Source organism: Chiloscyllium punctatum, chromosome 25 (genome assembly GCF_047496795.1).
Source record: "Chiloscyllium punctatum isolate Juve2018m chromosome 25, sChiPun1.3, whole genome shotgun sequence".
NCBI lineage: Eukaryota > Metazoa > Chordata > Chondrichthyes > Orectolobiformes > Hemiscylliidae > Chiloscyllium > Chiloscyllium punctatum.
In genome coordinates, this window is record NC_092763.1 from 37,517,329 (window position 1) to 37,589,417 (window position 72,089).

Consider the following 72,089-nt stretch of genomic DNA (forward strand, 5'->3'; position numbering starts at 1 on the left):
CTCATAAGTGCTAATGCAGATATTTCTGGTAAAAGTTATAGCTGTTCATTATAAACAGGAGTTCAAGGAGAAGGGTAACACCAACTGGATACATTTTTTTCCACTGAGAGTTCATCTATCCTGTACACCTCAGGTGCACTGAACATCCTTAAGAACTGTCTGATAGATGGTATAGATCATTAGATGTAGGAAGGACAGTGGCAAGGAAGATGGTCTCAGGGGAGCCTCTTTCTGATGTTGTATCCTTTGATCAGGCTTGCGCCTTTTGAACAAGGAACCTAAAAGGAACCCAAAGGCAGACTGAATAGATAGATCTGTTAGGTACACCACATATCAACAGGCCTATCCTTTGGGCTAGTTATTTGCCTATTTGAGGGTCTCAATTGGTAGCAGAGTGAAAATCCTGACTTTGGGACTTCCTGCCCTGACTTAATTCTAGCAGTATGGAGAAGATTGGTGGGGTTCAAGCATGCCGTCATCCCAGCAATTTAAATGCCCTTCTCATTTCCAAGTACATCAGGACAGAGATCATACAATTCCACGTCAGAACTGGGACTTGAATGCACACGATTATGATGCAGAGGTGAAAGCCCTACCAACTCAGCATGGCTCAAGGTTAAGAAACTTAATGTGGTCACTTTAAAGATCCATACTCTTGTTGTAACTATAGAGGTTTTTTAAACTTACTCTGAACACTTGCCAAACACTCAAGAGCAAGAAGGTCAGAATTGTGAAACACGTCAGGTTCCTCCCCTTCTTTCAGGTCTTTGCACCCTGGAAAGAATGAATTCCGGCAAATTGTCTGAAATGACAAAATAATAATGACTTGCTGATTTTCTCTTGACTTCCAAAGAAGAGTGCAACTGTTAATTGTTTTGTGCACACTGTTTCTGTTACGTGCTCAAAAGCAGATATAGTTATCTTTCTAGGCTCCACTCTTTCATCTTTAGGCTATTCATCTTTTTACAGCCTGATTATTCTCTCTGATTTTAAGGAGAAATTTTGTATCTCAATTCTTCATAAAGTTATTTTCAAGAAATCCAACTTTAGTTTTTACATAAACACACCTTTCCACATCTCTGAAAAATCCAAGTCTATCATAGATTTATAAACTGCTGCCATTTCTCCTGTAGCTTTCTGATAAATCTCAGTATACAAAATTATTTTAATAGGTCTGCTTTGACTCACTGTTTTTCATGTTAAGTAGATTCTCAAAATTTCAATATGAAGCACTCCTTTTTTCTCAAGTTATTCAGCATTCAATTTCAATGTTTGTCAGTAACTGAGCTGTTCTAAATTTACTTCTTAATTGTGTTAGCTCAGTTTATTTTTGGTACATACTAGCTCTAAGTGATATGGTTCAGATGTTAATGGACTTACCCAGCAGTTTAATGATTGCTTTTTTCATGATTATCATGTTGGCAAATGACATATATCATATGCTGTTACAAGTCACAGGTTTAATAGTGTAATGCAATTATCTTGGTGTGTCTTCTCCATTTTTATTCAACAAACTATCATACATTGCTTTCGATGTCTGGAAGTTGACATACAATTTTTATGAAGGGGTACCAGAACTGAGAAAAATGTGAGTGCTTGTACACAAGTGCTTAATGGAAGCAAAATAAGTTAACAGTGCTACTAATTAAGCACAGGGATCTTGAGCTTTATAAAGAGTGGCATAGGACAAAAAAGACCAAGACATGATGTGAAACATGTAGAAAGTGCCAGATTAGGCTTAGCTGGAGAATTCTGTCCAATTCTGGGCATCACAATTTTGGAAGGACTGAAGGTTTTCAAGTTGGTACAAAAGAAAACTAATAGAACTAGTTCCAGTGATGAGTGATTATAGTTTAGTGAAAAGATTGGAGAAGTTGAATTAATCACCTTACAGAAAATAAAAGGGACATTTGATGGAGCTGTTTGGAATCAGGAAGATTTCAGATGGCATAACTGAAGAGAAATTGATTCCAATGGTTAAACAGACTCTATTTGATAACTATTAGATGCTAGTTTAAAGTGTTTGGCAAAAGAGCCAAATGTGATTAAATGTACAAAGTGATTAAAAGAAAAGTCCTTACATCTCGAATGGTTTAGATTCAGAAGACAGAGCCAAATAGGGTGGTGTATGAAAATTCAATAGTTGCCTTCAAAACAAAAGTGGTTAATTTCTGAGAGGTGAAAACCTGTAGGAATGGGGCTAATTCTATTATTCAGCGAAAGATCTAATGCAGATTTGGATAAAACAATTAGAGTCATAGAGATGTACAGAACGGAAACAGACCCTTCGGTCCACCCCATCCATGCTGACCAGATATCCCAACTCAATCTAGTCCCACCTGCTAGCACTTGGCCCATATCCTTCTGAACCCTTCCTATTCATATACCCATCCAAATATCTCTTAAATGTTGCAATTGTACTGATGTCTACCACTTCCTCTGGCAGCTCATTCCATACACGTACATTCCATACACCCTCTGCATGAAAAAGTTGCCCCTTAGGTCTCTTTTATATCTTTCCCCACTCACCCTAAACCTATGCCCTGTAGACTCCCCCACCCCATGGAAAAGACTTTGCCTATTTACCCTATCCATGCCCCTCATAGTTTTGTAAACCTCTATAAGGTCACTCCTCAGCCTCCGATGCTCAATGGAAAACAGCCCCAGTCTGTTCAGCCGCTCCCTATAGCTCAAATCATCCAAACCTGGCAACATCCTTGTAAATCCTTTCTGAACCCTTTCAAATTTCACAACATCTTTCTGATAGGAAGGAAACCAGAATTGCATGCAATATTTCAACAGTGGTCTGACCAATGCCCTGTGCAGCCGCAACATGACCTCCCAATTCCTGTACTCAATACTCTGATCGATAAAGGAAAGCATACAAAACATCTTCTTCACTGTCCTATCTACCTGCGACTCCACCTTCAAGGAACTATGAACCTGCACTCCAAGGTCTCTTTGTTCAGCAACACTCCTTAGGACCTTACCATTAAGTGTGTAAGTCCTGCTAAGATTTGCTTTCCCAAAATGCAGCACCTCGCATTTATCTGAATTAAACTCCATCTGCCAATTCTCAGCCCATTGGCCCAGCTGATCAAGATCCTGTTGTAATCGGAGGTAACCTTCTTCACTGTCCACTACACCTCCAATTTTGGTGCCATCTGCAAACTTACTAACTATACCTCTTATGCTCACATCCAAATTATTTATATAAATGATGAAAAGTAGTGGACCCAGCATCGATCCTTGTGGCACTCCACTGGTCATAGACCTCCAGTCTGAAAAACAACCCTTCATCACCACCCTCTGTCTTCTACTTGAACCAGTTCTGTATCCAAATGGCTAGTTCTCCCTGTATTCCATGAGATCTAACCTTGCTCATCAGTCTCCCATGGGGAATCTTGTCAAATGCCTTACTGAAGTCCAAATAGATCACATCCACTGATCTTCCCTCATCAATCCTCTTTGTTACTTCTTCAAAAAACTCAATCAAGTTTGTGAGACATGATTTCACATCACAAAGCCATGTTGACTATCCCTAATCAGTCCTTGCCTTTTCAAATACATGTACATCCTGTCCCACAGAATTCTCTCCAACAACTTGCCCACCACTGACGTCAGGCTCACTGGTCTATAGTTCCCTGGCTTGTCTTTACCACTCTCCATGAACATGGCACCACATTAACTAACCTCTAGTCTTCTGGCACCTCACCTGTGACTATCGATGATTACTCTCTTGAATGTTGGGCTATTTTCTGATTTGGTTATTTTATTATCATTCTACTACAAACAATGAGGGCTGATTTTCAGATTCATTTCAAATTGTTCTCAACCGTTTCTTGTTCCCATGATTGCCCCGTGACCCAACTTCAGTTTGTGATGCTCATGTCCTGGAATTGGAACCCACAACATTCTGACTATAGCACTACCAATTCACCCATGGCTAGCACCTATGAAGCTTAACTTGTAAAGATCAGTAATGTTATTGCAACAGTTCATTAATTTTTATTTTCTTGTGTTTGCTTGCCAGGGTAATTTTATAAAGATGCCAGATGAATAATTATATACAGGAAACATTTCTTCAAAGTGAATGAAATGCAGCTTATATTGTGAAGGAATTTGGGAAAATCTGTCCTCCATATTTAAAATGGTTAAATTCCAAACTAAGTGAGCCTGAATCTGGACAGCCCAGTAGAATAGTCACATTTGGACCCCTGTAGTCCCCACCACACTGTATTAATCAATGACACATGGTAGCAAAAGACTTGCGAAGCACTCTATTTTCCTTTCCTTCTTTTAGGTTAACATCTTTATCATACCTTGGAACGAATGACTGATAAAACTGAATAAAGAAATTGTGAAATAACAAGTTCACCTGGGCAGAATTACCAGTATGCACAGTTGGTACATGCCATTGTCTTTCAGGGCCCCACCCTTTGACTTTCAGCTATTTTTAGCCACACTGTTTTCCCGGTTGCGAAAGAAATATTTCACATCTTTGCCCTTGGGAACATCTATATCAAGAAACTCAGATTTTTATTTCAGTGTAAATGCATCCTTTCTAAGTCACTTAAATCAAACTCTTGTCCAGATGTGAAAACTAATCCCACTTCTCCTGCAAACTTCTGGTCAACCTCTGCAAGTAACATTGCTTCACAAAGGATCCTACTTGTCTTCATCTTTTTCTTCTTTAGTAGGTTTTCAGCCTCATTAATATGTCGCATTCTGTTCTCCAGAATACTAGAATACCTACAATGTGGAAACAGGCCATTTGACCCAAGAAATCCACACCAACCAACTGAAGAGTATCCGACTAAGACTTATTCCCTTACCCTATTACTCTGCATTTCCCCTGATGAATGCACCTAGCCTAGACATCCCTGAACACTATGAGCAATTTAGTATGGCCAATTCACCTAACCTGTACATAGAGTCATAGAGATGTACAGCATGGAAACAGACCCTTTGGTCCAATCTGTCCATGCCGACCAGATATCCCAACCCAATCTAGTCCCACCTGCCAGCACCCAGCCCATATCCCTCCAAACCCTTCCTATTCATATACCCATCCAAATGCCTCTTAAATGTTGCAATTGTTCCAGCCTCCACCACATCCTCTGGCAGCTCATTCCATAGACGTACCACCCTCTGCGTGAAAAAGTTGCCCCGTAGGTCTCTTTTATATCTTTCCCCTCTCACCCTAAACCTATGCCCACCAGTTCTGGACTCCCCAACCCCAGGGAAAAGACTTTACCTATTTATCCTGTCCATACCCTCATAATTTTGTAAACCTCTATAAGTTCACCCTTCAGCCTCCAACGCTCCAGGGAAAATAGTCCCAGCCTGTTCAGCCTCTCCCTGTAGCTCAGATCCTCCAACCCTGGCAACATCCTTGTAAATCTTTTCTGAACCCTTTAAAGTTTCACAACATCTTTCCGATAGGAAGGTGACCAGAATTGCATGCAATATTCCAACAGTCGCCTAATCAATGTCCTGTACAGCCGCAACATGCCCTCCCAACTCCTGTACTCAATACTCTGACCAATAAAGGAAAGCATACCAAACGCCTTCTTCACTATCCTATCTACCTGCAACTCCACTTTCAAGGAGCTATGACCCTGCACTCCAAGGTCTCTTTGTTCAGCAACACTCCGGAGGACCTTACCATTAAGTGTATAAGTCTGCGAAGATTTGCTTTCCCAAAATGCAGCACCTCGCATTTATCTGAATTAAACTCCATCTGCCACTTCTCAGCCCAAGATCCTGTTGTAACCTAAGGTAACCCTCTTCGCTGTCCACTACACCTCCAATTTTGGTGTCATCTGCAAACTTACTAACTGTACCTCTTATGCTCGCAGCCTAATCATTTATGTAAATGACAAAAAGTAGAGAGCCCAGCACCGATCCTGTGGCCACTGGTCACAGGCCTCCAGTCTGAAAAATAACCCTCCACCACCACCCTCTGTCTTCTACCTTTGAGCCAGTTCTGCATCCAAATGGCTAGTTCTCCCTGTATTCCATGAGATCTAACCTTGCTAATCAGTCTCCCATGGGGAACCTTGTCGAACACCTTACTGAAGTCCATATAGGTCACATCTACTGCTCTGCCCTCATCAATCTTCTTTGTTACTTCATCAAAAAACTCAATCAAGTTTTTTGCATGATTTCGCATGCACAAAGCCATGTTGACTATCCCGAATCAGTCCTTGCCTTTCCAAATACATGTACATCCTGTCCCTCAGGATTCCCTCCAACAACTTGCCCACCACTGAGGTCAGGCTCACTGGTCTATAGTTCCCTGGCTTGTCCTTACCACCTTTCTTAAACAGTGGCACCACGTTTGCCAACCTCCAGTCTTCTGGCACCTCACCTGTGACTATCGATGATACAAATATTTCAGCAAGAGGCCCAGCAATCACTTCTCTCGCTTCCCACAGAATTCTCAAGTACACCTGATCAGGTCCTGGGGATTTATCCACCTTTAACCGTTTCAAGACTTCCTCAGCACTTCCTCCTCCGTAATCTGGACAGTTTGCAAGATGTCACCATCTATTTCCCTAAAGTCTATATCTTCCATATCCTTTTCCACAGTAAATACTGATGCAAAATATTAATTTAGTGTCTCCCCCATTTTCTGTGGCTCCACACAAAGGCCGTCTTGCTGATCTTTGAAGGGCCCTATTCTCTCCATAGTTACCCTTTAGTCCTTAATGTATTTGTGAAACACCTTTGGATTCTCCTTAATTCTATTTGCCAAAGCTATCTCATGTCCCCATTTTGCCCTCCTGATTTCCCTTTTAAGTATACTCCTATTTTCTTTATACTCTTCCATGGATTCCATCAATCTATCCTGTCAATACCTGACATATGCTTCCTTCTTTTTCTTAACCAAACCCTCAATTTCTTTAATCATCCAGCATTCCCTATAGTTACCAGCCTTCCCTTTCAACCTGACAGGAATATACTTTCTCTGGATTCTTGTTATCTCATTTCTGAAGGCTTCCCATTTTCCAGCCGTTATTTTACCTGCAAACATCTGCCTCCAATCAGCTTTCGAAAGTTCTTGCCTAATACTGTAAAAATTGGCCTTTCTCCAATTTAGAACTTCAACTTTTAGATCTGGTCGATCCTTTTCCATCACTATTTTAAAACGAATAGAATTATGGTCACTGGTCCCAAAGTGCTCTCCCACTGTTATTCAGTCACCTATCCTACCTTATTTCCCAAGAGTAGGTCAAGTTTTGCACCTTCCCTAGTAGGTACATCCACACACTGAATCAGAAAATTGTCTTCTACACACTTAACAAATTCCTCTCCATCTAAACCTTTAACACTATGACAGTCCCAGTTGATGTTTGGAAAGTTAAAATCCCCTACCATAACCACCCTATTATTCATACAGATAGCTGAGATCTTCTTACAAGTTTGTTTCTCAATTTCCCTCTGACTATTAGGGGGTCTATAATACAATCCCAATAAAGTGATCATCCCTTTCTTATTTCTCAGTTCCACCCAAATAACTTGCCTGGATGTATTTCCGGGAATATCCTCCCTCAGCACCGCTGTAATGCTATCCCTTATCAAAAATCCCACTCCCCCTCCTCTTGCACCTCCCTTTCTATCCTTCCTGTAGCATTTGTATCTTGGAACATTCAGCTGCCAGTCCTGCCCATCCCTGAGCCATGTTTCTGTAATTGCTATGATATCCCAGTCCCATGTTCCTAACCATGCCCTGAGTTCATCTGCCTTCCCTGTTAGGCCCCTTGCATTGAAATAAATGCAATTTAATTTATTAGTCCTACCTTGTCTCTGCCTGCCCTCACTGTTTGACTCACTTCTGTTCTCAGCTGTACCCGTCTCAGATCGATCTCTTTCCTCACTATCTCCCTGGGTCCCACCCCTCTCCCCCACTTTACTAGTTTAAATCCTCCCAAGCAGTTCTAGCAAATTTCCCTGCCAGTATATTAGTTCCCTTCCAATTTAGGTGCAATCCGTCCTTCTTGTACAGGTCACTTCTACCCCAAAAGAGATTCCAATGATCCAAAAATGTGAATCCTTCTCCCATACACCAGCTCCTCAGCCATGCATTCATCTGCTCTATCCTCCTATCCTTGCTATCACTAGCTCGTAGCACTGGGAGTAATCCAGATATTACTACCCTTGAGGACCTCGTTTTTAAAATTCTACCTAACTCTCTGTAATCTCCCTTCAGAGTCTCAACCTTTTCCCTTCCAGTGTCGTTGGTTCCAATGTGGACAATGACCTCCTGCTGGCCCGTCTCCCCTGTGAGAACATTCTGCACCCTCTCTGAGACATCCTTGATCCTGGCACCAGGTAAACAACACACCATTCTGCTTTTTCTCTACTGGCCACAGAAACGTCTGGCGTACCCCTCGTTGCATTAGAGCCAATCTCAATACCAGAAACTTGGCTGTTCGTGCTACATTCCCCTGAGAATCCATCACCCCCTACCTTTTCCAAAACAGCATACCTGCTTGAAATGGGTATATCCACAAAAGACTTCTGCCCTAGGTGCCAACCTCTCTTACCCTTCCTGGAGTTAACTAATGTGACTGTATCTGAGACTTTCCCCCCTTTCTATAACTGCCATCCATCATATACTGTTGCTGTTGCAAATTCCTCATTGCTTCCATTTGTCTCTCCAACCGATCCACTCGATCTGATAAGATTTGCATCCAACAGCATTTATGGCAGATATAATCCACAGTAACCCTTAAACTCTCTTTAAACTCCCACATCTGACAAGAAATACATATTAAGGCAAAGGCCATTTTTGCTCCTTCACAATCTACAGACCCAGAAAATAACACCGTCTTATTCCTCTACAAACACTGTCTCAGGTTAAATTAATAGCTATGGCTTATATTTTAAGTTTAATCAAGAGGTTATCTCCAAAAACATATAATCAAGAAAGAATCCACTGTACCCATTACTGCAGCCTTTCTCTTGGACAGACTTAAAACAACAATTAACTTATCTGATTCTGTGCTGTGAACTTCGCCCAACAGTTCCTCCAAGATTAGTTGTGAATTTCACTGTTTGTTAATTTTCCCAAATGCACACCGATGTCCAGCGATACACGAATTCAAACAGCAAAGGCGGTAACTGTGCAGGTTCTCTCTCTCTCTCTTCTGCACTGTCCTTACAATGTGCTTCCTTTGTCTGCTCTTCTCCCTTTTAAACTGCAGTTGTTTTGACTTTTGTTTCCCAAAGTTCCAAAACAATGCAACAGCATATAAAACAGTAATTGCTGCTCCTGGAATTCGAGGAAATCACCTCCAACACCTAAAATACCTCAAAAAAAGGAGCAGCTCTTAGAGCCAGAAATTTTTCCCGTCCTCCATCTTGGATTACCACTTCTTTGATTGTGGGAGGAAACCAGATCACCCGGAGGAAACCCACACAGACACGGGGAGAACGTGCAAACTCCAAACAGGCAACCCGGGTTCCCAACCACTGAGCCATCATGTCACCCCACGAGTTATTCAATATTGACTCTACCGCCAGTAACTGAGCTGTTGTTTTACACTCTAATCCTGTATCAGCATGTGTTAAAAATGTTTTGAAGGAGAGAATATGCAGAACAGTGGGACTAAATGAATTACTCTCCAAAAAAACATACCAGTGCAAATTTGATAAGCCATTGTTTGATTCTACACTTTGTGGTCTGGCTGTGAATTATGAATGTGTGGATAGTTTCCACCTTTTCTATCTATTTTCTGCCATATGCCACACCTAAAGCTTGCTCCCCATTGTGCTTTGAAGGTGGAGTGATTCTATTGCCAAAGTTCTGAATTCACACATTGGAAACTTTTTGTGCAATCTTGAGAAAAGAAGCATAGAAACATTGAAAATAGAAGGAGGAATAAGCCATTTAGCCCCTGAAGCCTGCTCTGTCATTCAATATGATCATGAGTTGATCATCCAGTTCAGTTCAACAAGCAGCTGACAGAATCATAAGAAGTCTTAATCATGCACAGATCCTTTTCAAGAAACCATCATGTAGAAGGTCAAGAGAGAGAAACAGGTTGGTGACATCATGGTGGAGGTTGGAGAAATGGTGGAAGTTGATCTATTGAAAGCTGATGGGATTAAAGAGAAACCCATTACACTTCTGAAATGGAGGTGTTATGCTGAAAACAGGGAATGAAATGGATGCAGTTGAGTACTCTATTTTCTAGGGTAGAGGGATTCTTCAGTTGAAGAAATAAAGAATTAAAGCACAAGAATAGAAGGTACTTTCATCAGAACATGTGATACAGACTGACAAACTGGAAGAATGAAACATAGTCCTTCCAGGAAGTGGGATACGAAGAAATGTAGTCAACGTCGTTGAAGGAATCATTGAGTGTTATTGGAAATTGGCAAATAGCCTGTTTCCAAAATTGGAAACAGAACAGTTAAGCAAAAGATGAGTCAAAATGAATCATACGAAAGCCAGGAGTTGGCAGAAATGAAAAGCAAATTCAATGCCAATATCCAGAGTGAAGACAGGAAAAGTTATTAATGCAGTCATCAATTTTCCCATAATGGAGAATGGGTGGGAGCGTAAATAGAAACATAACTAGCACCGTTTAGATGTTATCAGAGGGCAAATCCTTTCATTTGAAGGGAGTGGAAGAAAAAGGGAAATTGTTCAATGTGAGGACAAATTGTTCCAATGTAGGAGAATGGTTGAGCCTCCAATCATGGAAGATGTGAAGCTCCCAGGTCACACAGATACTGAAAAGATATGTTGAAGGTTTGGACTTCCATTGTAAAAAGAGGCAGAAAACTGGAAATTGTTCAGGTTTTGGAGTACAATGGAAGAGTTCAGTGTGCCTGTGGAGACAGTTAAATGAAAGAGATAATAAAAACATAATTCTGAAAGAAGACCATGTTGAAACAATGGGTATAATCTGATAATTTTATTGTAGATGTTGAAGAGAAGGCAGAAGTGAGCTGAGTATTGCACAAAACAATAAAGTTTGAGACTACAGTGGAGAGGATTGCCAGACCAGATTACATCAGTAATGCTTTGGTTACTGTTAAGTACTTACTGTGAGGTCATGATCTACTTGGGAAAAAAAAGGTTGGTTTTGTGGCAGAAGTGGACAATTTATGTAATGGTCCCTCTTAGTTAGTCCTGTCCACATTATTTAATCGAGGAGCAGAATTTCTGAGGGATAGTTCTCCCTGGTAATCAGCCTTCTATTTGATTAGATTAGATTAATTACAGTGTGTAAACAGGCCCTTCGGCCCAACAAGTCCACACCGACCCGCCGAAGCACAACCCACCCATACCCTTACACTAGGTGCAATTTAGCATGACCAATTCACCTGGCCCGCACAGGACTGTGGGAGGAAACCGGAGCACCCAGAGGAAACCCACGCAGACACGGGGAGAACGTGCAAACTCCATACAGTCAGTCGCCTGAGGCAGGAATTGAACCCGGGTCTCTGGCGCTGTGAGGCAGCAGTGCTAAGCACCGTGCCGCTTTTCTCCTGCTCCTCAAAGGCTTCTATATCTGCCATGCTTTGCATTGTTTCTACTCCACGTCATTCACTGTTTTGTAACCAAGGGCCATAAAACAGTTTCTTGTAGTAAATCGTTCTTCTAAGGATTACTTATACAAATTTGACTTTCTTATCATGCCCGTTTGAAAAAGTTGTTCTAAATAATGTGATTAGTATAAGTCGCATGGTCCATCTTAGCAGTCACCTGAAGTTCTCATTCATAAGAATATGACATAAATATTCATTCCCCGTTGACTAATGAAAGAAGATGAAACATTTTCTATAGTCTCGCAATAATATTCATCCCATGTCTCTTTCAAATGAAACTCCATCTGCTGCAGACTCGACATGTTCTTTAAAAAAACGAATTACAAATTATTTTATAGTTTATCGACGAATAAGATGGGAAAACAGTTGAGAAATGGTCACTCAACGAATGGCGTAGAACCTATTTTTCCCTTATTCCAGTTTTGTGGTTTCATTGATACTGACTCCTCTACATTAGTTTTGGTGCTCCGACTATGACGAATGAGGAAGTTAGCTGTGACCGATAGTCAAGTGAAAAAAAATGTGCTCGGGAAAAGCCTTCGGGGGCTGGTCACATAATACCTGCTATTTCCTTCATCAATGCCAACTCCTATAAAACTGAGAGACACGATAGTTTATAATAACAGCGAAGAAGGTGCCTCAAGGACAGTGCATGTAAGCAACATTAACATTCGTTCGATTATATGTTATGCGTTGATATCTAAGGAATTCAGTTATCCAAACATCTAAAGCAAAATGGTTTTAAAAGATGAATCTGATAATACTCAGTACATATAGAGATAGATTTACGTGACCCATGAATGATATCAGATTTATATTTTATATACATTAATACAAAATCAATGATTTCGACAAATTGAAATATAACTCAAAGATGTGTGATAAGACACACAACGGTAACAATCCTTTAGCGGTTTGATATTAATTTTCTCATGTCAACTTGACTGCGGTTTAATATGTGTCCATAATTATGTGTCTGTTTGTCTATTGTGTCTAGAAATGTCTATCTATAAAATATGGAGAGATCATATTCAGTAAGGATTGACGAATAATACTTGTAACAATTTCAGGTTAATTTGAGGTATCTAATACATGCCGCTTCTAAAACGAGAGCCGACACCGTTCAGAAAGCAATCGCCGGGAGACTATTACTGACAATAACTGATTTAGTGATTCTATCTCCAGTTCGGTTCGCAGGCCTTCCGGGGTCCCCGAAATTGTTTCTGAACTTGTCTGGAAAGACGAGGGAAAAACCATCCTCGTCTCTCCAGAGAATTCCAGCCCCCGTGGATATCTTTCGCATTGTTTTCTTTCGGCAATAGCAGCGGTGTTTCTGTTATTACCCGCTGTACTTAGAAATTGTGCAATAATGGCACTCTTTATTCTGTTATTGTTTTGGCGGAGTAGTGGGGCGATACTCCAGAAATATCATACAGGAAAGTTTACCCAACGTTGCGCCGACATTGTACATGCATTACCAAGAGATGGCGCCACATTCTTAAAGCTAAGTCACTGAGTCTAATGTACGTTTTCTAATATTGCTAAATTCATTTTTGTAAGTTCTAGTTACTGAAGCTCTTATGAAAATTCGAAAACAACCTGTATTTGTGTAATGCAGCCTCGATTAGCTGATTATTAAAACCAAATGCACAGATGACGGAGTTAATTGTTTCAAGGAATGCAAATATTCCTTCCACAACAAATTTAGGTTGCAGCATCTTTCACGTAGATAGACATACGAGATTCCGCAGGTGAGCGCCAACTGGAGAAGAATATGTTAGCCAAGGTGGCCAATAGCCAGATCAAAGAGGCTTACCAAGTCATGAATGGCATCCTATGCGAGTGTAACACACGAAAACTTTTTCTCCTTCCTTCACCGGTCTGCAGCCTTTGACGCGGTTATCCACACTGTCCAACTCAGATGCAACTTACCTTTGTCCAGCTGGTTGAGACCATTGAAATATGTTTCCATTTTTATTTATCTAATTATAGCCAAATTAATCACTTTGCATGAGTAGGAAGAGAAACCATTCTCAGTCCCCTAAGGATCTAGCTTTTGACCCTCCTACTGCTTATCTAAATGCTGCTCTCTAGCTCTTCCATAGACATAGGAGTAAAGTATTGCAGATGCTAGAATCTGTACTGACAACAACCAATGCTGGAGATCACAGTGACACAGACAGCATCCCTGCAGAGAGAGCAAGCTAATGTTTCGAATCGAGATGATTCTTCATCAGAACTGAAATGAAGTGTAAATGGTGCCCCCCTACACTTCACCAGCTCTGATGAAGAGTCATCTGGACTTGAAACATTAATTTGCTCTGTCTCCATGAATGTTGTCTGAACTGCTTTGATCTCCAACATTAATTGTTTTCAGTCCAAAGACATAGGGTTAGTTTTCACATACATGTTTTAACAGCATCTCTACCTTAGCATCAACCCACTCAACTCCTCTACTGTTGCTAAGCTATCAGGCTGCATATCCAGTATTGATAAGCTGGAATTTACAGATAAATATTGGGAAGACTGAAACCATTGTATTCAGTCCCAAGTCCAAATTCTGTCCATGGCATCAAACTTCATCCCTACCCTTGATAACAGTCTGAGATTAAGCCATTCTGTTCCCATCCTTAAGGTCCCAATTGAACCAGAGTTCAACTTCTGATGCCTTATTAGTGCCATCAGTAAAACCTTATATTTTCCCCCAGAAATATAATGTGACTTTACCCCATCTCAGTTTAACTATTCCAGTGCAGTCATGGATGGTTTCCACATTTTACTCTCTGTAAACCTGTACTATCCAAAACTCTGCTGCCCCATCTTAACACATAACAAGTGCCATTCTTTATTCACCCCAGTTCTCACTGACCCACATTGGCCTTCATTGTGAGTATATATAGAAGGAAAAACTTAGGATGTTCATGATTACCATGAGAAAACAACTGAAGGCACAGATATTGAGATATACTTTGCCAAGTCTCAGGGAGATGACAAAGGAGGTCATCAAAGGGAGAACCAAGATAGACCTTGTGAGGTAATAGAAAACAATAATTTTGAGAGAGTGGTGAAAGAGTGGAAAAGGATAGGATGTTTGAGCAAGGAGAGAGGTACAATATGCAGAATTGGTGATAAGAAGAATGCTGTTACCATGGCGGAGAACGTGAGGACTGCAGATGCTGGAGAGTCAGAATCGAAGTGTGTGGTGCTGGAAAAGCACAGCAGGTCAGGCAGCATCTGAGGACCAGGATAGTTGATGTTTTGGGCATAAGCCTGAAACATCGACTCTTCTGCTCCTTGGATGTTGTCTGACCTGCTGTGCTTTTCCAGCACCACACTTTGCAACTATTACCATGGTGGTTGAGTGCAGCAGATGGTAACAATTTTTGAAAAACAAAAATCAGAAAATTTGTAATAATGCATTACATAACAGGTCAAAAACATAAATTGCACTGCATTTCAATGTTTTTCAATCCAATTGTTTTTCAATCCATGCAGGCAGGTGAGAAGAGCCTCAAACCTGATTGGAGAACTGACTCCTGGGCCTGCTGACTGGAGGCATTGTCCAAGCATCTGGCCTATTCCCCAGTGCCTCAGAGAATCTGGGGGCATCCTGAAAATTTTTTTGTCAATCTCTGATAATTGGCTTTTATAGGTCTTCAACTGCCCTTAAGCAACCTGCTACTTGTGGGAAAAATTATTCAGAAATGGAATATTTGTCAGCTCGGTGCTGTACTCCCATTTCTGTACTCCTCTCTGTGAGGAGGTAAAACTGCTGGCTCATATTTGTCTATTTATACATTACCATGTCTATATTTATATAGTATTGCGCAAGGTTTGGATGTTATATATTAGATCATGCAGTCTTTTCACACCCATTATGACTACTACATTTGTTTAAACAAGTGGTAATTTTTGTGAGTGATACATTTTGTCATTAATGCAGATTCAAGTTCATGGTGGGCTTTGCATTTTCATTGTAAATTAATTCATTTAAGAATATAATACTCATAAAGTGCATGTAGTTTAATCCCTACATTAATTTATTCATTCATTTTAGCCTCAAAGAAGATGTCTAGCTCCGAAGGTTTTGCAGCTGTATTTTACAGTGAGCCAGGAGTCCTGGGGCTTCTGGCCAATGTGATCAGTGCCTTCCTTGTAGCTCTTCAAAATTTTGCTCAAGTCAATACAAACATTTTGGCCAGTGGAACTGAAAACATCTTGGCAGGTTAGTGACAAATAACATTGTACTACAGCTGTGATTCGTGATCACTGTACACAACATAAAATATGATCGGATATTGCACGAATCGCAAAAGCCAGTAAACTTAAATCATGCGAAAAAAGTTTGAGATGTTTTGTAGCAAGCATTACTCAGGAAAATGATTTAGGATTGTAGGATTTCTAACCTGATATGAAATATTATATTTTGTAAATAGTGTAAAAACACATGCCAGTTCTTAGCCCATTTTTGAATTAATTGTCAGGTGAATAATGTATTAAGGGAAAGTAAAGAGAGATTCATAAAGAAATGCCAGTCATATATTCAGATTCCAAAGGAACCAAGGGAAAGATTAATACATCATGTGCAATAATTAATATTCCTAGAATCTGGTTGCTGCTCTGGAAGCAATACATGCATATATTAGGATTGCAACTTTGGCAAGAACTTTGATAGTGGGGCTAATTTGGGTAAAATTCTGTTTATGCCATTTCTGGACAAACTCGCAGGTCATCTGCTGAAATCATGACCAATAATCAGGAGATACAACAGAGACCCTCTCCTCTATTAAAATAGAACTATGTTGAATGTTCAAAATCTAAAATAAGAACAGCAAATACTGGAGAAATACAGCAGGTCTTACAGCATCTGCAGAGACACGAGAAGAGTTAACATTTCGAGTTCTGTATGACTTTTCTTTGAAATTGAAAGGTGCTGATAGTAATGTTTTTTAATGCTTTTTAAGGAGGAACAGGAGCAAATGGAACAGATGGTGAGGGTGGCCATAGCAAAAGACAAAGGTAGTAATAATGGTGATAAATGTGAAATCAGGATGTAAAATAGCTGTAAATGTTAGGTGTGAAAAGTGGAAAATTGTTGGCTCTGCTGAAAGAAAAGCCAATAAGACACAAACATGGCATGGCTAAGGGAGGTGAAGGAATGTAAGAAAAATGGGGTACAGAGGTCATACTCTGAAATTGTGGAACATCTCCCCCACTGACTATTGGCTCCTTTTTTAAATGGATTACAGAATGTGTCATAATTTAACAATCAATTATTGTTATTATTGTTAATCCAATCTTGTTCAGGGCTTTTTTTTAAAGATTTCTTTGTTTAGACTCTCTCAGTAAAAGAATCCTGACATTGAGATGAGGTTGTCTTTATACTTTTTAATATCTAGGCATCTCTGTAAAGCAGATTCACCTTCATGGTAACTCTAAAATTGTCAGGGTTCATTCTGACCTCTGGAATAAATATCGGTAGATTCTGGAGAAAGTGCTACTGAGTCCAATTCACTCCAGTTAAGCTTCAATCTTGTTTCAATGAACCTTGGGACTCCTATGACACAATTAATTTCTAAGCATCATATAAAGTATAAACTCTAGCATTCATGTCTTAACTTTTTATACTCTATGTATTAGTAATCTCAGCACTTTGACACAGCAGCTGATCTGTGAATCTGTCCAGAAATGGCATAAACAGAACATGACCAAATTTCTTGCATTTCTGAAGACCCACCATCAAAGTTCTTGAGGTCAGTCAGAATCCATATTTGACAGAAGCACAAGGATGTTGAAAAACAGGAAGTATTTATCAACAAAGCTAAACTGCAGTATTAACAAATTCTCAGAGATTTTGAATGATTGTTTTTGAAAAATCTCATCAACCCAAAACCCTTATGAAAGTATTGCTTTTTGACATTTTTAAAGTTTATAGTGGTCAGTAATGAAATAAGCTTGAAGTCTATCTATTTGATATCTTAAGCAAATTATCCAAGAAACCAATACTATAAAAGATTCCATTCTCTGTTTCATAGGTGTTCACCTTGTTTTGATTGGTGGTGTGACACAACTTGTTGCTGGACTAATGTCCTTCAGAAAGTATGATCATCTGGGAGGCACAGCCTTTATAGCATTTTCAGCTTTGTGGAGCAGCTTTGGGGCAACTCGGATCATTTTGGGAGCAAACTCTCCTCTTAATGTCACCTCAAATGCAGTGGATTTACAAAACACCAGTGTTGCAAATGATAGTTCATATGTGCCTTTGCCTCCTATTAGTGAATCAGCAGTTGCAGGGCTGGTAGCCTACATCAGTGTTGCATTTACTCTGTCATTCTGTTCAGCTACAGCAAATTACATCATGCCTTTTGTCTTTGGGGCCATAACACTTACTCTCATTTTTGAAGCTGTGGGTCTCTTTAGCCAATGGGCTTTAATATTATCAGGAATATTTGAACTAGTGATTACTGTCTTTGGGCTTTATGGAGCCATTGCTCTGCTTTTAAAGGGAGTCACCCAGAGGTACATCCTTCCAGGGTTTGGCAATTCATTATTCAATGTGCTGCTTCTAGGGACAGCTAATACATCATCTGCTAAGGCTAATGGTGAAGAGAAAAAGAAGAACACTAAATATGCAGAGCCAATGGCACTTGGTAATTTGTGTAGTGTGATTTCTCCCTTTATCTTTGCTTTTTACTGCTTCGGGTACATTAAAACATTCTATGTAGGAGCTGTGTGGGTCAGCATCAATTCTATTACGCAGCTTTATGCAAGCTACTATGGTTATTTACGCAACGATGTCTACTTTGCTACTAAATACTGTGTCCATAGTATGTATTGGCTAGTGAAGTCCTGGGAGGAGTTTATTTTATCTGTCCTCATAAATGTTAATAATTTAGATAGCAGCAGAGCCAGGATGACAGGAGATTGGTTTTTCATGGTCACATCTTTGATTATATTGCTACTATCTCTAAACAGAAATAAACTTGAAATAATCCATAATGGTTTTTTTGTTCTTCTGACGATCTCCACTATTCCTCAGATTAACACTGTATCATATTACAGATTTTTTGGGGCAGTTTGCTCAATGTATACAGCCCTCTCCCTTTATGCAACATTTTCTAGCCTGATCAACTCTATAGCAGAAAAGGCATTGATTCCTATTGGAACTGAAATGCTGTCTTCAAAATCATTCCAGAATGTTCTGTTTGCCCTAAAACAGAGGTTCAGCAAAGCTGATGAGCTCCCAGTTTTTACTAGTGTGCAGCTGCCAGATGCCCTTTTCTACATTTGCAATGGGCTTGCAGCCCTGTCTGCCATTCAGAGTGCAAACATGGACCAGGCCCAAGCTCATCTTACTATTCCTTGGGTTCTGATCCCTGGAACTCTGATCCAGCTCTATGTGTCGAGGATTCAAGTTCGTGGAGGAAGGCGCTTTGGCTCGGTGTTACCCTTCTGTTATGCAGCTATCTGGGCAACCTGGACCTGGCTTCGATTTGCAGGTATATCTTCAAATGTAAACAAATCCAGTCGGTTCTGCTGTAAAGCACGTTTCTTCAACACAAATTGGCGATAACGCGATTGAAGAATTTCAACCATTATTTATAGCACACAAACTTTCCTTTCCTGTATTAGCTGTAAAAGGATTCTGGTCCCGTTGGTTTAAATGGTGTTCTATTACGTGATTTTCTTATAATGCAGGGTCACATGGGAACAGAACTATCGCCTTATATCAAAACAGACTGTAAACACATCTTTATTGTTTTTCTAAACATTACATCATTTTCCGATTTTATAGCAAGGTTAATCTAGTATTGTGTTGTCAATATACCCAGTAGAAAATCATAACTTTTACAAAAATATTCCTGCTCTATTAAAATCATTGATAGTCAAAGGAATGACAATGTGCATGTATATACTTCCCTTTCAGTCGGTGCTTAAACTTATGTTTGATTATAGCAACCCAATGTAATCTTTAACTATCATTTACTTCTGCATGACATTTCTAGCTTAAAAATCTCATACCACATAAATAATACAAAGCCAGACACCATAAAATATGTTGCTACATATTATTCATATCAGTGAGCAGGTTTTTTTTTGAGTTGTATTAATATTAGGAAGCACATGAAGAAGGGCATGGACAAAATCTTCAGATTATGTCATTGTTCCCTGTGTGCCAATCCCTGGGTCTCTGGCTTTATATTCAAATTTCATGTACAAGAATTGAAGGATTTTGCATTGTGCTACAATTCATATAATTATGTTATATAACCATCTTGAAAGACCAATTCTTCCTCATCCTGGAAATGTTTTATGAATGCTTAAACATTCTTCTCACTAAAAACAAATCATTGGGCCATTTTAGCGCAGAATAATAACAAAATTGAAATGAAGGAAATAGTTAGAAATGTATTAAAATTTCACACAAATCATCTCTCACATCAAGTTAACTCTTAACTGTCAGTAGACTGAAAATTTCTATTGATCATTTCTTGCTCAACTTTCTCAAACTATTAACCATAATATCACATGTTTATAATCACTTCTGTCTGTATGGAGTTTCAAAATTATGTGTTTTATGCAGGTCATTTGCTAAACATTGATCCCAATTCTGATGGTGGATTCACTGCAGGAGCCATAGCTTTCCTTATTGTCAACATCTTTCTGGTTATCTTGGGTGAGCGTTTTAATCATAATTCTTCTCAGTTTGTGTACTTCAATACTTGATGGTCCATGAGGAATAAATTTATTTTTTTCTCTCTTTCACAGCTATTCATGTAGATGTGGTACTTCTCCTAGTCACAGTCATTATGGAAGTGATAATCATTTGCTTTCTACTATTCACCCTGGAGCAACTGCCTCTTCCTTTGGAAGGTTTAACACTGGTTCAAAATATTTCAATTTTAGCATTTTTATTTTATAGCCATATGACCACTTATGGTTTTCTCCTCTTTTTTTTCCTGCAGGTGTAATGCTGGCGTTGATCAGTTTTGTCTGTGTTTATGGAACAACAGCCTCTTTTGCCAACCATATGTTTGGGAAACAACTAATTCCTCTGGGTGGCCCCCTCTTCAGGGTAAATGCTACATGATGGCTATTTATTTTGAATGTTGATTATTTTTCAATGTACTGCTCTGGTCTTCCATTCAAATGGGATTATAGCACTAGAAATAAGTGGACCAGTGCATGTAAAAATAACTCAGATCCCTGTTTTAAAGTTATACATGCTGTTTTACTTTAACTTTTATTTCACATTCTTGTTTATGTCAAAACTAGTTAGTTAAACTGATTAAAACTTAAGAGTTGCTGTGCAAAATGAACTGAGGAAGTGAGAAATTATTGGGCTTTGTATGTGGAAGGCATGACTACAGTGTAATGTCGCTCATTTCTATTGTAAATGTAGAAGTGACAATTTACAATAGGACGTGTAGACAGAATGTGAATGGGAATATAATACTTTATCTAATGCTATAAATGTGTGGGCATTTTGTAAGCATTCAAACATTTTCTTTACTGTGGTAAACCTTATTAGATTAATATTATGGACGTATTTGAGAAATAAACAATAATTTTGTAATTAAAGTCTAATGTTGAAAGAACGCCAACAGGTTTTTTTTATATGTGCGTGCCTTCATAGATTTTGATAGAATCCATTATACTTCTGATATTAGACAGTAATCTGTCAAAATTAATTTTAAACCATCATGTAATGCATTTGTTATCCCTACACAAAGTTCAACATTTCCAAGCATCCACAACTTTACAAACTTGTCACAAAGTAGCAATTAAACTTGCATTGACCTATCTATAGTAATTACATTATGACCTTAAATGAAAGACAATACTCCTGTCTGGATGAAATAACCTAGCATCTGTGCTTCTGTGAACAATACCACAAAAAAGACCCACAAGTTAAAGGATAAACTGTCAGGAATCATACATATGCATTTCACTTCCTTGGCAGTTAATAAACTATTCATGAACACGATTTAAAATTTGAGATGGCTTCCAAATTCCCGTAACTTTCCAATTGTTCATCAATTTTCATTCTAGTTTTGTTTACAAGGGAGAGAATAGGGACGTTCTACTCCTTTATCTAAATATAAACAACACTGAAGGACAGCGTGGTCACTTGCATTATAATAATTCAATTAAAAACTATTATGTTTCTGACATGTTTTATACTTTTATACATAAATCACAGGCAGGAACAAACAAAAAGAAAGATCAAGCCCCTTTGCCTTGTTCCATTGCTTCTTCACGGAAAACTAGTGGTCTACAGACTATTGCAAAAATCCTAGATTCTGGCCGTGTGTGTGGCATCCCAACGGATACTGTGTATGCTCTGGCAGCTTCCTGTAAACACCCAGAGGCTATTAAAGGTATCTACAACATAAAGGTAAGGCTGCCAAACGCAGTGAGGCATAAATACTCAGAAATGATTCTTAAAGCATTTTATTTTTAGTCTGTAATATCATTTTCCTTCAACGTGCACTTGTCAGTCATTTGGTGCATATAATTGATGTCTGTGATTTTACAGGAGCGTCCTACTGAGAAGCCTATTTGTATCTGTATCTCCAGTCTTGATCAGCTTTCTGCAGTGCATCCTCCATTCAGCCCCTTGCTCTGGGAATTTATGAACCATGTCTACCCTGGAGGGATGAGTTGCATTGTGAAGAAAGGAGAATGGCTGAAGAAACTAGGTATGCATCACAAGTAGTAGAGCATTTTGAAATAACTGTTTATCCTTATTCAAATAGCCAGTTTACATCAGCTCACGAATAAGAATGGAAATGACTATAGTATCTGAGAAATCAGATTTTATTCTTTTTTAAAGGTATTGGTGCTGCATATGACCATGTTGGTACCAAGGAGAGCATCATGATCCGTGTTCCTGACCACACTGTGACAGCTCATCTCGTGAACATGACTGGACCATTAGCCATTACATCAGCTAATCCGAGTGGGGAGCCTGACAGCATCCACCATGACATGGTTATCTCGTATGTATTCAAATATTGCCATGGAATTATTTGTTGTTTTATTTCTTGGTAAATGCATTTTTCAATGTTTTACATTATCATTTTATCAATAGACGCCTGGGGCACAAAATTGATGCTGTTTTATGTGACGGAAACTCTAATGAATTGGTTGCTTCCACTGTCATCAACTGTACTAAGATTGATGAAGGTATCCAGATTTTTAGTTATATATTCTTTCATCTGCTGTTTAAACTGATTGTATCTGAGAAAATCCACAGTAGTTTACACACTAAGTTTACATATATATTTATTTCTTTAAATCACATTTTAGTTCTGATATGTTTACAATGTGGTAGTTGAAATATATGATGGCTTTACAGTTCAGTCAGTTTCATATATAGCGGTCACATCTCGTGCTAAGCAATTTTCTCTCAAAGCATATGAAACAATGATTATTTTGTTATTATAAGTACAGGTCAGTACTTCTGCCAGTCATCCTGATATAGCTTAACTTGACAAGCCACAGGTCCATCACAGAAATGCAATTGTAAATTAATTTTATCCATTAACTAATATAAGCTGAGCATCAAGCTTTACACATGACCAAGTCTTTTGTAAAAAATATTGTTAGTTTTAATATGGAGTTTTCAATAACTCTGTAATGAATGCTTCCTAAAGTAATTGTTACTTCAGTTGTAATTGTTATGGGTTTTGGGTATGATTATTCTGTTTCTAACAAAAAAAAATTACTTTCTCAGAAGGAATCACAATCCTAAGAGAAGGATGTGTTCCAGCAGTAAGAGTGATGCAGATTTTTGAACAAGTGAAGAACAAGCTTGAGTAATGGCAAACTCCCACTGACAGAATGTTTTAGAACCAGCGTACAACAAAGATATGTGCAGCACCAGCATAAAGTCATAGAGTACAAGCAATAATATTCACAATGTGTTACATGTGGATAATTTCCCATTATGTTTGATATATGTAGCAGTGGGTCTAATGCAATAATAACTAGAATTTTCCTTTCATTAAAAGGAATATGGGAGATTGGAAATTTTTGTACTTTTATAGTTATTAGTTCTCCTTACTTCCAAGTAACATTTTACATTGTTGTTTTAAAAAGACCTGATGTGAAGCTGGTTGGCGGGTGACAGTCCTACAAACAGTGAATCGTCATAATTCACTAATTCTGCCATGTTTGATATATAAAGTAAAAGTCATAAAAATATATTTATACAAATAAGCGTTATCATCAAGATATGCATCTTCACTTAGAAATAGATCTGAGTAACTGTTAGTATCATGCCTGTATAGCTCACATGCGTGATCATGTTTCGTTCCGATGTGAGGAAATGAAGTTGAGCACCACATTATTTATGGTGACATACATGTTGAAACAATAGTTTGTATATCTCAGTAAGCCTCAATCTACCTCCATGACATTAGCCTTCCAGTCATAATGATGGTGGCAGTTGAACATTTTCAATTAATTGTAGTCTAATTGTGGTCTGTCCTTTCCATTATCGCAACACACAATTATATTTTTGACAAAACTGGTTTTAATAAAAAGATAATATAAATAGTAGAACATAAAAGAAAACCTGCCTATTCTGTGAATTTGGCGTAAAAACAGAACACGGTGATACGTGAAATTGAAAAGAAGGCCAACATTTTAGGGATGATCCTTGAACATAATTGCTGGTTGTTTTGATCACTTTAATAGACGTAAATTAGGATACAGTTGCAATGTGTTCAACAAATCTTTTATCTGTTAATACATAAAAATATTGGAAAATAAATTTTGTTGGAAAACATTAAACACAAAAAAAGATTCCTAATTAGAAATTAGTTAGAAATGATGAGGGGTTGTTTCATATTACATTTTTGTCATCATTTTGGTATTTTACCCTAACCTGCTCATTTGAAATTAGTCAAAATTTATTTCAAAAGGGCAAGCAATTTAATTCCACCTAACTATATTATGTTAAAATTGTATAATGATTTCTAATAATTTTCTGTATATTTAGCCGCTGGTGTTAATACCTTCTTATTGGAATGTTTTGTTACCTGAATGTAATTGTAATTTTTCCTGAAAACGTGGTGGAAGCAGATTGAATAATAATTATCAGAAGGAGATTGGATATATACTTGAAATGGACTGATTTCGTGAAACAGCCACAGTTATTATTTTTTTGGATGTGCCTTTGGTCTTAATCACATGTGTGATTTTGCCAAAACCGTTTGAGTACCAAATGTTATAAACCCTGGTCGAAAGTGAAGGAAATAGTGATGAAGATATGGTGAAGTAATATTTGATGCTTTTGTATTATAAGTCTTGTATGAAGGAAATTATTTGTACATTCTTTCATTGTCTGTTTGTGACGGTTATGTTAATAAATATTATTCCAAACAATTCTATCATTAACAGCAATAAGTTTGTATTTCTTTTCTGTGTACTTAGCTGCAGTTATTAACTGAAAGTGAGTGGTTCAGGTCAAGCTAGATCAGGTGGGGTCAAGGGTCACTCAGAACATGGAGAACAGAACAGTGAGCAACAGAAAATAGATAACAAATCTGATGTCATGCAGCGTACAGCCAAATTGTCTGTACAGTTTCATTTTGATTGAGAAAATATTTTATTAAAATGTTTCATAGTACATTCTGAAAATGTCTGATTTTTAGACAACTCAGGTTTCTAAACAACCAGTTCTGAGAAATTTTACCTGTACTTTGCATCTGTCCAGAGCAAGGGAGAAGTTTTTTTTATTCACTCATGGAATGTGGATATTTCTGGCTGGCTAGCCATTTATTGCTTGTCCCTAACTGCCCTTGGTTGGCATTGGTAAGCTGCGCATTTGAATCGCTGCCTACTACATGCTAGTCACAATGAGAAATGGAGATCATTCAGACATTTGAATGTAATTGTAACTTTTCCTGAAAGGGTGGTAGAAGCAGACTGAATAATAATTATCAGAAGGTGAATGGATAAATACTTGAAACTGAGTGATTTAGTGAAACAGCCAGTTATTATTTAACAAAATAATTAACAAAGAAAATGTATTAGATAATTTAGTTCCACTTAAAATTGTTAAATCATAAGAACTAGATGAAATGCATCCAAGAGCAGTAAAGGGCAGTAAAGATGGAAATTACAAAGACACTGGCCATAATTTCAAATTCCCCTGAAAACAAAGACTAAAGAATTGCACGGTATACAAAGAAAGCCTGCAAGTAATATTGGTCAGTCAGCTTAAGACCAGTGACAGAGAAGATTTTCAACACAATAACTCAAGTCAACTTTACCTGTGCCAATGTGAGTTAAGTAAGGAAAGCCAAAATGGATTTGTTATGGGACGTTATGTTTAACCAACCTGAAAAAAAGCTTTATGCACTACCAGTGATTAGGATCTGGAATGCCTTGCCTGTGGATGAAGGAGAGGCATTTAACTGTGGCTTTCAAAAGAGAATTTCATCATTACCTGGACAGCAAAAATCCAGAGGCCAAAATGAAAAGGTGGTGGAATGGCAATAGATGAATAGTTCTAGTATAGAGGCAGCATTGGGAAAGGGGGCCCTGAGGACTGCACTCATTCATCTCTCTTTTCTTGAATGCATTTTATTTGGTTCTCATGATTTATCAATTTTTTTTAGATTAGATTACATTATTTACAGTGTGGAAACAGGCCCTACGGCCCAACAAGTCCACACTGACCGTTCGAAGAGCAACCCACGCAGACTCATTTCCCTACATTTACCCCTTCACCTAACACTAAGGGCAATTTAGCATGGCCAATTCACCTAACCTACACATTTTTTGACCGTGGGAGGAAACCGGAGCACCCGGAGGAAACCCACGCAGACACGGGGAGAACGTGCAAACGCCACACAGACAGTTGCCTGAGGTGGGAATTGAACCCGGGTCTCTGGCGCTGTGAGGTAACAGTGTTAACCACTGTTTAAATGGAACCAACCTGTCTAATATGTCTTCTTTATTAATGTCAAGAAAGGGGAAGGCCTGACTGGCTGTCCAACTCAAGCCTTGGCGGGGAGATGAAGAGGTGCTTCTCTCGGGATCCTCTTTTCCAATTCGGCCAACACCCCACCAATCACCACCGCCATCACCCACAACCTTGTCCCTCCTGGCCTATCTATCACAATCACCAACCCTTGCAATCCCAAACCCCACCTTCCCAAGCTTCTCATATACTTAAATCCTCTCTTCCTGCCCCCAGTACCAGACCTGCACCCTGAACTCCATCGTGGTTCTGGCACTAAAAGGATTGAATTGATGCAGATATCCAGAGCGAGGTTTGAGGCAGGAGGGCTAAAGAAAATCCAGCAGCATTGTGTTAGGAAATCCCAACAGCTTTCTTCCCAACTTTGGACTTAAATCCAGGACTGACAGCTTTGGAGACAGCTAAGTAGCCTAGTGAATCCCTTAAATCACCAGTTCAGGACCACCTAATGGCCTCAACCCACTATAAACCTCAGTATTCTTTCTGAACTGTGTTGAGTTTTATTGCAGCATTTTGATTGGGACACTTTATGCCTATCTGCAGAACCTGTGGGGTGTCACAGGTAGCCATCCCTGTCACTGACATCTACATCCCTTCTATCAATGGATAAAGTCAAATATCACCTGACACTGGGTTATAGTCCAGCAGGTTTACTTGAAACTGTATGTTTTTAGAGCTCCTGCTCCTTCCTCAAGCAGCTAGTGAGAGAGAATAAATCGGGCACAGAATTTATAAGTAAAATATCAAAGGATCGTACAACTTATGCGAATGTATTGAACAAACCTAGATGGCTACTAAGCCTTTAATCAGTACGCATGGAATAATTAACAAAGAAGATGTATTGGATAGTTTGGTTCCACTTAAAATTATTAAATCATAATAACTAAATGAAATGCATCCAAGAACAATAAAGGACAATAAAGATGGAAATTACAGAGACACTGGCCATAATTTCCAATTCCCCTGAAAACAACGACTAAAGAATTGCAGGGTATAAAAAGAAAGCCCGCAAGTAATACTGGCCAGTCAGTTTAAGATCAGTGATGGAGAAGATTTTCAAAACAATAATTCCCATCCCCATCCCCACTCCCACCTCCCTCCCTATCCAGATGATCCATCACTGATGTCAGTACAACACCACCAGGGGCTACTGATCCCAGTGGAGCTGTCTGGTGTGGAAATGAGCATCTTTCTGGATTAGTGGTGCTGGAAGAGCACAGCAGTTCAGGCAGCATCCAAGTAGCTTCGAAATCGACGTTTCGGGCAAAAGCCCTTCATCAGGAATAAAGGCAGTGAGCCTGAAGCGTGGAGAGATAAGCTAGAGGAGGGTGGAGGTGGGGAGAAAGTAGACCTATCACCTTCATCCCCTCCCCCACTCACCTATTGTACTCTATGCTACTTTCTCCCCACCCCCACCCTCCTCTAGCTTATCTCTCCACGCTTCAGGCTCACTGCCTTTATTCCTGATGAAGGGCTTTTGCCCGAAACGTCGATTTCGAAGCTACTTGGATGCTGCCTGAACTGCTGTGCTCTTCCAGCACCACTAATCCAGAATCTGGTTTCCAGCATCTGCAGTCATTGTTTTCACCTGTGTAAATGAGCAGCTAATCCTTGATAGCCAGCAGCATTCAAGAGAAAGATATACATCCCATGATAGGAACTGCAGTAATTATTTGATTTCAGTGAAGTTGGCAACAGGTTACCTGCTGACTATAAGAAATTTTATTCCATTAAAGCTCCTGGAAATTGTATCAGTGGGGGTGTCACCAGATTTCAATATGAATCACAGGCCTTCTGCAACTTACTTTATCCTCCAACTGTTGGCATTGCTGGGACTGCAGAGGTGTTGCTCAATCAGTTGGCTGACAGCTTTCTGAGGTAGCCCTTGCTCCTCAGTGAGGGACAGAATGCTTGATTCTACTAATCACCACTGTACAGACGAATCAACTGCTCAAACACTATAACCAATGGCTGCAGTGGGTTATGTTGCAGAAGGATGTTATTGTGCAGCAACCAATGTTGAGGCCTAAGCCTACAATCCTATGTATTGGCTAATTCTAGATTATTGTTTCAGATCCATGTCATGATGATTAGTGAGATTAATAATGATAATTATTGCCAGTGGCTGAAGGTGAGACTATACTGAAGAATGTGAACACTATCACTCTAAGATATGAGCCTACTATGTGAAGTACCTATTTAGCATTCTTCAATAGATTTACTTATATCATTGGACAGCTCTTCAACATAGAATGTGCTGCTGCATGAAAATCATGCAAATATACTTGAGTGAACATAGTTAGCATTCAAATCTAAAACTTTTGACATGCTTTATTAATCACATTAACACACTTAAGCTCATTATGTTTTTCTTTTAAATAATTCAGTATACCTGTGATGGATTCAACTCAGATTCAAGGAATGACTTAACACAAGCTATTCAATCTCTCACACTTGCTTCAGACTGACCTCAATGTTTAATCTGCTAAAGTAGTAACATTTCAGTTAAAAGACAAATGAAATTGACAACTCAAGAAATCTTGCTGAGGGGATATCGATATGTCTTCCAGTTTGTGGAAGACATATCGATAAGGAGACCTTGACAGACTGGTGCTGCTTGGTAGCATCAATATGTGTGACCATTGAGAAGGAAGAATCGGAAATTATTAAAGAAGGTGATTATTATCAACAAGAATGGAATTTGAGAAAATCCGTGAGATTAACCAAGGTTGTGTTTATGAACTGCATTTTTCAAAAGTCAACTAAATGTCAATTTCAGGGAGTTTCATAGAGGGTTTCCTTTCGTGAGTTCAAGTAGTTATCTCAGACAAATCTCCATGGACTGTGCACCATGTCTCTGTGGCAATGCTCTCGTGCTATCATGCCGAAGTACTTATCAATGCCAGGAATTGCTTGGATTTTCACTGCTGGTGCTATTATTAAGGCCCTGCTGTGCACCAAATGAATCAGTCATGAATAGCCCTTCTCAGTACACATAGGGGAAGAGAAAAGAAAAAGCTTCAGCGAGCACCTAGATGTCCTGGGTAAGAATTCATAGCAAATCAAAGTTCATATTTGTAAATGCGTAGCCACGTTACACTACCAACTGCCTGATTCACTATCATAGTAACTGCAACTTCAAGAATCAATTTACAGAGGTTCCTTGTCTATAGTTCTACATCATCTTAGAACCCATTCTAAGGGAGTGCTACCTTCCTGTAATGTGCAATGTGCCAATGTGGCATTACATCTTGTCATTGCTTAGGACTGACAATGGTCCAAGTGCCAATGGCCTAAACTTGATAACATACGCAATAAAGCAGCCCAGCTGATTGGCATCACATTCATAGGTGTTCAGTCATTCCGCACTAATGCTCAGCAATAGCATTTGTAACATCCACAAGATGCACGACAGAAATTCACCAAAGATCTTTAGCCTGTACCTTCTAAACACAAGGCCACTTCCTCTGGAATGGCAAGGGCAGCAGATACATAGGAATACCACTTCCGACAAGTTCTCCTCTAACCCTCTCGTCATCCTGCCTTGAAAATACACCGTCGTTCCTTCATTGTCACTAGACTTCCTAAGGATGTTGTGGGCCTACTGATCGCAGCAGTTCAAGAAGGCAGCTCACCATCATCTTCACAAGGGCAACTAGGGATGGGCAATAAATGCGGGCCAGCCAGCAACGGCCACATTCCACAAGTAACTTTTTTAAAAATAGATTAAATTTAATCCTGAAAAGTGAGAGATGAAACATTGCAGGAGGGTCAACAATACAAGAGAGTAAACATTGAACAGTAGAAGTCGAGGAAGTAAAGAAAACTTTAATGTGCATGTCCATGGATCAGGCAGCAGGATAGATAGATAAGGCGGTCAAGATGTGGGATACTTACCTTTATGAGTCAAGGAATTAAACAGAAAAGCAAGGAGATTATGATGAGGCTGTATATGATGTTGGTTAGGCAACAGCTGGAGTACTGATTGCAGCTCTGAGCACAGTAGAATGGATGTGATTACACTGGAAAGGGCGTAGAGGAAATTTGCCTTGGCTGGAGCAATTCAGCTTTGAAGAGGGACTAGATGGGGTGCAAATTTTGTTTTAGTGCAGTGAAGGCTGAGGGTGTTTGAAGGTCTGAGGGACATATCAGGTTAGGTCGGGAGAAACGTAATCCTGATAGAAAGGTCAATAATGAGGTGCACAGTTTTAAGAACGATAACAAGCATTTAACGTTGATTTGAGGAAAAAGATTTCACCTAGGGGGTTGTGGACTTGGAACTCACTAACTAAAATGGTGTAGAGGTGGGTGCCTTCAAGATATTTAAGTAATATTTAAGTGAACACTTGAATATAGGGCACATAATGCTACAGGCCAAATGCAGACAGCTGGGATAAAATAGATGTATATTTGGCGACGCACAGATACAATGGGTTGAAGGCCTTTTCCTGTGCCATAGAAATAAACTACAACTCTATCACTCTAACCCCAAGCAAACATGCTCTTTCTGGTCATTCAGAGGTGGACTATGACTCTATAGGAATGTAATCTTTGAAGGCAACCAAGTGGTCAGAGTGGCAAGCTGTATGCCAATACATGCTGAACTATCTCCAGAAAGGTCACATGGGTGTAAAAGAAAACAACAGATTAGCGTATAAATCAGTTTTTTGGCCAGGCATCAATTATGATGTCAAGCAACTGATCAAGTAAGTTGTTCCATGTAACATTCCTCCAGAGCCAGAGTGCAAGATTGCAACTGATATTTTTCAGGTCCAAGGATACAGCTACATTCTGGTGACTGACCACTTCATGAAATGCCTGTGGAGATTCCTTGTGCTATGCTCACTACTTGCTTGCATACCTGTTTTTGTGATATCTGCAAACTTGATCATAGTATATTCAATTTTTTCATCATCATTTGTAGTCCCAGTACTAATGCCTGTTTGAGATCATGTAATCATATAGCTATGACTGCACAGGTAAATCTGAACTGTCATATTATTGTATACAGTTAAATGTTAATTAAGATATCCACCTCAGTAAGTGCCTAACTCTCTGTGGTATGTATGGGTAATGTATGATAACCACAAACCCATCACCAGTATGTGTTAAAGTGGAAAGGATGTCAGAAATAACAATACAAATTACTCATGAAAGAAACAAATAAAATCATAACATTTGTTTTCGCTTCTTCACAAACTGATTCTTAGTGTCCTGTTTGACAATCGTTTTGTTTCGTAGACTGTAGCTTTCTAAAACTCATATGTCTTTTTATGTGGTTTACATGTCCTATTTCAATTTTATAATTCAATATTAACAAGATGGTTGAGTAAATGATACCCATAAAGTCATTTAAAATACTGATACAACCTATAAAACAACAGTGAACAATTCAATATATGTTCTCATTACCATCTTGAAATAGGTGAAGTTAACTTTCAAGTGTGGTCATTACTTGCTGGAACAGATTTGTCATCAGACCCAGTGATATAAATCCGTTGGACTTTGTGATGTGCAAATTGGGCAATTTGTTCAGCAGGTTACCATTCTAATGTCAAAGATAAAATCTGGCCTAGAGTACTTTACTGAGAACTATCTTAGTATATCCTATAAAATTACCAAAGATAAAAGCATAACAGGGGAAAACAGCAGTGAAAAACCCAACAGTTTCCTCATTCTTCGTCCTCTATCATTAATAGTGATGAACATCATGAGTTTGTTGTATTGCCTTCAGTTCTGTTAACTTTCCAAAGAAAAAGGGAGAAGAGCAGGAAAAACAAAAGCAAATTCCTCATGTGAGTAATAAGTAAAGTCAACCATTTGCTGTTGATTCTCAATAAATTTCTCATTTGTTTTCTGATTGGTCACTAACACTTTACTAAATTGTATTTTTCTAACATTCTCAGCTCCTTTCATCTCTTGTGCTTGTTTCTGTTTGATATCCCATTTTTATAATTAATACTAACCATAGTGGCTGAATAATTTATGCCCATAACGTTAGATAGAAAAATACTCATATATAAAGTTTTACAAAGTCTTTCCTGATCCCCTATTAAAGGCAACATCTCACGTATGCATGTAGTTTTAGGAGTGGCCCATTCACCTCTTGCAGCACATTCCATCATTCAATAATTTCACAACTGAACTTCACCACTTTCCTGCTCCCACTCACATTTCTTTTAAATATGCAACAAGGATACAATGTCAGTCTAAAAGATATTAAACTATTAAGCCTATCCTGCCCTGTGTATAAGAGATTTCCAAAGATTGAACACCCTTTCAGAAAATAATTATCTTCTAATTTCAATCCCAAGTGGTCAATCCTTTATTCTGAGATCCTGATTATGTTAGACAAAGGAAACATCTTTCCTACACCTATCTCACCTGATCTGGCCTCTATGTGACTCAAGAGGAACAGCAATGTGAGCATGATTTGGAGATGCCGGTGTTGGACTGGGGTGTTCAAAGTTAAAAATCACACAACACCAGGTTATAGTCCAACAGGTTTAATTGGAAGCACACTAGCTTTCGGAACGATGCTCCTTCTTCAGGTGATTGAATATACAATCACCTGATGAAGGAGCGTCGCTCCGAAAGCTAGTGTGCTTCCAATTAAACCTGTTGGACTATAACGTGGTGTTGTGTGATTTTTAGCAATGTGAGTGATTCTCAACTGCCCTCTGATATGGCAAAGTGAACCAATCAGTTGTATCAATCGCTACAAAGTCTCAACAAAGAAATTAAACCGAACGGACCATTTGCCATCAAGCTAATGACCTGAAAAGGCAGTGGCAGAAACAGCCCTATTAACCCTGCAAAGTCCTCCTCACTAACATCTGGGAGCTAGTACCAAAATTGGGAGAGCTTTCTCACAGACAGGTCAAGCAACAGCCAGACACAATTTATACTTACTGAATCATACCTTACAGATGATACCCCATTTACCACCACCACCATCCCTGGATATGTCCAGTCCCACCAGCAGAACAGACCCAGCAAGGGTGGACCCATAGTTGTATACAGTCAAGAGGGAGTTGCCCTGGGAGTCCTCAACATTGATTCTGGCCCCAATGAATGGATTCAGGTTAAACATGGGCAAGGAAAGATCCTGCTGATTACCACATACCATCCTTCCTCAGCTGATGAATCTGTACTCCTCCATGCTGAACAACACTTGGTGGAAGCACTGAAGATGGCAAGGGCACAAAGTGTGCTCTGTTTGGGGTATACCAAGGTTCACCACCAAGACTGACCCAGCAGGAGCACTACCATCCAGCTGGTCAGATCCTAAAGGAAATTGCTGTTCAACTGGGTCTGCAACAGATGTTGAGGGAACCAACAAGAAGGAAAAATGTACTTGACCTTAACCTTACAAAGCTGTTGGCTGCAGATGCATCTGTCCATGATAGGAAGAGTGACCACCACACAGTCCTTGTGGAGGTAAAGTAATGCCATCACATGTTGTATGTTTTGTGTGGCACCATAACCATGCTAAATGTGACCGACTTCAAACAGATCTAGCAACGCAAGACTGGGAACCATACGGCATTGTGGGCCATCAACAGCAGCAGAATTCTACTCCAACACATTCTGTAACCTTACAGACATCATTGACCTCGTGAAATTATTGCTATATTGATATAGTTCTGGTCACCATACTACCAGAAGGATGTGGATGCTTTGGAGAGGGTACAGAAAAGGATTACCAGGATGTTGTCTGGTATTTTAGCTACAGAGAAAGGTTAGATAGACTGGGATTGTTTTCACTGAATCGCACGAGGTTGAAGGGCGACCTGATAGAAGTTTATAAGATTGTGAATTGCACGGATAGAGTGAAAGAATGAATCTTTTCCCATGGTGGAGGATCAATTACTCGGGGACACACGTTCAAGGTACGGGGGGGAGAAGTTTAAAAAAGATGAGTAAGGCAGGTTTTTTACACAAAGCGTGGTAAGTGTCTGGAATGTGCTGTCAGAGGAAGTGGTGGAAGCAGACACAACGGCAGCATTCAAGAAACTCCTGGGTGAATACATGAACTGGAAGGGAATAAAGGAATAGGGATCCTATTAGTGAAGACAGTTTTAGGATGGAAGGGCAAAATGCGTCAGTGCAGACTTGTTGAAAAGGGCCTGTTCCTGTGTTTTTTTTTTGTTCTTTGTTTTATCAAGCAAAGGAATTAACCCTGATTCAATGGAAAGGTGTAGAGATGATGTCAGGAGTAGCATCAGGCATACCTAAAATGAGGTGTCAACCTGGTGAAGTTACCAAATAGGACTACTTGCATGCCAAACAGCATGAGCAACAAGTAACAGACAGCTAAGTGATCCCACAATCAAAGGATCAGGTCTAAACTCTGTCATCCTGTCAAATGTTGGACAATTAAGCAACTTACATGAGGCGGAGGCTTCACAAATATCCACACCCTCAATGATGGAAGAGCCTACCACATCAGTGTAAAAGATAAGGATGAAGCGTTCACAGTATTCTTCCTCCTCCAGAGGTCCCCACCATCACAGATATCAATCTTCAATCAATTAGATTCACTCCACATGATAACAAGATTTGGTTGGAGGCATTGGATACTGCAAAGGGTAAGAAGGGGGCCCTGAGAACATTCCAGCTGTAGTACTGAAGACTTGTGTTCCAGAATTTGCTGCTCCTCTACAAACAACATTTTTCACTGAATTTGTAATAAATGCATGTGACAATAAATAAATCATATCAAATTGAGCTGTTCCAGTATAGTCACAACATTGGCATTTACTCAACAATATAGAAAATTGCCCAGGTATTATCTGTACACAAAAAGCAGGACAAATCCAACTCAAGACAACTACTGCCACATCAGTCTACACTTGATCATCAATAAAAGTGATGGAAGGTGTCACCAAGCAGGAGCTGCTCAACAATAACCTGCTCAGTGATGCCCAGTTTCACCAGGGCCACTCAGCTCCTGACCTCATTACAGCCTTGGTTTAAACACGGACAATAATTGAATTCCAAAGGTGAGGTGAGAGTAACAGCCCTTGACAGCAAGACTGTAATTGACCAGGTGTGGCATCAAGGAGCCTGAGCAAAACTGGAATCAAAGGGGATCAGGGGCAAACTCACTTCTGATCATACAGGGCACATAAAAGGACGATTGCTATTGTCGGTCATTTCAATTTCAGGACTTCACTGCAAGAGTTCCTCAGAGTACTATCCTAAGCCCAACTGTCTTCAGCTATTTCAACAATGACCTTCCCTCCCTCATAAGGTCCAAACTGGGGATGTTGCTGATAATTACACAATGTTCAACATCATTTGCAACTCCTCAGATACTGAAGCAGATTCAAGGACCACAAATTCGCCTCCGACGCGATGGTCAATGCCTTCCAGCGCATTCTCCACTTGCCGCCCTCAAAACTCACCTCTCCAACTGCAGCAAAGATAGAACACCCCTGGTCCTCAACTTCCACCCCACAACTCTCAGGATACAACACATTATCCTTTGCCATTTCCACTGCCTACAGTGAATCCACCACCAAAGATATATTTCCCTCCCCACTCCTTTCAGCATTCCGCATAGACCATTCCCTCCATGACTTACTTGTTAAGTCTATGACACCCACTAACCCACCCTCCATTCCCGGTACCAGCCCTTGCTGCTGCACAAGGTGTAAAACCTGTGACTGCACATCTCCCCTCACCTCTAAGGCCCCAAAGAATCATTTCAAATCTGGCAGAGATTTTTCTGCACTTCCAAACACCTCATCTACTGTGCCTGTTGCTCTCAAAGTGGTCTCCTCTACACTGGGGAGACAAGACGCCAAATCGCAGAACGTTTCAGAGAGCATCAAACAACCCAACCATCCTATAGCTGACCACTCCAACTCCCCTTCCAACTCCCCCAAGAACATGCATGTCCTGGCCCTCCTCCACTACCAAATTAAAACCACCCGCCAACTGCAGGAAAAACATCTCATCTTCCGGTGTACAACCACATGACATCACCATCGACTTCACCAGTTTCCAAAGCTCCCCTCCCGCCACCTTATCCCACATCCAACTCTCCAATTCGGCACTGCCCTCTTGACCTGTCCTACTTGTCCATCCTCCTTCCCATCCTTCTTCCCACTTATTCACTCCACCCTCCACCCCCACCAATCTATAACAGTCACCCCCCCACCCCCTACATCCACTTATCATCTTCTGACCTACTTTCCCCCACAGCCCCACTCCAATTTATTTCTCAGCCCCTTTCCACCTCCACATTCCTGATGAAGGGCTTATGCCCAAAATGATGACACTTCTGCTCCTCAGATACTGCCCGATTTGCTATGCTTTTCTAGTGCCATACCTTTCCTCCATCCAGGGCAAAGCAGCCCACTTGATTGGCACGGCATCTACAAACATCTATTGCCTCCACTAACCAGCAATCTGTACCATCTGCAAGATGCACTGCAGCAATTCAGCAATCTTTATTTAGCACTTTCAAAACCCACTTCACTTCCGTCTAGAAGGACAAAAGTGGCAGATTGAAACACCATCACCTCAAGTTCCACTCCAATCTACTCACCATTCTGACTTGCAAATTCATCACCATTCCTTTACTGTCGCTGGGTCAAAATCCTGAAATTCCCTCCCGAATGGCATTGTGGGTCAACCCATAGCACATGGATGGCAACGATTCAAGAAGGCAGCTCACCACTACCTTCTCAAGGACAAATAATTTTGGCCAGCCAGCAACGCTCATGGTGGACGAGCGAACAGAAAACAAAAGCCTGTATGAATTTTCTAAGCTTGAATTCAACTTTCATTCTTTCAAACTACAGAGAATAAAACCACAGTCTAATTAAATGATTGCTGGTAGGACAATCCCTCTATCTCAGGAATTAACTTGGAAGGTCATTGTTATACTCTCTCTATGACAAGTTTGTCTCTCCTTAGACAGGGAAAACTGCTCACAATACCTTACCTTTTTTTTTGTTAAATGCAAGTCACATTGAGACTAACCTTGCCATGAGGTCAACTGAATTTATTTGCTGTAACTTACAAAACTTCCTTCTTTAATTGCTGTTTCAGTCCTTGGGTTGAGAATCACACCCCATCTTAGCACATGGGGAGGAATTAGCCCCTCATGGAAGTACTCCATAAGGTCAGGGTCCAATGGGTAGCACCATCTTTCAAAGCCTACTGTGCAGCTGCAGCATTGCTGCTAGTCAGTAGTTATCCTGGTCATCTTGTGTTAGGCATCAGGAGAGATAGCAAAGAAGAAGAAGAAGCTGGCACCATGTTCCTCTGAGAGACAGCTGGAGGTCTTTGTGCATGGGGTGATGGCGAGAAATCATTTACTGGAACTGGCAGGGGAGGTTATATCACCATACATTCGCCGAGATCACCATCCACGTCAGTGCCATCTTCAAGCTGAGGACGCTGAGGCAGCAGTTCCACAAGAAGGATAATTGTTTTGTCCATTCTGCCAGTTTAAGTGCAATATCCTGCACTCTGCTATCTGACACCTATCCACCACAGAACACACCAGATGGCCTTCTTCTTTAGAGACCGCAATTTCCCTTCCCACGTGGTTAAAGATGCCCTCCAACACATCTCGTCCACATCCCGCACCTCCGCCCTCAGACCCCACCCCTCCAACCGTAACAAGGACAGAACGCCCCTGGTGCTCACCTTCCACCCTACCAACCTTCGCATAAACCAAAGCATCCGCCGACATTTCCGCCACCTCCAAACAGACCCCACTACCAGGGATATATTTCCCTCCCCACCCCTTTCCGCCTTCCGCAAAGACCATTCCCTCCGCAACTACCTGGTCAGGTCCACGCCCCCAAACAACCCACCCTCCAATCCTGGCACTTTCCCCTGCCACCGCAGGAACTGTAAAACCTGCACCACACCTCCTCCCTCACCTCTATCCAAGGGCCTAAAGGAGCCTTCCACATCCATCAAAGTTTTACCTGCACATCCACTAATATCATTTATTGTATCTGTTGCTCCCGATGCGGTCTCCTCTACATTGGGGAGACTGGGCGCCTCCTAGCAGAGCGCTTTAGGGACACCCGCACCAATCAACCAAACCGCCCCATGGCCCAACATTTCAACTCCCCCTCCCACTCTGCCGAGGACATGGAGGTCCTGGGCCTCCTTCACCGCCGCTCCCTCACCACCAGACGCCTGGAGGAAGAACGCCTCATCTTCCGCCTCGGAACACTTCAACCCCAGGGCATCAATGTGGACTTCAACAGCTTCCTCATTTCCCCTTCCCCCACCTCACCCTAGTTCTAAACTTCCAGCTCAGTAACTGTCCCCTTGACTTGTCCGGACTTGTCCTACCTGCCTACCTTCTTTTCCACCTATCCACTCCACCCTCTCCTCCTTGACCTATCACCTTCTTCCCCTCCCCCACTCACCTATTGTACTCTATGCTACTTTCTCCTCACCCCCACCCTCCTCGAGCTTATCTCTCCACGCTTCAGGCTCTTCGCCTTTATTCCTGATGAAGGGCTTTTGCCCGAAACGTCGATTTCGAAGCTACTTGGATGCTGCCTGAACTGCTGTGCTCTTCCAGCACCACTCATCCCGAATCTGGTTTCCAGCATCTGCAGTCATTGTTTTTAACCTATCTGACACCTACACCAACTCCCACTCTGTTACATGTCACATCTTCTTTCACTCACTCACGCTCATTCATTAACCCTCCATCCTCCTACGCCATTAACCCTGCTTGAGTTCTGTGCTGGATCATCACTTCCTGAGAGCACATCAACAACATTCCCCCATATGCATCAGGTCTAAGAGCTATGCTATCAATTTCTATCTCACTAATTCACCTGCTTTACGTTGTTATAGCATAGGAAGATAACTCCTAATAGAGTTAAGTGACTGCACACAGCTGTGGAGTTGGGTAGATGTCCATCATCTCACCCCGTTGAGGAAAGGAGACTCACTGCTATAAGGAAAAGAGACTTGACCTGGTGGGAAAAGACCAGGAACTCATCTGCAAGGATGTAGAGAAGCGCTTCACAGGAGGCTCCCAAGCACTGAGGATGTCACCTAGACAGGGGACGAAACGTCTGCAACACAAATTCCCAGCTCAGCGAACAGAACCACAACAATGAGCATCCGAGCTACAAATCTTCTCACAAACTTTCCTCTGCATCTTCTGCTTTAAAAGACATCTGGATGGGTATATGAATAGTAAGGGTTTAGAGGGATATGGGCCAACTGCTGGCAAATGGGAGCAGGCTAACCTAAGATATCTGGTCAACATGGATGAGTTGTACCGAAAAGTGTGGTTCCATGCTGTATAATTCTAGGACTCTAAATGAATACTTTGAGGTATGGCAGAAGAACAGGTGAGTTGCTGTGAAGAGTATTACACATAAATGGTTGGAACTTCAAAATAACTTTGTTGGTTGCTAAAATACCTTTATGAGTAGAAGATGTAACAATGGATTATTTGAAATCTTCAACTAAGGCTAAACTGAAAGAGTTAGAGGAAAAGTTGAAGGTAGACATAAAAGCAGAATCTCTAAAGGATGTGATGACTAAAGCGATTAATCATTATTTAAAGTTAAAACGCGGAAGCAAGATTTAGTTTAAAACAAAAAAAAGCTGAAATAGAAGGAGAGAAAAAAAGAGAAATGGAAAAAGATCATTTAGATTAGAAATGGGCTCGTCGGCCCAACCAGTCCACACCGACCCTCCAATGAGTAACCCACCCAGACCCAATTCCCTCTGCACCTATGGGCAATTTAGCATGGTCAATTCACTTGACTTGCACATCTTTGGACTGTGGGAGGAAACCCATGCAGACACAGGGAGAATGTGCAAATTCCACACAGACAGTCACCCAAGGCTGGAATTAAACCTGGGACCGTGAGGCAGCAGTGCTAACCACTGAGCCACTGTGCCAACAATTTATAGGGGATAAAAAGAGAAATGAAAATAAGAAAGCTTAAATTGGCAACAGAGGAAGAAGAAACAAAAGGGACCATTGGACAGGGAAATGTATTTAAAAAGTTCCAGACAGTAAAAGCTCAAACAATATACCATCACGAGAGAGACATTGAAAGTAAAGGAAGAAAGCAATAGTTCAGAAGGTGATTGTAATGAGGAATGTGAGGAATTGGGTTTAGCTAATATCTTTCTTTTGTGCCTACGTTTATAAAGTTTCAAGTGAAAGATATTTTATCTCTTCTGAAGAGATAGCTGTGAAATCAGAGTGGACAAAAAATTGCTTTGACTTTAATATTGCAGATTGTCCTGGATTTTCTAGAACGCAAAACAAAATGAGAAATTTTGCAGTATATTGTATCAGTGGATTCTTTCAGAAACAAGATCAAATGCTGGCATGCAGTAATTTTACTTGATTAGTAATCCAGGATACCAGGCAAATAATCTTGGCATATACGTTCAAATTCATCATGGCAGATAGTGAATAATCTTTTAAAAATTGTAATTAAAATATAGGTTTACAGTGACCATGTAGCTATTGTCAATTGTCATAAAAAGTCTGGTTCATTAATGTCATTTATAGAAAGAAATCTGCACTCATGGTCAGGCCTGTATAGACTCCAGAACTACAATATGGTTGATACTTATCTGCCCTCTCACAAGTGGCCTAGAAAGCCCGTCAGTTGAATCAAACCACAAAAAAGTCTAAAGTGACTGGACAGACTGCCCAGCATCAAGTTAGGTAATGCAAATGACGATAGCAAAAACAAAAATTGCTGGAGAAAGGTTTGTCAGCATCTGTGGAGAGAGAAACAGTACTAACCCTTCAAATCTAATTTGACTTGATGGTGCTATGCTAGCATCATTGATGGGTTAAGACCATAAGACCATAAGACATAGGAGCGGAAGTAAGGCCATTCGGCCCATCGATTCCACTCCGCCATTCAATCATGGCTGATGGGCATTTCAACTCCACTTACCCACATTCTCCCCGTAGCCCTTAATTCCTTGTGACATCAAGAATTTATCAATCTCTGCCTTGAAGATATTTAGCGTCCCAGCCTCCACTGCACTCTGCGGCAATGAATTCCACAGGCCCACCACCCTCTGGCTGAAGAAATGTCTCCGTATTTCTGTTCTGAATTTACCCCCTCTAATTCTAAGGCTGTGTCCACGGGTCCTAGTCTCCTCACCTAACAGAAACAATTTCCTAACGTCCACCCTCTCTCTGTTGCTGCGACAGAAAGACCCATGACAGTTGGTGCACCATGGTATTCCGCCAGAAAGGAAGGAGTTATCCTGGGAGTCCTCAATATTGACAAAGAAGCCCATGAAATCTCATAGCATTTGATCAAACCTTGGTAAGGAAATCACCTGTTGATTATCACATTGTCTCCCCCCTCCCCCCACACTCCTCCCTCAGCCCCCACTTAACTGGTATGCACTTTTTCATGTTGAACACCACTTAAAAAAACACAGAATGTAATCTGGGACATAAAATATATTCCTGGTGGCAGACTTCATACCCTCATATGGTATGTCACCAACACCATCGCTGTCACAATGCCAGGAGGTCTTCCCTAGTTCAATGAAGACTGCAGAAGGATATGCCAGCAACAGCACTAAGTATACCAATCAACTTAGAGAAGCTATTACACCTACATACCAAATAGCAGAAGCTGCATGCAATAGACAAGCTAAACGTTTCCACCACCAATGGATCAGATCCACATTTCACAAACCTGCCACCTCCAGTGATGAATGGTGCTGGACAGTTAGACAACCAGCAAAAGGTAAAGGCTCCAAAAACTTCCTATCTTCGATCATGGGGAACCCATAACATCAGTATAGAAGACAATGCCGAAGAATTTGCATCCATCTTCAGCAAGAAGTCGTAAAGCTTTCTTTTGAAGTCCCCAGCATTACATGTCAGTCTGTGCCCAATTTGATTCAATCCACATGAAATAAATTAATGGCTGAGGTCATTGGAAATTGCAAAGTCTATGGGCCCTGACAACATTCAGTGAACATTTAGCGGAAGAAGTGTGGTCCAGAACCAGCTGCAGCCACACTGTTTGAGTACATCTACAATACTGGGGTTTTACTAACAATGTGGAAAATTGTCCATGTATATCCTGTACAAAAAGCAGGACAAATCCACTCAATTACTCCTAATCAGTCTATTTGTAATCATCGGCAAAGTGATGGAAGGGGTTATCAGCAGCACTGCTCAGTGCCATTCAGGTCGGCTTCTGCCAGGTACACTCAACTCCTGACCTCAAAACAGCATCAGTGTCAGGAATTCTGTGAGGAGAAAGTTATCTCTTGTGCTCATCTATCATCGACAAGACATAAACTGAAATATGATGGAATACTCTACACTTACTTGGATTAGTACTGTTCTGTAACAGTCAAAACATTTGACACCATCCGAAACAAACAGCCAGATTGACTTGCCACTCCATCTTCCACATTTAATATTCGTTTTCGTGGTGGCAGCAGTATGTGCCAAGATGCACTACAGCAACTCACCAAATCGCCTCCAACAGCACCTTCCAAACACATGAACTCTACTACCTGAAAGGATAAGGGAAGCAGATACATTGAAACACAAGCAACTGCAAGTTCCCTTCCAACTCACACACCACCCTGTCCCTGTTCTATCACTATCGTTGGATTAAAATTCTGACACAGCCTTCCGAACAGCACTGTGGACATCTCTACACCCCATGATGGCAGGAGTGAAAGAAGCTAGCCCATTACTACCTCCACAGAGCAAGCAAGGATAGGCAATAAGAACGAGTGAGCCTATATCCCATGAACAAATGAAAACAAGCATTCCAAATTTCAGCACTGTAGTAAACTCTGATAAGTTTATTAAAGGAGGTTTATTCAGAGATTTGAATGGGCTGATGAGTGCCAGAAGGCCTTTGAGAGCTGGGAAGTGATACGGACTATCGCATTTGTTTTAAAAGTATCAAATCATGCAAAATGGTTGTTGATGTCAGCAACATCAACGTTTGAGTTGTTTTATTACAGGTGGGTAAGATGGGGATTGACCAGCCAGTCAGGTACATTTCTCACAAGATAAATTCTTGCCAGCAGAAACTTTCAACTGTGGAAAAAGAGGTTTTGAGTTAAAAAAAAGAACCAAAAGAATTGTGGATGCTGTAAATCAGAGACAAAAATAGAAATTGCTGGAAAAGCTCAGCAGGTCTGCGAGCATTGTGGAGAGAAAAATCCAGAAGTCTGCATTTCATTTTTGGTACCAATGTTTGTGATATTAATCACGACTGATTAGGAACTTGCTGTCGAAGGTGGAATGATGGAATCCAATTGTTATGGCCCATGTTAGAATTAAGTTTATTGCCACATGTACTCAACTTACAAGAAGAACAGGAAGAAGGGTCTGAGGAAGGGTCATTTGGCCCAAAACATTGACCCTGATTCCTCTCTACAAAAGTTGCCAAACCTGCTGAGCTTTCCCAGCAATTTCTATCTTTGAGTTTAGTGTTGCCCCTCCAATATTTTCCTGTACATTTATCTAATAACAATGTAGAGAATTAATTTTATGGACCATAACCCTTAAATGTTGTTGTGTATGAGTTCCTTATAACAATAATTCATCTTTCTAATCTTGTTTACCCAGTGCCAAATTTCACAGTTAGAGATTCCTACTTTTGGTGCCTAGCTCCTTAAACTTCTTATGCAGGACTTCTTTCCTTGTCTGCCATGTCATTGGTACCTACCCAGTGGTGGGGTGGCCAATGGTCCGGAGAGGGCTTTGGTGAATAAAGGGCCCAGAGCAGAGCGGGAACAGCCAGCAACTCAGAGAGGGACCGGGGGCTAGAGGGCCTGGAACAGAACAGGTCCGGTCAGCGGCCCGGAGCAGGAGTGGTCATCAGCCTGAAGTGGAGCGGTGACAACTGGTAGCCCAGAGCAAAGTGGGGGTGGTTAGTGGCCCGGAGCAGAACGGGGACGGCCAGCAGCTTAGAGCAGGGGTGGCCATTACCCCGGAATGGAGTGGGGATAGCAGCAAGCGGACACAGAGTGAAGGTGGCCACTAATTGGGAACCACTGGGTCCTGGTCAGACCACATGAAACACCTCAAGGAAAAACTGTAATGTCTATCTTCTTAGCTTTGTTTCTTATTTTCCCAACTTACACAATGTAGATCTGTATTGTAGTGTATTTTTTTTTCTTTTTATTGTACCTAAGATGGCACAGTGTGTTAGTGGCATTGTACACTTTTTACTGTACTCCTGTTCTTCCTGTAACTTGAATACATATGACAATAATTCTAACATGCCCCACAACTATAAATTCTGCTCTTCACACCCTCAACAGCAAGTTCCTAACCAGCCCTGACCAATGTCACAAACACTGGCACCAAAAAGGAAATACAGGCTTCTGGACTTTTAAACTCAGCTGCAAGGAACAGTGACTACCCCTCTGATTATACTGTAGTTACTAGCACCACATTTCTATTATCTTTTTATACTTGAATAGTTTCATGCAATATGGTATCATAGTCAGTCAGCTCATCTGCATTATAGCTTTTGCAGTCATCAAGCACGTTGCAAGAACCTCAGAATTTTTGGATAATTTCCAGAACTGAGGGGATCTTCATGATTCCCATCTCTGCGTTTCTCACGATCACAGCCTCCATACCTGACCGCTGACAAAATCAGATAGTGTTCACCTAACGGGTGTGACTACTTTCAGAACAAAGTGTCCAGGCAGCACTCCCACTCACAAAGGTGTCACAGTTCAGCCTTTAATGCAAAAACTCTTCATCACAGTTAACTCATAAAACAGAAATATAGCAGGTTGACTGACTGATTGAATGTTGCAAGGTGAAACTAAATAGGGATTGTCACTCTTCTCAGTGGAAAGAAAATTTAGTGTATAGATGAATTCCTTTCATCGATGTAGAACAGGATACCGTGTTAACATATGTAACTTCCTGTATTGTAAACTGTGTCACACGGCAAATCTGACTAATAAACTTAAAGTGTTTTCTAATATGATTCTTAGTCAAGATTATTTCATAGCTCTTGTCCATTAGTAAAGTTACATCTAATGTTAACCATTTTATCCTGTGTGTTTGAGTCACAAGCCAGTTAAGCGTACCAGGCAGAGTCCCCATGTCAAAATATCATGGGACAATAATGATTAATACAATTGGCTAGTATTTTTGGAAATTCAGCTTACCCATTTATCACGTAATTCTTATATGTGTGCAAATCATCTTTTTGAATTGAAAACAGTATCCTGTTAGTGGTACTGTTGAGTAACAGCATGAGATGGCTAGGTTCATATTTTGTTCCTCTTCCAGCATAATCTTCGATAGACTGGGCACCATTCAGGGCCAAAACTTGTGGTCATAGCCATTTTATTACTTGATGTAATATGGTGTGAGTGATGATTGGATTCCAGTAGCTATTAGCTTGCAGGATCATTTGAATCTCTCCCATCTCAGTACCAAAAGCACACCGTGAATATATGGCTATTCACAAGTTTGCTGACAAGCTTGATATTACACACTTGAACTGTATGAATTATAACGTGTATATTCGCCTTTCGTACATGGCAGGTGAGAAGCTATAGAGTCATAGAGTCATAGAGGTGTACAGCACTGAAACAGATCCTTTGCTCCAACTTGACCATGTCGACCATAAGTCCCAACCCAATCTAATTCCACCTGCCAGCAACCAGTCCATATCCCTCCAAGCTCTTCCTATTCATAAACCTTTTAAATGTTGCAATTGTACTAGCCTCAACTACTTCCTCTGGCAGCTCATTCCATACACGGACCACCCTCTGCGTGAAAAAGTTGCCCCGTAGGTCTCTTTTATACCTTTCCCCTCTCACCCTAAACCTATGCCCTCTAGTTCTGGACTCCCCCACCCCAGGGAAGAGACTTTGTCTATTTATCCAATCCATGCCCCTCATGATTTTATAACTCTCTGTAAGGTCACCTTCAGCCTCCGACACTCCAGGGAAAACAACCCCACCCTATTCAACCTCTCCCTATAGCTCAAATCCTCCAACCCCGGCAACATCCATGTAAATCCTTTCTGAACCCTTTCAAGTTTCACAACATCCTTCTGATTAGGAAGGAGACCAGAATTGCACGCAGTATTCCAACAGTGGCCTAACCAATGTCCTGTACAGCCGCAACATGACGTCTCAACTCCTGTACTCCATACTCTGACCAATAAAGGAAAGCATACCAAACACCTTCTTTACTATCCTATCTACCTGCGACTCCCGTTTCAAGGAGCTATGAACCTGCACTCCGAGTTCTCTTTGTTCAGCAACACTCCCTAGGAACTTACCATAAGTGCATAAGTCCTGCTAAGGTTCTCATTCTCAAAGAAAAGCACCTAATTTAATTGACCAATTTCAATGATGAATTTGAGCACAGAATATAGACTAGTCAAAAACGTTACTTGATGCTGCTGCAGATTCAGATATCTCAAACATATCAGTTACAGATTCAAACGATTCAAAGTATAGAAGATTAGAAGTCATTCCACTGAAGACACATTTCTCATGGTAACCAGCAAAGAGCAAGATTTAGGAGTGATCCCAGAGCCTCACTTAGCTTTTGGCTGTACATGGTGTCATTGAAACTGAACACAGCTGTGAAAGTTCCCAAATTCATGATTTTGAACAAAACAGATACTGACAACAGTGGCACATCCAGATTACCAAGCTGTAGTGAAGCAGTGCAGATCTCAGTGGCTTCCTTGAGTTGACACTGGATCCATAACCAGTTAATATCAAAACATCACGAGGCCATAGTATTCTTCTTGATATGTAGGTCTTGGATGATTTTTGCAGAAGTATAGGAATAGTGAATGTGAAAAACTCATTTGAAACTGGTTGATGCCTTGAGTGCGTCAAGTTCATGGGATTGATGATCACCAACAAACTGTCCTGGTCCACGCACAGTGACAGTATGGTCAAAAAAACACAGCAATGCCTGAACTTCCTCAGCGATGGGCCCAGCTATGTCTGCCACTTTGTCAGCTAAGTCCAACAGTCCCTCTTCAGTACCTACACAGGCACTGTGCCCCAACTCTTCTGCCATTACATCGATGACTGCATCAGTGCAGCATCCTGCACCCAGGCTGAACTGGAGTAGTTCACTAACATCGTCCACAACTTCCACTCCACCCTCAAATTCACTTGGTGCATCTCGGACACCTCCCTCCCCTTTCTCGTCCTCTCCGTTTCCATCTCCGGTGACAGTCTCCAGACAGATGTTTATTATAAACCTACGGACTCCCATAACTACCTGGACTACACCTCCTCCCACCCAGTATCCTTCAAGAACTCAATCCCATTCTCCCAATTCTTCCATCTTCGCCGCACCTGCTTGGACGAGGAGACATTCCACTCCCAAGTATCCCAGATGTCCACCTATTTTGAACAACATGCTTTTCCTCTCTCCATCATCCAGACAGCCCTCCACCACACCACCTCCGTTCCCTGTCTCACTGTTCTAAATCCAGCCCCAACGCAATAAAGACAGAGTCCCCTTTGTCACACATACCACCCAAAAGGTCTCTGCATCCAATGCATTATCCTTAAACATTTACATCAACTGCAACTAGAATCCCCCACCAAGAACATCTTCTCCTCCTCACCCCTCTCTGCCTTCCACAAGGATTGTTCCCTTAGACAGTCCGTGGTTTGCTCCACTCTCCCCACCCATCCCCACCCCTACACCCCACCCCACCCACCCTTCCCCAGAACTCCCAGGTACTTTTCCTTGCAACCAGAAAAGATGCAAAACCTGCCAGTAAACGACTCCCCCCACCTCTATCCAGGGACCCAAACAGTCCTTCCAGGTGAGACAGAGATTCACCAGCCTCTCCTCAAACCTAGTTTACTGCATTAGGTGCTCCCAATGTGGTCTTCTCTACATCGGGGAGACCAAACATAAACTTAGGGAATGATGTGCCGAGTGTCCCAGCCGGGCCCACAGGGGCCAACTGGACCTCCCAGTCACTGCCCATTTGAATTCCCCCAAACAGCCCCTTTCCAACATGACCACCCTTGGCATCCTCCATTGCCAAAATAAACCAAACCGCAAATTGGAGGAACAACACCTCATCTTCCGTCTGGGCAACCTACAGCCCAGAGGGCTCAGCATTGAGTCCTCTAATTTCAAATAACCTCCCTTCCCATTCCCCGACTCCCTTCCTAGCCCCTCCCCATCCCTTCCACCAACCAGATTCACTGCTCCCACTGACCAACTAGGTCATACCCTCTACCTGTCTTCACCTATCTCCACTTCACCACCCTGCCCTGGCCTCCCCCTTTATCTGCAGCTCCACTCAAACCCACCCCCAGTCCTGAAGAAGGGTTACACCCAATATGACAACTTCTCCACCTCCTGATGCTGCCTGGCTTGCTGTGTCTCCCAGCCTCCTGCCTATCTACTTCCTCAGGAGGCTAAGGAATTCAGCATATCATGAAAGATTATCATTTTTTTTATAGATGCACCACAGAAAACATCCTATCTGGATGCATCACAGCATGATATGGCAGCTGGTCTCTCCACAACCGAAAGAAACTACAGAGAGTTGTGAAAACAGTCCAGGTCTTCATGCAAATCCAGATCCCTCCTCTATTTAGTTGAAAGCTCTCTCTACATTACTAGTTACAGTATATGACTTATTAGAAGAGCAGCCTGAAAGATTGGTGACAGTGAATCCACCCAAAGCACTTCAGGCGGTACTGGTGAAACATGGCCACAACACACACCAATGGTCAGGTGAGGTCCAGCTCAATGGGACATTCCCCAGTTTGGGTTCCAGTGTCCCATGAATTGGAACCGATATCTCATCTGCCAATGGCTTCTCATCTACTGTCTATCAAAAGTCTGTATTCACTGGTCAATATGCACATTGTGAAATGGGGTTCTGTGTTAGCCCATGTAACTTACTGTTTTGTAAACTGCATCACACTGTAAACCATTCGATATTTCAAATGGGTCTTGTTTATCATGTGGTTATATACAAAAGTGAAATAGTGATTCAAAGGAATTAGATATTTATGATGTTCATTAAATTTATTTATTTATCAATGAATTTATAGTTTCCATCTTGGTGAAGTCCTCTCTCTTTCCCATTGCTGGCTTCACAGTCAGTGCAAAGGCAATAATAAGAAACCCTGAAAATTATAGATATTTTTTATCATACAATTCAGAGATATTACTATTTGCTTCTGGAGCAGGTGGAGACCTAACCTGGGTCTCCTGGTTCATAGGTAGGAACACTCCCACTGCCCAACTTGATAACTTCGGAAAATATCACTGAGTGTGGTGTGCAAAAGCAAAGGGAAGAAGCTTCAGTGAGTTCACTTGTTAACTAGTCACAGTTGCACTAAGGGCACTTGGTTATCACTGCTTAAACAAGGAAGAAAGTCAGCTCATTTCTATTAAACTACATCATATTTCTAAAGCAGTATCATTGGTTAGTTTCTCAATTTACAGAAACATTAGACATGAGAGAGATTAATTCTAAGATCTTCTCACTCACCCAAGTCCTTCTTACTACACACACTAACTGCATTTAACCGCAGCAATTTTGTGTCATTAACATGAAAGCAGGAACCAAGAAAGTGAAACATTGGTATTGTTGCCTGATGCTGAGTTAAACCGGCGCAGTACAAGAGGGGAAATGGATTAATTCATAAACTATAAATAGTTACCTGACATGTCCTCGATGTGGTTCAGAGTAGAAATCCCATTGAGGTAATTGAAAGCTCCTACAGTGAATGAATTTAATACAATGAATTCAATTATCCGAACAAGACGGGCGGGGAATATTTTGTTCGGATAAATGATCTGATTGTAAACAAAAGAAGCTATCCTGAACATAATTACGTACAAAAAAAAGCACGTTTAGAGAATTTTTATTTAATTCAATCGATCAAATCTGCTCAATCATTGGATATTGCTTTAAAAAATCATTATATTTTTCAAATAAAATCACTTTTTGACTGCAGTTTGAAGTCTGTGTCATGTTTCGCTGACATTTTCCTCGGTTTTATCCCGGTTCTCAACAGCAGCCGGCATCTTTCTGTTCGGTGTCGTCCCGCCGTCCAGACAAAGTGTAGCCCCTCCCTCCTCAGCGACCACTGAGCCTTAGAGAGAGAGAGAGAGAGAGAGTGGTGCAAAATACAGGGGGATCACGAGTGAGAGAGAAGATTTTTTCGCTGACTTCAGTTTCTGTCCTCTCACCAATGTTTTATTTAGGGGGTAATGTTTTCCTTGTGCTTCCTCCCGTCAATTTTCCTCCTGTTTATTTTCACCTGTGCTAACTCACTACAATTTGCTCTCTCCCATCAAAAAAAAAGCTACATTAAATTTTCCTGTCAGCTGAAAGATATTGACCTACATTTTGTTTGGAAAAAAGTGTCGTCAGGGGTAACGGGAGGGAAAAGCAACGGAAAGCGAAAAGTGTCAGCGTATTTTTGACTTAATTCTCTGGAGAATGAGCTGAGGTAAAGAATGGTAGGGTTTGCTAAACGGAGCGAATCAATGTTGAGAGGGAATCTACTGTTAGAGCTCACAGCTCGGGCTTGCACATTTGTTGTTCTTGTGCGATCACATTCATAAACCTTTGTCTTCAGGGAGGATACGTATTGGAGAGATTTTTTTATAACAAGAGTAAAACTTAACTCTAACGTCATGTCTTGAGTATGTATGTGAAGTTAATTATTTATTAAAGCATACTTGCATCTATATTCCTGTTCAAATTTACAAAATGATACACCAAATGGATGAGGAATAGAATTTTCTTGCTTCAGTTGAAATGCGTGGTCAGAGACCTTGAGGTCTTGTTCAGTTAATCCGAAACTCAGCTAATTTATATTCGGATAACCGAGGTTGTTCTGTATTTAAAGTTAATGTACCACCAGACCATAGAACTTCTCTCTCATTAGACAGAGAGACAGCTGATGGTGGCTTACTCTGCGGACTACCACCTGTGAGGCTAGGGGTAAGGTTGTGAAGGTAGGACCTTGATGGTCAGCCAGTGCAAGAAATTGAACCTACACTGATGGCAATCCATCAGCATTACAGACCAGCCATTAAGCCAGATGAGCAACCAACCCCTTAACCTTTCTCTTTTTCTTTAATATCTAACTCTAATGAATGATATTGTTCTGTATATTGGATTAAGTATTATTTTATTATGCCATTTAAAAAACCATTGCGTTTCCCAGAAAAAAAAAGAAGAGGTGTACCTAGTCATTTTCATTTTCAAGCACAGAAAAAGACTAGGCTACAGTTGACCCCAGCAAAGATGACATTTGTTGTTGATTTCAACTTCAGTTTCTTATCATATAAATTAATTCTTGTCGTGAATCTAATTTTATCAGCCCCAACTAGATTCAACTTTGACCACATTATTTTTACAACCTTACTATTACTTTGATTTATTATTGGGCGTTTCAATGGTTTTCATGCTGAACTGAGACGAGCCAAAGGATGATAAATGCAGAAGCAGCAACCTCTGAAATATTTGAACATAATCCTGAATTTAGAAACTACTTTATATTCCCCCAACACCACAGAGGAAATTGGTCTTCACTAGTTCTATGAAAGAGGCAACCCATTGTACAGGATTCACTCAATGTATGGAATAGAAGTAACAATGACATGTACTATAGGACTAAGCCTTCAATCAATGGAGTTCTTCCAAACCACAACAGGAACTATTGGCCAGTTCAAGTATCAAATGTGCACAAATACATCAAGCAGGTGATAATGAGATGGCACTCTAGAAAGTATCCATTAGCTGAAAGGAAAGTGTAGCATGTACCACATGGCACAAATTAGTGAAAGATGTTATATGGAGTAACAATGTGGGCAGCAAAGTCAATTCACTTGGCTTCAGGAACAGGAAGTTTTTTTTCCACTCAACAGGTGGCTAATTTCATTTCAAGAAGTAGCTTTGTGTTCCCATTATTTATTTTCCTAGAAAGTTTTGTATTTTCTTAAATATGTAGTTGCATGGAGTAAGTTAATTTAAATATTCTTTGCAAAGCAACATAACTTGAGCAGGGAACTTATAATATGCTGACATTGCACCCACAGCCCTTCCCTCCCCTAATCCTCAGGAAATTGTTGTTGGAAAATGGCACAACTAATTAAGATGCTGAGCAATAGTAAGACACAGTCAAGATTAGAATGGTGCTGGAACAGCACAGCAGGGCAGGCGGCATCCGAGAAGCAGGAAAAGTGACGTTTCGGGCAAAAGTCCTTTATCACAAATGAGGCCTGGTGCTTTTCCAGCACCACTCTAATCTTGACTTTGTTCTCCAGCATCTGCAGTCCTGACTTTCACAATTGTAAGACACAGTTGGAATGTGTCAACTGAACTTGCATTTCTCTTGAAATATTTCAGGAAATATTGTCAGTACATCTTCTGGTTCTAAAAAAAGTAGCAGCAACGAAAGTAAATACTGGTTGCAATTTTCCAATATTTCTTTGGTTTCTTTGGTCCTCAACAGATTAGAATTTAATAAGTGTAACATGTTATGGAGGAAAAGGGTGAAGCAGAAATTAGGAAATGAAACCAAAATTAGAAAACCAAGGTCACTCCTGTGACCTTGAGATTTGTGCCCCTCGAGTAGCATGAGGCTAAATAGAAGGGAGCTGAGCAGTTGTTGGTTTTAATCCTGTTGCTCTGATTAATGTTGGTGTTGCTGCTGCTTGTGTCCTTATCTGACGTCCAAGATGGAGATGCAGAAGCTGCTCCCATGCTGCTGTGAAGACTGGGAACAGGGAAGATTGGATTGTAGTTTGTAAAATATCAGGACAGCAATGACTTCCAATATTTTGGAATTTTTCTCAAAGCAATGAAGTTTTGCTCTGAACATTTGCTCTGAGGAGGTGCCTTTCACTAAGGCAAGGAAATAGTTGTGCAGTTTAATCTTTGAAAAGTTTTCCAGACTTCGTTTTATTGATCTCTTGTTCCTCATTGTGCTCGCACTTGGTTCACTCTGGTAAGTTTCACACACGTTGAGGAATCTACAAACTTCGAAATTAATGTCAGGATATTGGGATGGTGTCAGAAATAATGGACTCTGAACATGTTCAACTTACAGAACCAACATTACCTTGGGGATTTCCTATTATCTCTGAACTCATTTCAGTAAATGGTGGAAGTGAGAAGGACCATGTTAGATCTCTGACATGCTATTTTATCTTGGAATATTTAACCCTGCACCTGTTCCCAAAATAACATTGCCTTCCTGTGGACCAATTCAGTTTCTGCTAAGATTCCAGATGTACTACCCTGTGATATGGAAGTATCACCATGAGAAAGCCTTCCATTGCATTATCTCACAAAATAGGAAGTTTTCACACTTTCCTCTAAATTTCTCTCTTAAAATAATGATATTTCTAATTTTGTTTCGATCTATGAATCCTGATGAACACAAGGCACTATAAACTGTTGTCTGGACAATGAACGGAGGTGTCACATTTAACTGGAATTACATTCAAAATGTAGTACTGCTGATGGAAACTTTGTGTTTTGCTGATGCAAGCATGTAATAAAATGATTCTGTTAAGTACTCAACACATTGGCATATTGAATGATTGGAAAATTCCACGGTAGTTTAGAACAACATCTTCATGATAAGATTGATCTCTAATATTTGTCATTATTTATAACACACAATTAGATTTACACTAGGAATATCCATTCCACCACTAATTATTTTTCTAAATGATGTCAACCATAATTTATTATAGTATGGCAAAATTTTCAATGAGTCTATCTCCTCTGCATCTTGAAAGAAGTGTGTTAACTTTGAGGTTTGCAGTCATGAATACTACATTACTGAAAGGATTTCTTATCTGCAATAGATTCCATGTGATGTTATCATCCATGCGATCAAACAATATGCTCATCTCGATCAGATTTGTCGCTATTGTCCTCATCTAACATCCAAGGTTAAGCAGCAGAAGCTTCTGGTCAATGCTTCAAGCCCACGCTAAAGTAACATATGATAGGGGTAAACCAGAGGCACGGAAAAACCAACAGTGGAATAAACAAAAGTTTTCCTCATTCTTCATTCCTTTGGAATAGTATCATTGATTTCTGTGCTGATCCCTTTCTGGATTGACAAAGTCTGCAAGCAACAGAATTATTTTGAGAAAGCATGGCAACCGTGTTGACCTTGGCAAGAACAAGGATGATAAAGGTGCTGACAACTATGTGTTTCCCTCTTATTAGTCCTCTCACTGCCTGCTGCAGATCCCCTAACACTTCTGGTCTTCAGTCTCAGTGTTGATTCCAAGCCACTCTTTATGTTGAACATCAAAGTTCCCTACACAGCTTACATTCTGTGCACATTCTTCACTCAGAGCTTCCTGATGTTCAACATTGAAGTGAACTGATTCATCAGTTAACTGGAAAGGGCCGAGACTGTGATGTAGTAATCAGCAGGATTCTCAGTTAATTTACTGTAAATTTCCTCTTTGCTGGTCACTGTCATTTTATGCTCTCAATTACCATAATAGTCTCATTTGTTTTGGCATGGTATGTGAAAGACTCTACAGAAACTGATATCCCATTACCTAATCACCCTTAATTTACACTGATCCAGCTTCCTCACATCCGGCCTCCTCCATCTCCACTCCCTTACCATCTGATGCCTGGAGGAAGAACACCTCATCTTCCACCTCGGGACCCTCCTACCCCATGGCATCAATGTGGATTTCACCAGTTTCTGCATTTCCCCTCCCCCCACTTTATCCCAATTCCAACCTTTCAGCTCAGCACCAACTTCATGACCTGTCCCACCTGTCAATCATTCTTCCCACCTACCCACTCCACCCTCCACTCCGACCTATCACTATCACCCCCACCTCCATCCACCTATTACACTCTCAGCTACCTTCCCCCAGCCCCACCCCACCATTTGACTCACCACCCCCTAGGCTCCCAGCCTCATTCCTGACGAAGGACTTTTGCCCTAAAAAACAATTTTGCTTATCCTCAGATGCTACCTGACCTGCTGTGTTTTTCCAGCACCACATTCTCGGCTTCCCCACAGCCAGCTCTCAGAGTGAATCGAATCCCTTACACTCTTGCTGGTATGTGTCAGCTGGTGCTCCCTTATAGGACCAGGATAACAGACCCAATGAAGGAACTAATATTTTATGAAATACACCTGGCAGACCACATTATAATCAATACAGTGTGTTTTAAGTTTTGTAAAAGAATTTCTGCAATTCAATTTTGCTATATCCAGATCCCTCTAGATAGGACATGGCAAACTGTTAAGGCCACTCATGAAGGGGGATGAATTTACTCACCTTCTATAGTCACCCAGCACCTCAGTTGGTCGCAAGAAAGAATAATATAGCATTATTGAATTTGCACATCCCTGGACACTACGGGACAATGTAGTTTGGCCAATCCACATAACAGCACTATGGGAGGAAACCAGAGCACCTGGGGGAATCATAATAATTTGATCTAGTTTGGCATTTTTGTTTTTGTTTTTATAACTGACTTTCCATAGTTCAACTTTGTTATGTCCTGATACATCCAGAAAGGATATGGCCAACTGTTAAGGTCCCTCATGAAATGGGATGAACTGGGATGAACTGGGTCACCCTCTTTATTCCACTGTAGCCTTACTTGTTCACAACAACATTAATTTAAATGCAGATCGCATAACCATAGAATCCTTACAGTGTGGAAAGGAGCCTTTCAGCCCCTCAGATCTGCACTGACTCTTCAAAGAGCATACCATTTAAACTCTGCCCACCACCCTATTCCCTTAACCCCACATTTCCCATGGTTAAACCCCCCCTAACCTGCACATTCTTGAACACTACGCAGCAATTTAGCATGGCTAACTAACGTGCACATCTTTGGACTGTGGGAGGAAACTGAAGCTCCTGGAGGAACCCCACACAGACACGGGGAGAATGTTCACACAGATCCCTTCTCTTCTGGGTGTCTTTTTTTGCGACCCAAAAATCTCATATCTTAAAATTCAACAGTTTTATTTCCTGCCAATGTTATCATTTTCAGATGGTATGGCTGAAGGAATGAGCTCCAACTGAATGACCTGGCATTCTAGGTTTTAAACATTTCCATAAAAATTAAAGAGTTATGATCAGAATATAATCACTCTGGACCCCATTTCATACATTTATCTTAATCAATTTGAGAGTCAGTAATAGAAGGTAGTTGATCTGCTGTTAGCTTTATTCCTGCTGCTCCAGTTAACATTAATGTTGCTGATGTTTGTGTGCTTATCTAAGGTCCAAGGTAGGGTTTCACCACACACCGCTCCAGATCTCGGGGACTGCTCCAGGACTCAGGATTCCCCACACACCACTCCTTTATTCAGGATTCCCCACACACTGATCCACATCTTGGAATTCTCCACACATCGCTCCAGATTTCTGGTTTCCCCACACGCCACTCCAGTACTTGGGATTCAAGTTTAAAACCAAGTGCTTTGACCAGCTGTGTCACTCCTGAAATACTCACCTTACATCTGCTTGAAACAACTAGAAAGGTTAGGGTCTGGGCTACCTTCTTGAATTGTTTTAAAGGGGTCAAGCATGGTCAATATATAATTGGGGGCTCTGTGGAATTTGTTCAATAATTCCAATTTTGGCTTAGGGTTGCTGGACTCCTTTCATTCTGGGAGTTGAATTCAGTTGGTTTAAACTGTGCTTGATGTGCTCTTTCAATTGCTAAACATTTTCTGAGGGTGGAAGAAGTGACTTTGGGGGCTTTACAAAAGATAAACAAGGCAGATTTGCTGGAATTGGCAGATAAGCTGGAGATGGAATTACCTTCGTCTATAAGAAAAGGAGAGATAATTAGAGCCATAACTGGAAATTTGCTGTAAACACCATGAGAATCTTTGGAGATGGCTAAAATTCAGTTGAGAATGAAGCAGCTTGAGTTAGAGGCAAAAGGACAGGAAAGAGAAAACGAAATGAAACATTTGAATTATGAATAAAGGCAGAAGAAATACAAAAAGAAAGAGAGAGAGAAGGAAGGGAAAAAGAGACAAAGAGAGAGAGAAGAAAGAGAAAGAGAGAGAGAGAAGAGAGAGAAAGAAAGAGAGAAGAAAGGAAGAAAGAGAGAGTTTGAACTTCACTAATTGGCATCTCGATGAGAAAGTCAGTTTAAAAGGATGGAGATGAAGGCTGAAGGTAAGCTTAGTGAGGAAGAGAGTGAGGTTGAGCAAACACATCATAGCCAAAGGCCTGGTGGCAATCTATTTAAAAATATGTTCAAACATTGCCTAAATTTGATGAGAAAGATGTGAAAGCCTTTTTCATCTCATTTGGAAAGGGAAAGGTAGATCCCAGTGAAGATCCTAAGGATAACTTACCACAGGGTTAAAAGGAAACCGTTGAAGGAGACCGAGAAGTTAAAAAGCTCTGGTGTTTTCATTGCAATAAATAGGCCACATGGAATTACTGTGCTGGTGGGTTAGGAAAAGCACTGGGAAGCCAGATGTAGGAAAACAGGATAAGCCAGTGAATTTTGTTAGAGTGGTAACAGAAAGCACAGTAGAAAGCTGCACCAGAATGTACAAGCTGGTCAGAGGTTGGTTAAGGAGGAAGTGCCACGTCTTCTTACACCATATACCTGCGATGGTAGAGTTTACTCACATAGGCCAGGAGCAGCAGGTAAAGAGGTTACAATGTTAAGAGACACAGGATCCTCTCAGTCTGTGATGTTGAAAGATGAGGAAATGCATACTTCTGAAGGACTATTGCACGAAAAGGTACTAGTAACAGGAATTCATAGTGAGACAAGGAATGCTCAATTATGTAGAGTGAGGTTAGACCATCCAGTGTAGAGTGGTGAGATCATGGTAGAAGTACTGGACAAACTCTCAGCTCCAGGAATACAATTTGTCCTTGCTAATGATATAAGTGGTTCACAGGTAGGAGTGCTGCCTACTGTTTTTGAAAAGCCAGTGGAAACTCAAGCAACTGAATGATTGCAGGACATGTATCCTGAGATTTTTCTGGACTATGTGGTAATAAGTTCACAAAGTCACCAGTTGAAACTGGAGAGATCAAAGAGTACAGATAAGAAAGTTGAAGTGGAATTAGCTGACAGCCTGTTTGATCAGATGGTGGAGACAAACCAGGAGCAGATAGATGACGCAGCAGATGTTTTAGCTCAGATAAATAACTGAGTTACAGCAGAATGATGAAAATTTAAAACAATTGTATCAAAAAGCATTCACAAGAAAAGAATCTGAATGTAACCCTGTTACTACCTTAAAAATGATGTCTTAATGAGGAAATGGAAACCATCACATATTCAGGCAGAAGAGAAATGGGCAGAAGTTCATCAAGTAGGGCCAGTGAGTTATAGAACAGAGATGTTGCGAGTAGCACATGCACTACCATGAGGGAGTCATTTAGGGGTAAGAAAATCTCAAGCGAAAATACAAACACATTGTTACTGGCATGAACTGCATAAGGATGTAATTGAATTTTGCTAGACATTTCATACTTGTCAGGTAATTGGAAAACCATAGGCAGTTAAAAAAACTGCCTATAGCAGTTTAAAAAATTGCCATAGCAATTACGGAAACATGGCTCAGGGATGGGCAGGACTGGCAGCAATACAAATGCTCCAGGATACAAATGCTACAGGAAGGATAGAAGGGGCGGCAAGACAGGAGGGGGAGACGCATTTTTGATAAGGGATAGCATTGCAGCTGTGCTGAGGGAGGATATTCCCGGAAATACATCCAGGCAAGTTATTTGGGTGGAACTGAGAAATAAGAAAGGGATGATCACCTTATTGGGATTGTATTATAGACCCCCTAATAGTCAGAGGGAAATTGAGAAACAAACTTGTAAGACGATCTCAGCTATCTGTAAGAATAATAGGGTGGTTATGGTAGGGGATTTTAACTTTCCAAACATCAACTGGGACTGTCATAGTGTTAAAGGTTTAGATGGAGATGAATTTGTTAAGTGTGTACAAGACAATTTTCTAATTCAGTATGTGGATGTACCTTCTAGAGAAGGTGCAACACTTGACCTACTCTTGGGAAATAAAGCAGGGCAGGTGACTGAGGTGTCAGTGGGGGAGCACCTTGGGACCAGCGAACATAATTCTATTCATTTTAAAATAGTGATGGAAAAGGATAGACCAAATCTAAAAGTTGAAGTTCTAAATTGGAGAAAGGCCAATTTTGACGGTATTAGGCAAGAACTTTTGAAAGCTGATTGGAAGCAGATGTTCGCAGGTAGAGGGACACTGGAAAATGGGAAGCCTTCAGAAATGAGATAACAAGAATCCAGAGAAAGTATATTTATTTCTGTCAGGTTGAAAGCGAAGGCTGGTAACTATAGGGAATGCTGGATGACGAAAGAAATTGAGGATTTGGTTAAGAAAAAGAAGGAAGCATATGTCAGGTATAGACAGGATAGATCGAGTGAATCCTTAGAAGAGTATAAAGAAAGTAGGAGTATACTTAAGAGGGAAATTAGGAGGGCAAAACGGGGACATGAGATAGATTTGGCAAATAGAATTAAAGCGAATCCAAAGAGTTTTTACAAATATATTAAGGACAAAAGGGTAACTAGGAAGAGAATAGGGCCCCTCAAAGTTCAGCAAGGTGGCCCTTGTGTGGAGCCACAGAAATTGGGGGAGATGCTAAATGAATATTTTGCATCAGTATTTACTGTGGAAGATATAGACTGTAGGGAAATAGATGGTGAAAAAATTTTGCAAAATGTCCAGATTACAGAGGAGGAAATGCTGGATGTCTTGAAACGGTTAAAAGTGAATAAATCCTCAGGACCTGATCAGGTGTACCCGAGAACTCTGTGGGAAGCTAGAGAAGTGTTTGCTGGGCCTCTTGCTGAGATATTTCTATCACCAATAGTCACAGGTGAGGTGCCAGAAGACTGGAGGTTGGCAAACGTGGTGCCACTGTTTAAGAAGGGCGGTAAAGACGGGCCAGAGAACTATAGACCAGTGAGCCTGACCTCGGTGGTGGGCAAGTTGTTGGAGGGAATCCTGAGGGACAGGATGTACATGTATTTGGAAAGGCAAAGACTGATTCGGGATAGTCAACATGGCTTTGTGCATGGGAAATCATGTCTCACAAACTTGACTGAGTTTTTTAAAGAAGCAAAAAAGAAGATTGATGAGGGCAGAGCAGTAGATGTGATCTATATGGACTTCAGTAAGGCATTCGACAAGGTTCCCCATGGGAGACTGATTAGCAAGGTTAGATCTCATGGAATACCAGCCATTTGGATACAGAACTGGCTCAAAGGTAGAAGACAGAGGTTGGTAATGGAGGGTTGTTTTTCAGACTGGAGGCCTGTAACAACTAGAGTGCCACAAGGATCAGTGCTGGGTCCTCTACATTTTGTCATTGACATAAATGATTTGGATGCGAGCATAAGAGGTACAGTTAGTAAGTTTGCAGATGACACCAAAATTGGAGGTGTAGTGGACAGCGAAGTGGTTTACCTCAGATTACAACATGATCTGGACCAGATGGGCTAATGGACTGAGAAGTGGCAGATGGAGTTTAATTCAGATAAATGCGAGGTGTACATTTTGGGAAAGCAAATCTTAGCAGGACTTATACACTTAGTGGTAAGGTCCTAGGGAGTGTTGCTGAACAAAGAGACCTTGGAGTGCAGGTTCATAGCCCGTTGAAAGTGGAGTCGCAGGTAGATAGGATAGTGAAGAAGGCGTTTGGTATGCTTTCGTTTATTGGTCAGAGTATTGAGTACAGGAGTTGGGAGGCCATGTTGAGGCTGTACAGGACATTGGTTAGGCCACTGTTGGAATATTGTGTGCAAGTCTGGTCTCCTTCCTATTTGAAAGATGTTGTGAAACTTGAAAGGGTTCAGAAAAGATTTACAAGGATGTTGCCAGGGTTGGAGGATCTGAGCTACAGGGAGAGGCTGAACAGGCTGGGGCTGTTTTCCCTGGAGCGTCAGAGGCTGAGGGGTGACCTTATCGGCGTTTACAAAATTATGAGGGGCATGGATAGGATAAATAGACAAAGTCTTTTCCCAGGGGTCGGGGAGTCCAGAACTAGAGGGCATAGTTTGAGGGTGAGAGGGGACAGACATAAAAAAGACCTAAGGTGCAACATTTTCATGCAGAGGATGGTACGTGTATGGAATGAGCTGCCAGAGGATGTGGTGGAGGCTGGTACAATTGCAACATTTAAGAGGCATTTGGACAGGTATATGAAAAGGAAGGGTTTGGAGGGATATGGGCCGGGTGCTGGCAGGTGGGACTAGATTGGGTTGGGATATCTAGTCAGCATGAATAGGTTGGACTGAAGGGTCTCCTTCCATGCTGTACATCTCTATGACTCTATGACCTATGCCAGCATTTGATTAACCTTGTTGTGGTTCTGTTCTCCGAGCTGGGAATTTGTGTTGCAGACATTTCATCCCCTGTCTAGGTGACATCCTCAGTGCTTGGGAGCCTCCTGTGAAGGACTTCTGTGATGTTTCCTCCGGCAGTTATAGTGGTTTGTCTCTGCCGCTTCCTGTTGTCAGTTCCAGCTGTCTGTTGCAGTGGTCGGTATATTGGGTCCAGGTCGATGTGCTTATTGATTGAATCTGTGGATGAGTGCCATGCCTCTCGGAATTCCCTCGCTGTTCTCTGTTTGGCTTGTCCTATAATAGTACTGTTGTCCCAGTCGAACTCATGTTGCTTGTCATCTGCGTGTGTGTCTACGAAGGATAACTGGTTGTGTCGTTTTGTGGCTAGTTGGTGTTCATGGATGCTGATCGTTAGCTGTCTTCCTGTTTGTCCTATGTAGTGTTTTGTGCAGTCCTTGCATGGGATTTTGTACACTACCAGGGACACCTGGTTTTGCTCATGCTGGGTATGAGGTCCTTCGTTCTGCTGAGTTGTTGTCTGAGAGTGGCTGTTGGTTTGTGTGCTGTTATGAGTTCTAGTAGTAGTCGTAGTCTGGCTGTCAGTTCGGAAATGCTCTTGATGTATGGTAGTGTGGCTAATCCTTTGGGTTGCAGAATGTCCTCGTTCCGTTGTCTTTCCCTTAGGCATCTGTTGATGAATTTGCGCAGGTATCCGTTTTTGGCGAATACATTGTATAAGTGTTCTTCTTCCTCTTTTTGCAGTTCTGGTGTACTGCAGTGTGTTGTGGCCCTTTTGAACAGTGTCTTGATGCAACTTCTTTTGTGTATGTTGGGGTGGTTGCTTTCGTAGTTCAGGACTTGGTCTGTGTGTGTGGCTTTCCTGTATACCTTTGTGATGAATTCTCCGTTAGGTGTTCTCTGTACCATCACATCTCGGAATGGGAGTTGGTTGTCCTTTTCCTCCTCTCTAGTGAATCGGATTCCTGTGAGTGTGGCATTGATGATCCGGTGTGTGTTCTCTATTTCTGTGTTTTTAATTATTACAAAGGTGTCATCCACATATCTGACCCAGAGTTTGGGTTGAATTTGCAGTAAGATTGTTTGTTCTAATCTTTGCATTACCGCTTCTGCTATGAGTCCAGAGATGGGTGAGCCCATGGGTGTGCCGTTGATTTGTTCATATATTTGGTTGTTGAATGTGAAGTGTGTTGTGAGGCACAGGTCCAGTAGTTTGAGTATGCCGTCTTTGTTGGTAGGTTCACCGTCCTGTTGTCTGTTCTGTATGTCCAGCAGGTTGGCTATTGTTTCTCTGGCTAGGTTTTGTCAATAGCGGTGAACAGTTCCGTTACATCGAATGAGATCATAGTTTCTTCCTTGTCTATGTGTATATTTCTGATGATGTCCAAGAATTCCTGTGTTAACTGTATAGAGTGTCTGGATCACTGATCACATGTTTCAGTTTCTGCTATAGTTCTTTAGCCAGTTTGTGTGATGGTGTCCCTGGTAGTGATACTATGGGTCTGAGTGGGATGTCTGGTTTGTGCACTTTAGGTAGTCCATAAAATCTGGGGGTGTTGTTGCTTTCAGGTTTCATTCTTTGTAGGTCAAACTTGGTTATCTGCCCGTTTTTTTGTATGTTCCTCAGTGTGTTGTTTATCCTATTGGTGAGCTGTGGGGTGGGGTCAAACTCCCTCTTTTGGTTAGTGTTGGTATCTGCAAGTAGTTGTTGCGCTTTTTGGATGTACTCTGCTTTGTCCAGGATGACCATCATTCTGCCTTTGTCTGCTGATAGAATGATTATGTTCTTATCATTTCTTAGTGATTTTAGTGCTCCCCTCTCCTTGGTGTTGAGGTTATGTGTTTGTCTTTTCCTTGTTATCAGAGGTACGTTACTTTGTCTCCCTGTTTGCTATGTCTCTTCTGTCAGTCCATTGCTCCTGAGTGTGCATTCTAGTGCTGCTAGGAAGTCTGCTGTCTTGGCGTCCCTGTGGTTGTAGTTGAGTCCCTTGGCCAGTATTGTTCTTTCCATGTCTGTGAGCTGTCTGTGGGAGAGGTTTCTAACCCAGGTGTGTGTTGTGGTGTCCTCTCTGTTGTGTGTAAGTTTGGCCATTTTTTCTTTTAGTGCCTTTTTTTGCAGTGTGTGGTCCTGTTCTGTCCTATGGTGACAGCCTGTTCTATGATCCGGGTCCATTCCTGATTGGTGGTTTTTGAAATTAACAATTTTTGGCGCGCAATTTCTTGTCTGTATTTGTGAAGTCTGTTGTGAGCATCTGTAATCATTACCTGGATCATCCTGAATCTGCTCTGCCTGGCTGTGTCCCTGGCTTGTGGGTTGTTGACTGGTGGTCTGTATCTGACACGTGGTGGAAGGATTCGATTCTTTCGGCATTCGTGCAGGAACCGGAGTTGTTTGTATGTGGCACTTAGGTGATTGGCACAGGATTCCCATTTCCTGGCTTGTCTTAGTGTCTCTCACCCATGGGTGTTCAAAGTTTGTAAGAAGATTTGTAGCTCGGTAGCTCGGTTGCTCGTTGTTGTGGGTCTGTTCGCCGAGCCGGTAATTTGTGTTGCAGACGTTTCGTTCCCTGTCTAGGTGACATCCTCAGTGCTTGGGAGCCTCCTGTGAAGCACTTCTGTGCTGTTTCCTCCGGCATTTATAGTGGTTTGTCTCTGCCACTTCCAGTTGTCAGTTCCAGCTGTCCATTGCAGTGGTCGGTATATTGGGTCCAGGACAGCCAGTCTACTGCGACCACTAGGACTCATAACAGCACACAAACCAACAGCCACTCTCAGACAACAACTCAGCAGAACGAAGGACCCGATACCCAGCATGAGCAAAACCAATGTAGTATACAAAATCCCATGCAAGGACTGCACAAAACACTACATAGGACAAAAAGGAAGACAGCTAACAATCCGCATCCATGAACACCAACTAGCCACGAAACAACACGACCGGCTATCCTTAGTAGCCACACACGCAGATGACAAGCAACATGAGTCCAACTGGGACAACACTACTATTATAGGACAAGCCAAACAGAGAACAGCCAGGGAATTCCTAGAGGCATAGCACTCATCCACAGATTCAACCAATAAGCACATCGACCTGGACCCAGTATACCGACCACTGCAACGGACAGCTGGAACTGACAACCGGAAGCGGCAGAGACAAACCACTATAAATGCCAGAGGAAAGATCACAGAAGCCCCTCACAGGAGGCTCCCAAGCACTGAGGATGTCACCTAGACAGGGGACAAAACGTCTGCAACACAAATTCCCAGCTCAGCGAACAGAACCACAACACTACTATTATAGGACAAGCCAAACAGAGAACAGCCAGGGAATTCCTAGAGGCATAGCACTCATCCACAGATTCAATCAATAAGCACATCGACCTGGACCCAGTATACCGACCACTGCAACGGACAGCTGGAACTGACAACCGGAAGCGGCAGAGACAAACCACTATAAATGCCAGAGGAAAGATCACAGAAGCCCCTCACAGGAGGCTCCCAAGCACTGAGGATGTCACCTAGACAGGGGACAAAACGTCTGCAACACAAATTCCCAGCTCAGCGAACAGAACCACAACAAAGGAGATTAAGTGAGGTGAAATCTTTGATAAAGACTCCATACAAAAATAACTTTTACAGAGTGTGTCATGTGAATATGTCGAAAAAGTATTTTGACAGGGAAGGGAAGCAAAAGGAGACTATGTCATTGGTTACAACACAGAGTGAAGAACCAAGTTCAGAGGATTCTGAATTGGATATTCCTCAAATTAAATCGGATAATGAGCAAGTTGTCAAAAATTGGAATATATTATTGAGTTAATTTCCAGAAGAATATCAAAATGACCTGAAAGAGTTATTGCTATCTCATGGGGAGATATATGGAAATAAACTGTGAAGTACAAAGCTAATTATGTATGACATATATAGGAGATGGTATTCTGATTAAACAACATCTTTATAGGCATAACCCTCTAAAGTTGGCACAGGTTCGAAAGGAGATTGAACGCATGCTCCAAGATGACATAATCTAACTGAGTTGTAGTGACTGGAGCCAAAAAAGAGTAAATGCTGGAAAATCTCAGCAAGTCTGGCAGCATCTGTAAAGAGAGAAAAGAGCTGATGTTTCGAGTCTAACTGACCCTTTGTCAAAGCTAAAAAAAGGAAAAATAGGGAGGTTTTCCAGCATTTTCTTTTTTCTGGTTTCAGATTCCAGCATCCGCAGTAATTTGCTTTTATGCAGTGACTGGAGCTCACCCATAGTAATGGTGCCAAAACCAGATGATACCCAATGGTTATTAGTGGACTATCACAAAGTCATTGGAGTTACAAAGACTGATGCATATCCGATTCCACATTTGGAAAACTGTGTTGAAAAGGTGGGACAAGCAATTTAAATTTCCATGTGGAACTTGCTCAGAGGATACTGGTAGGTCCAAATCTTTGTCCAAAGGAGTGAAGACAATTTTGGCTCATAATTGTGAATGGACTGTATCAGTTTAAGATCATGCATTTAATTTGAAAAATGCGCCAGCCATATTTCAAATACTAAACAATAAGGTCATTTCCGGATTACCCAATTGTGTCATATATATTGATGCCCAGGTGATTTTTAGTCACACATGGAAGGAACATTTGCACATTGTTCAATTGACTTCGGAAGGCAGGCTTGGTGATAAACCTAGAATTGAAATTGCCAAAGCCCAAGTCACCTTCCTGAGTCATGTCATTGAACATGGGCAAATGGCCCCATGGAATGCAAAAACAGTTAACTGGGGAGTTTCCCACATCATCAACAAAAAGAGCAGTACTATGATGCCTGGGATTAAGTGGATTTTATCGGAACTTTATACCAAATTTTAGCAGTGTTGCTGCTGCACTCACTGAATTACTGAAGAAAGGCAAGAAATTTCAGTGGACAGCGGACTGTCAGAAGGCATTTGACAGCCTGAAAACTGTGTGAACCACTGCTGTAGTGTTAGCCACACCTAATTAAGCAAAACCATTCAAAGTGGCTATCAATGTGAGTAATGTGGGTGTTGGTGCTTTGTTCTTACAGGAAGATGATGAGAAGATATATGTCTCCAGGAAATTGAACATTTATCAGCAGAAATATTCAACAGTTGAGAATGTGACTTTGAGCTTGGTGCTGGCGTTACAACATTTCAAACTTTATGTTACCAGTAATATATCTGAGACAATCATATACACTGTTCATAATCTATTGAAGTTTGTGAAGAAATTTAAGGTCAAAAATTCCAGACTGTTTAGATGGAACTTGTTACAGCCATTCAATTTGAAAACTGTACATGTGGCAGGATGTAAAATGTGATTGCTGACACGTTGTTGAGACTTGGACGAGAAACAGGGGCGTTCGGTGACAGGAGTAAACGACTGCAGCACAATGTAGTCGTGCATATTTGCATATTTATAATCAAAATAACATAATATGTTGTAGGGTGCTAACTGTATAAGATTAAGGGGTTTTAAATTGAAGCCATCTTTGGATACTGATGATGTTTTTTAAGGGGGGACGTGGAAAGGCAAGGACTGATTAGGGATAGTCAACATGGCTTTGTGCCTGGGAAATCATGTTTCACGAACTTGATTGAGTTTTTAAAAGAAGTAACATAGAACATAGAACAATACAGCGCAGAACATGCCCTTTGGCCCTCCATGTTGCAAGCCCATCACCCTACACTATCCCATAATCATCCACATGCTTATCCAAGGACTGTTTAAATGCCCCTAATGTGGCTGAGTTAACTACATCGGCAGGCAGGGCATTCCACACCCTTTACCACTCTCTGAGTAAAGAACCTGCCTCTGATATCTGTCTTAAATCTATTACCCCTCAATTTGCAGCAATACCCTCTCATACAAGCAGATGTCATCATCCTAGGAAAAAGACTCTCACTGTTCACCTATCTAATCCTCTGATCATCTTGTATGTCTCTATTAAATTTCCTCCTAGCCTTCTTCTCTCCAACGAGAACAGACCCAAGTCCCTCAGCCTTTCCTTATAAGACCATCACTCCAGATCAGGTAACATCCTGGTTAATCTCCTCGGCACCTTTTCTAATGCTTCCACATCCTTCTTGTATTGGGGCGACCAGAACTGCACACAAAACTTCAAGTGAGGATGCACTAGCATTTTGTATAGTTGCAACATGACATCACGGCTCTGGAACTCAATCCCTCTACTAATAAAATCTAACACATTGTATGCCTCCTTAACAGCAGTATCAACCTGGGTGGCAAATTTTAGGGATCTATGTACATAGACCCCAAAATCCCTATGCACGTCCACACTACCAAGAATCTTTCCATTGATCCAGTATTCTGCCTTCCTGTTATTCTTCTCAAAGTGAATCACTTCACATTTATCTGCATTGAATGCCATTTTCCACCTTTCAGCCCTATTCTGCAGTTTATCCAGGTCTACCTGCAACCTTCAATATTCTTCCACACTGTCCACCACTCCACCGACTTTAGTATAATCTGCAAACATACTAACCCATCCACCCATGCCTGCGTCCAAGTCATTTATAAAAATGACAAACAGCAATGGTCCCAAAACAGATCCTTGTGGCACACCACTCGTAACTGGACTCCAAGCTGAATATTTTCCACCAACCACAATTTGTTGCCTTCTAACAGAAAGCCCTTTTCTAACCCAAATTGCTAAATCACTTTCAATCCCATGCCTCCATATTTTCTCCAATAGCTTACCATGTGGAAACTTAACATAGAAAATTGATGAGGGCAGAGCAGTAGACGTGATCTATATAGACTTCAGTAACCAGTAACCATGGGAGACAGGTTAGCAAGGTTCGATCTCATGGAATACAGGGAGAACTAGCCATTTGGATACAGAACTGGCTCAAAGGTAGAAGACAGAGACTGGTGGTGGTGGAGGGTGTTTTTCAAATTGGAGGCCTGTGACCAGTGGAGTGCCACAAGGATCGGTGCTGAGTCCACTACTTTTCCTCATTTATGTAAATGATTTGGATGTGAACATACAAGGTATTGTTAATAAGTTTGTAGATGGCACCAAAATTGGAAGCATATTGGACAGTGAAGAAGGTTACCTCAGATTACAACAGGATCTTGATCCGATGGGCCAACGAGTTGAGGAGAGGCAGATGGAGTTTAGTTTAGATAAATGTGAGGTGCAGCATTCTGGGAAAGCAAATCTTAGAAGGACTTATACAGTTAATAGCTTTTTCTCAAGAGGGATCATAAATACAGAGGTTAAGATATGTCTGGAAATATCTATTTGAAAAGGCTTTTAATGTTTTTCTTAAAAAAACACTTGTACAACAAAAGGGGAGTGCCAGTTCTTCCAGTTCAGGGTTTTTTCCTCAATTGGTTTGGTTTGAGCAAGCAGTTTGTTTGAAGCTGCTGGTCAAGCTTTAGCTGGATACCCAAAGAAACAGCTCCATGTTGATCCACTCTCTCTCTGACATCTCTCCTGCAAAAACCTGTGTTTGAATTTAGCCTTTTGCTCAGGGGTGTATTATGAGAATCATATCAGCTCTTTGTTAAGTTGCATTTTCATGTCAGTTGTGTTTTCAAATAGTAATGTTATTCTAAATTCTGTTTTCTTTTGTTCTTGATTAAATAAATTCTCTTTTGTTTAAAAGCAAGTGCTTTGACCAGCTGACTTGCTCCTGGAATATTGACCTTACAAATACGAGAAAGGTTAGGGTCTGGGCAACCTTCCTGAATTGTTTTAAGGGGGTCCAGCCTGATCCATAACAGTATTAAGGCAATTATTCCAACAACTTACAACAGCTAGAATCCTGAGGCACATGTGATTCAGGAAAGTTTGCCATTTTTCAGTGTAGAAAAGTGCTAGGTTACATTTGACCGCAGAAAACCTAACATTTGATATTGTTTTCAACTTCATTTTAGTGCCAGATGACTTAATTCTTGACATGAATCAAATTTTATTATCTCCAACTAGATCTAATTGTATCTTGAACCTTTTTGTCAAATCTAATTGACCAGTCTTACACTCTAATTTATTTTATTAGTTACATTTTGCAGGGTATCATCAGTGAAAAGAATGTGACATTGACTGGGTTAGAAGATCAGGCATTTAACCTTGACCAAACTACTTTTGTGACCTTACTATTATTTTGATTTATTATTCTAATTTGCTTTAATATTTAACATAACATCATACAAAGTAGAGAGAATGGGTGTCACTTTGTGTGCATCAATTGTGTATTCCTTTGAATTGTAATGAGCAAAAGGATGATAAAATGTCAATAAATGCAGGAGCCAGTGCCTCTGAAGTATTTGAGCATAATCATTAATTCAGAAACTACTTTATATTTCCCCAACACCTCTGAGAAAATTAGACAATAGACAATAGACAATAGACAATAGACAATAGATGCAGGAGTAGGCCATTCTGCCCTTCGAGCCTGCACCGCCATTCAATATGATCATGGCTGATCATTCCTAATTAGTATCCTGTTCCAGCCTTATCTCCATACCCCTTGACTCCACTATCTTTAAGAGCTCTATCCAATTCTTTCTTAAAAGAATCCAGAGACTGGGCCTCCACTGCCCTCTGGGGCAGAGCATTCCACACAGCCACCACTCTCTGGGTGAAGTAGTTTCTCCTCATCTCTGTCCTAAATGGTCTACCCCGTATTTTTAAGTTGTGTCCTCTGGTTCGGCACTCCCCCATCAACGGAAATATGTTCCCTCCTGCCAGAGTGTCCAGTCCTTTCATAAGCCTATACGTTTCAATCAGATCCCCTCTCAGTCTTCTAAACTCAAGGGTATACAAGCCCAGTCGCTTCAGTCTTTCAGTGTAAGGCAATCCTGCCATTCCAGGAATTGACCTCGTGAACCTACGCTGTACTCCCTCAATAGCCAGAATGTCTTTCCTCAAATTTGGAGACCAGAACTGCACACAGTACTCCAGGTGTGGTCTCACCAGGGCCCTGTACAGCTGCAGAAGCACCTCTTTGCTTCTATACTCAATCCCTCTTGTTATGAAGGCCAGCATGCTATTAGCCTTCTTCACGACCTGCTGTACCTGCATGCTTGCCTTCATTGACTGGTGGACAAGAACACCCAGATCTCTCTGAACAGCCCCTTTACCTAATTTGATACCATTGAGGTAGTAATCTGCCTTCCTGTTCTTGCCACCAAAGTGGATAACCAGACATTTATCCACATTAAACTGCATCTGCCATGCATCTGCCCACTCACCTAACTTGTCCAGGTCACCCTGTAATCCCCTAACATCCTCATCACATTTCACCCTACCACCTAGCTTTGTGTCATCAGCAAATTTGCTAATGTTATTGCTGATACCATCTTCTATATCATTTACATATATTGTAAAAAGCTGCGGTCCCAGCACGGATCCCTGTGGTACCCCACTGGTCACTGCCTGCCATTTCGAAATGGAGCCGTTAATCACTACCCTTTGTTTCCTATTAGCCAACCAATTCTCTATCCAATCTAGTACTTTGCCCCCAATCCCGTGCGCCCTAATTTTACTCACTAACCTCTTGTGTGGGACTTTATCAAAAGCTTTCTGAAAGTCCAGGTACAGTACATCCACTGGATCTCCCTCATCCATCTTCCGAGTTACATCCTCAAAAAATTCAAGAAGATTAGTCAAGCATGATTTCCCCTTCATAAATCCATGCTGACTCTGTCCTATCCTGTTACTATTATCCAGATGTGCCGTAATTTCATCCTTTATAATAGACTCCAGCATCTTTCCCACCACTGAGGTCAGACTAACTGGTCTATAATTTCCTGCTTTCTCCCGCCCACCCTTCTTAAAAAGTGGCACAACATTAGCCGCCCTCCAATCCTCAGGAACCAACCCCGATTCTATTGAACTCTGGAAAATAATCACCAGCGCATCCACGATTTCCCGAGCCACCTCCTTCAGTACCCTGGGATGCAGGCCATCAGGTCCCGGAGACTTATCAACCTTCAGACCTAACAGTCTCTCCAACACCAAATCCTGGCAAATAGAAATTCCCTTAAGTTCAGGTCCTTCAGCCACTGTTACCTCAGGGAGATTGCTTGTGTCTTCCCCAGTGAACACAGATCTGAAGTACCCATTTAATTCCTCTGCCATTTCTTCGTTCCCAGTAATATATT

General features: G+C 41.0%; 1 protein-coding gene across 1 annotated transcript; it reads left to right on the top strand.

The window, feature by feature from the left end:
* Window positions 1–12,133: 12,133 nt before the first annotated feature.
* LOC140495856 (uncharacterized) lies at window positions 12,134–24,927 on the top strand. Its single transcript, XM_072595055.1, has 11 exons — window positions 12,134–12,222; window positions 15,626–15,793; window positions 17,604–19,067; window positions 20,153–20,245; window positions 20,338–20,442; window positions 20,535–20,644; window positions 21,773–21,967; window positions 22,109–22,271; window positions 22,406–22,571; window positions 22,664–22,758; window positions 23,309–24,927. The coding sequence occupies exons 2-11, from the start codon at window positions 15,637–15,639 to the stop codon at window positions 23,392–23,394; spliced, it is 2,634 nt and encodes an 877-aa protein (XP_072451156.1). The 5' UTR covers window positions 12,134–12,222; window positions 15,626–15,636; the 3' UTR covers window positions 23,395–24,927.
* Window positions 24,928–72,089: the final 47,162 nt, after the last annotated feature.

What these genes read in the sequence shown, in the direction of transcription:
- LOC140495856 (XM_072595055.1), top strand. Translation starts at nt 15,637, where the DNA reads ATGTCTAGCTCCGAAGGTTTTGCAGCTGTATTTTACAGTGAGCCAGGA. An exon ending in TGGGTGGCCCCCTCTTCAGG is followed by an intron (nt 20,645 to 21,772) that starts GTAAATGCTACA and finishes CATAAATCACAG; the next exon opens with GCAGGAACAAACAAAAAGAA. An exon ending in CACCATGACATGGTTATCTC is followed by an intron (nt 22,572 to 22,663) that starts GTATGTATTCAA and finishes TTTTATCAATAG; the next exon opens with ACGCCTGGGGCACAAAATTG.